This window comes from Nicotiana tabacum, chromosome 23, assembly GCF_000715075.1.
Source record: "Nicotiana tabacum cultivar K326 chromosome 23, ASM71507v2, whole genome shotgun sequence".
Lineage (NCBI taxonomy): Eukaryota > Viridiplantae > Streptophyta > Magnoliopsida > Solanales > Solanaceae > Nicotiana > Nicotiana tabacum.
The window spans coordinates 117,762,772-117,834,860 of record NC_134102.1 but is presented as its reverse complement, the minus strand read 5'-3'; the positions used below and the strand labels follow the sequence as shown (position 1 = coordinate 117,834,860).

Here is a 72,089-nt window from a genome sequence, read left to right as displayed (position 1 = left end):
TAATGATACCGAGCTTGTCGTTGATCGGTCTTAGAGCTCGAAGCTCAACGCTCTTGCTTCGGACCTCGCCCGTCGTCATGCGGATACCCTTTGATCGAAGTATTATCACCTCGACCAGTCCGCACGACTGACTTAATCGGTTTTGACCGTACACATGCTCGCTGAATAATACGAGCAACTCTTATCTAAAAGGAGTTGCGAAGTATTATTTATGTTGCATGGGGTGATCCTTTAGGCTAATAAACTTAGGACCCCCACTCCTTTATATACTTGCTAGTCACACTTAGTCGTTTAACATAGAACATTGTAGTTGTATCATTGTAGTCCTTAAAGATTTGTACCAATTCTCATTTGTGTTATAATGAACCTCTTCGACTTTTATATTTCTTTGTTTATCTGATTACCTAGTCTAATCCACATAGCTTTAAGTTCGACCGAGACCCACAGTTGTGGACCTCGAAGAGTGCCTAACACATTCTCTCCGAGGTAATTTGAGCTCTTACCCGATATTTGGTGACGTTGACTAGTCAAATAGAGTTATTTGCATGATAGGTGCCCTAATGCACCTTAAAATTGTTAGGTGGAGACTCTTCTCTTTTAATACCCATTTAAAAGAGTTGTTATACGTCGAAACCTGATTTCGCGAGAAAAAGGGGTGCGACATAATATATGGGATAAATGGTTAGATCGTTCCTTAAGCACTCCATTTTTTTCATTTCTTGACTCACATTTGCTAAACCCTTAGAGGCTTTTCTTTTTCTTGGGGGTTAGAGAGACTTGCCATAACTCTTTATTGTTCATTTCATTCTTTTCTCCCTTGATGCTCATACAATTGCATCTTCCTCAATTTGATCAATCTCCATTTTATTCTCTTTTTTGGTTCTTTATTTTCTTGATTTCTCTTTTCATGGAGATAATTTCTTTTTCTCTTTTTAGTGCCTTGATGCCTCTTTTAGATTACTCAAATTTCCCCCTAAACTTAGGCTTTGAGACACTTATTACATATGAGTGTTAAGTAGGGTTTAGATGCCAAGAAAGGATTATGATCAAAACGGGTAAAGGTTTATAGCATGGTTACCAACAGAGAAAGGCTAAAAGTATCAAAGGGGTTGACGAGGGATAACAATCATAAGGTGGCAATCGAAAGCTAAAACGGTCCAAGAAAAGACTACAATCATTTTTCAAACCAAGCAAACCTATAATTTCTCCTTGAAACACATTAGGGGCAAGTTCTAGATTATCCACTCAAGTACTTCGACTAGCAATAAAAAGTCACCTCACCTCTCATGCAACTAGACCGTAAAAGGGGATAGAGTCTAAAGCCCACAACATTTACAGTCAAGTTAAAGATCACTATGGTCCATTCAACCACCTAATGATTATTAAAGTCAACTCAAGAACCTCAAAGTCACTAAACTAGAGCTATTTTCTTCCAAAACCTTATTTTAAACCATAAGCATGCAGTTAAGTGTGTTGGTACCAAATGAAGCATGAATTGCTCTTTTTAGAGAATGACTTAGGGCTTTTATTCATTACTACTTACTACTACTATTACCTAAACATGAAGCAGACGTATTCCCTTAAGAAAGTTGTCACACTATCCATCCTGTGGAAGAGTCACCCAGTTCACACAAAATACCACCTTTGAAAAGAACCGTGGCATTAAGAAAATCAAAGGCTTATTAGTAGCCCTACTAAGAAAAACACAAAAGCTACTAAAACAAATGCAATTAAAGATAAACAACTAAAGAAGCTAATGAAAGTAACAACTACTAAAGATAAATAAAAAGTAGAACCATCCAATTATTATATTCAAAGTAGTCAAATGTATCAAATCATCAAATATGCTCCACCCCCGAATAAAAATAAGCATTGTCCCCAATGTTTAACAAAATAAGAGTAAAAAGTGGAGAGGGAGAAGAAACTCCCTAAGTGTCCTCCGTCATCACTATGCCACCCGCAACATCAGTCGCAGCTGGGTCAGTTAACTGAATATCATCATCAAGTGTGGAAGCGGCCTGAGAAGTGAACATAGTACGCACCGCCTCAGCAGTGTCAGAGGCAAGGCACGACTCCTCAGTCTGAGCAGTGAGAATATTATGGGAAGAAGGAGTTGGGTGAGGCTGGGCGGGGTCTAATAGCATGTCAAAGGGGAAGTCTCCGGCCTTAGATATCCGGGTCACCTCAGCTCAAAGCTCATCAACTGACTTCTTGCTGGCTTGGGACTTCCTCATTTTCCTCATTTGCTTGGTGAACCGCTCAATCACAACACTGTGCTATACCAATGTATCCATGATGACATTTTGGTTGTCCAGGACTTTGCTAAGCTTCTTATCTATCTCAGAAGAATCTAGGGGTGCCTGTGTAGATGACTGCACTGCAACTTTACTGTATATATCAGACAGTTTGAAGTAGCTGCCTGCATACAGTTGTTGAGACTTGCTAGTGTATGGGGGACTCGCAAAGTAGATAATGGGCCTGTAGGCATGGGCACCGGCCTCAGAACTGGGGTAGGCACTGTTGTAGGAGCTGGGTGTGATGGCTCGGCCATAGTAGCTGTTGCACTAGTAGGAGGCTTAGCCGAAGTAGATGGAATATCAGACGGATCAGAAGCTACAACTACGGGCTCAACATACGGGCCAACACTAGTAGAAGGCTGAGCACTCTTCTTCGGGTTCCTTGGATGCTATAGTTTGTACCACTCAAATGGCCCTGTCGGCTTGACCTTGATGTCAAATGGCCTGGACTCCACCTTGGAATCTGTGAGATACTCATTAATATTGCTGGGACAGGGGTAAGAGGTGTTACCCTGCTGTGCCACGAGGGAGATATTTGTTGACATCAGGGCACCCACATTGACCGGGTACCCGACCATAATAAAAACCACTAATATAGCATGGGGAATGGGCAGGTTGTTCTCATTCAGGCATGGGTTCAACCTGCTACATACAAAGGTTTGCCACCCCATGGCCTCGGAACTCTGAGTGTTCCAGAGGATCGGTACCCCAGTAGAAATCCAAGGAGGAGTAGGTCCCGGCGCTAGAATCTCTGCAAGTCACGGCCTAGCCTCTTCTTTGAGAGCCAACTTCTCTAAATACTTTTTCGGCTCTACATCATCAAACCCGAAGTATGCATTCAGAGTATGCTTATCAAACTTCACTTTCAAGTTGTGCACTTTGGTATTCTTTGTCCCTTTGAGAATATGCACTGTGTGGCATTGAATTTCCGGAAAATATGCTCATTTACATCCACCCGTTTCTCAGTAAACAACATCCACCCCTTTATTTTGGTAAACTGCTCTTGAATTGCAGGGTTGTATTTGTCAAGATCTTTGAGGAGGAACTTCCGCTCATGAGTTAAGAACCTCTCCGTCCACCACATTCGAAAATCAGAAAATGCTCGCCGACTCAGAAATCTATCTTCCCAGATAATCTTCTTCTTTAATCTTGCCAAGCCTGCCTGCGCACCTTCTCCCTCTCTCCCGTCATCCGGGACATCATCGGAATTAGTACCTTGGGCGGTTACATAGGACTCATGACTATCACTCGCCGAACCCTGGGATGTGATGTGGGATGTAGAAGGCACATCTAGAGGCTCAGACTGCCTATGTGGGCTAGATTGTTCTTCAGTGTGATCCTACCGATAATAATACAGAATTCCCCTCGTAGGCTTCCCTATACGGGGCATATGAGCTAGACTCTGAGAGATCTCTACCCCTTCCTCGGCATACTGTTGTTTCCTTTGAAATTACTTTCTGCACACTTGGGGGCAAGTCTCCTCTGCCTCTACCCCTTGAAGATTCTCCTATCCCTTTGGTAGATTCACCTCGACCTCATAATCATACAATTGTCTGTATATGCATAGAGAATTGTTAGTTGAAATTCATAATAAATCATTTAAGACTCATATAAGTATGTGAGGGCAACATTAAAGCAGTAAGGATTTAGTTGGTTAAGCATGCAGTAGAAATTGGGGAAGTGCGGTCCCCATAATTTAAAGCGCGATCCGCAAAAAAGAAATGCTGACCGCACAATTCCAAGTGTGGCCGCACTTCAGCAGAGATGTGCTAGGGGCTTAGGTGATCCCTATCTGATTGACAGTGCGAAGGCAGTTATGTGGCATCAAAATTCATCTGCAGCCCGTATAATTATAAGTGCGGTCCATTCTTGAGATGTTCATGGGTATGCCTCTGATTAGTAATACGTACAAATTTTGCGGACTCCCAAGAAATTCTGGGGTTTGCACAATTAAAGTGCGATTGTAAAAATAACATCTACCCAGTTGCCTAATTAGCAGATTGAAGACCGCACGATTCCAAGTGCGGTCCGCACATTCAAGAAGACAAGCGAGACATGTCTATTTCACCTAGGTCATGCAAATTTTTTGTTCAATTCTACTTAGCAACATGATATGGACATGAAACTGAATTAACCCAACCTAATCTAGCATGCTTTATCAATTACCAGTACAAAACTACACCACATGGATACATTGAAGGAATACAGTAACAAATGGCCTAAAAAGAAGTTAAAAAAGAAAAATAAATTCAAAAATAAAAAGGAACTAAAATTAACATGAAATGAAGCATACTAGATAGTGTAAATGTGCTAGATCCAGGTGAGTACAAATGGTGGTATATGATTGAAAGTGCAAAGTCCTCAGGTAATCTCTCAGAGTAACAGTAAATTTCAAAAGTGTGAAAAGTTTAAAAAGAAGGCTCATGTTCTATTTATACTCATAGATTAATGTGGGTTAGAGAGTCGAGCGTGACCGCATAATTTCAAGTGCGGGTCACACTCTATTACTTGGCCTTCAATGGTCCACCCAATTGTGAGGTCCGTACAATATCAAGTTTGACTGCAAAATTCACAAACCTACGCATTTTTGCTCTGCACTAACAGGTGAAAAGTTCATAGAACCTTTCATTTGACATCTAAGATTTCTCTTGCAAGTGCGGTTCGCAGATGAAATCTGCATCCGCACAAGAGTTTCTGCAGTCACACAAGGAAAAAGTGTGGTCCATAATTTCTGGCTTTGACGACACAACCTTGTCTCCCATTTCTAATCAAACACTCATCCTTGCAGCACACTTTAAATTAAATTAGAAACATCAATAACATCTAACTAAAAAGGGAAAAAGGAAAAGAACTTGGGTTTCCTCCCAAGAAGCGCATTATTTAATGTCGTGGCATGACGCAATGTCATAGCATCCTCAAGTGAAGTAAATAACCACTACCACGTGGCTCTCTCCAAATTTTCCCAAGTAGCGCTTCACCCGGTGGCCATTGACTCAAAATATTTCATTGTTCTTGTTCTTCAAATCCAATGCATCGAAAGGCGTCACACCAAATATTTCAAACGGACCACTCCACTTTGACTTAAGATTTCCGGGAAACATCTTCAACCTTGAGTTAATAACAACACTAGATCACCGACCTTGAACTCCTTGTTCTAAATATACTTGTCATGAAGGTATTCATGTTTTCTTTGTATAAGGATGAACTCTCATAAGCATGGTACCAGAACTCATCCAATTTATTAAAGTGTGTAACCAGCAAGTTAGCGGCTACATCCCAATCAAGATTCAATTTCTTTAAGTCCTACATTGCCTTGTGCTCTAATTCTACCGAAAGATGAAAAACTTTCATGAACCCTAACCGGTATGGGGACATTCCAGTAGGTATTTTGTAAGCCGTTCGATATGCCCATAATGCATCATCAAGCTTATTGGACCAATCCGTCCGATTTGCATTCACCGTATTGGACAAAATACTCTCTATCTCCTAATTGGAGACTTCCACTTGACCACTAGCTTGTGGGTGATAGGGAGTTGTCACTTTGTGAGTAACACTATACTTGCTGAGTAAAGTTTCAAAAGCCTTGTTGCAAAAATGTGAATCCCCATTGCTTTTGATTGCACATGGAGTACCAAATCTTGTAAAAATATTCTTCTTCAAGAAATCCACTACACTTCTAGCCTCATTATTGGGTAAGACAACGGCCCAAACCCATTTAGATATATAATCTACCGTGACCAAAATGTAGGTGTTTCCACAAGAGCTCACAAAAGGGCCCATAAAATCAATGCCCCAAACATCAAAAATATCAATTCCCAAGATGGTTGTAAGAGGCATCTCGTGTTTCTTTGAAATTTTATCGGCCCGTTGACATTCATCACATATTTTCACCAAGTCATTTGCATCTTTGTAGAGAGTAGGACAATAAAAACCACAACTTAAGACTTTAGCTGCCGATCTTGATCTACCATGATAACCACCATATGACGAAGAATGACAAGCCCCAAGAATATCACATTTCTCTTCTTCTGGCACACACCTCTTAATCACCCTATATGTGCAAATCCGGAAAAGGTATGACTCTTCCTAATAGTAGTCTTTACAATCCCTTTTGAGCTTCTTTCTTTGATTTGAAGAGAACTCATCCGGAATGATACCACTCACAAAAAAATTTACCAAATCGCGAACCACAATACCTCTTTCATTTAAAGTGCCAAAAGTTGCTCATAAGGGAAAGAGTCATTGATTTCAAGGCCACCCCTACTCTGCCAAACGAGACAAGTGGTTTGCCACTTGATTTTCACTACCCCTTTTGTCTTGGATGTCAACATCAAATTCTTGCAACAGAAGTACCAATCACATCAATTGAGCTTTAGATTCCTTTTTGCTCATAAGATAGCGAGTGCCGCATGATCCGTGTGGACAATAACTTTGGCACCCATCATGTATGGGCGAAACTTCTCAATAACAAACATAATCGCAAGGAGCTCTTTCTCCATAACGGTATAATTCACTTAGACACTATTCATGGTCTTACTAGCATAGTATATCAGATGAAAGACTTTGTTGACACGTTGCCCCAAAACAACCCCAACCGCTACATCACTCGCATCACACATGAGATCGAACGACAAACTCCAATTTGGGGAGGTAATGATAGGATTAGTTGTCAACTTTGAGTTTCAATTGCTCAAAAGCTCTCATACAATCATCATTGAAATGAAACGTAGCATCCTTCTCAAGGAGCTTTCACAATGGGTTCACCACTTTAGAAATATCTTTGATAAAACGCCGGTAAAAACCATATGGCCCAAGAAATTTCGCACACCCTTCACCGAAGAGGGGGTGGAATCTTAGAAATAACCTTAATATTTGCCTTTTCAACTTCAATACCATTCTTTCAGATCTTATGCCTTCCTCAACCATGAAATGACATTTCTCCAAATTGAGCACCAAATTAGTTTCCACACATCTAGCCAACATTTTGCCCAAATATGCAAGACACTCATCAAAAGAATCTCCAACCACCTAAAAGTCATCCATGAAGACCTCAAGGCAGTCTTCTACCATGTCCGTGAAAATAGCCATCATACACCATTGAAAAGTCCCCAATGCATTGCACAAACCAAAAGGCATCTGTTTGAAAGCAAAGGTATCATAAGAACATGTAAAGGTGATTTTCTCTTGATCTTTCAGAGCAATAAGAATTTGGATATAGTCCGAGTACCCATCAAGAAAATAATAGAAAGCACGACCAGCCAATCTATCGAGCATTTGATCTATGAAAGGAAGAGGAAAGTGATCCCTCCTTATGACTTTGTTGAGGTTATGATAATCCATACAAACTGTCCAACCGGTGACCGTTCTTGTAGAAATCAACTCATTTTTCTCATTGGTAACAACCTTCATGCCCCCTTCTTTAGGACAGGTCCATGAACTATCAGAAATGTGGTAGAAAACCCCCGACATCCAACCACTTGATAATCTCCTTTTTGACCACTTCTTACATAGCTTCATTGAGTCTTCTTTGATCTTCAACGGACGGTTTAGCACCATCCTCCAACTTGATCTTATGCATGCAAAATGTGGGGCTTATACTCCGAATGTCCGCCAAAGTCCACCTAAAAGCCTTCTTCCTCTTTTGCAATACCGCCAATGTGGTATCAACCTGCACGTTAGTCAAACAAGAGGAAAGAATAACCGATAAATTAGAACAAGGGCTAAGAAATTCATACTGAAGGTGTGGTGACAACGGTTTCAACTCCGAAGTAAGTGGCTATTCTATAGAAGGTTTTGTAGGAGGAGTTTTCCTATTCTCAAGATCCAAAGATAGCTTCCGAGGTGCATAATCACAAGACCCCGTTCCTTGCAAAGAATTCACACATTCCATCAAACCATCCATCTCATCATAATCCAAGTGGAGCTTCTCGACTTCTAACATATCACCAACATCGATTGTAGCACTTGTGTCATCAATCATAACGTCGATCACCAAGTCCACAAAAGAACACATTTCATTGCTATTTGGTTGCCTCATAGACTTGCACACATGGAATACCACTTGTTCATCACCAACCCGGAAAGTGAGTTCTCCGGCTTCCACATCACAAAGGGCCTTATCCGTAGCAAGGAAAGGCCTCCCAAGAATAATAAGAACTTCATAATCAACCTCACAATCTAGAATAACAAAGTCCTCCGGAAGAATAAACTTATCAACCCGGACCAACACATCCTTAATCACTCCCAATGGCCTCTTCATGGTACGATCGACCATTTGAAACCTCATAGACGTGGGTCTTGGTTTCCTAATTCCCAAAGTTTAAAATACTGAGTAGGGCATCAAATTTATATTCGCCGCGTGATCACAAATATTTTTAGAAAAATCGGCACTCCCAATAGTAAAGGAATCGTGAAAGCACCGAGATCCTCTAACTTAGGATCCATAGAATGAACAAACGCACTCACTTGACGAGTAACCTTGATAATTTTAAAATTCATCGACATCTTATTGGTCATAAGATCTTTCATAAACTTGGCATAATCGGGCATTTGTTCAAAAACTTCTACCAATGTCGCATTAAAAGAGAGAGACCTTTCATCATATGAATAAACTTCTTGAATTTATTTGCACCATTTTGCTTAGCAAGCCTTTGAGGGTAAGGAGTGGGTGGATTTGGCAAGGGTGCCTTAACCTTTTGCACTACTGATTCCGGTATGTCAATAATGTGTTCCTTAGACGAGTTCACCTCTTCTTAGGTCTTCTCCACACTATCATCAATATCAATTCGAATTTCATCTTGTACTTGAACATCATTGCTTGAGATTTCCTCCTCTTGGATCACTTGCTCATCATCCATAAGTTGTCTTTCGTTTGAGGTGGATGCACTCCCGTCTCTTGCATCATTTGCTTGAACATGTTCTCAATACGGCCTATTTCATTGTTTGAAGAACTCGAACCATGGGAAGGATAAGGATGTGGGTTGCTAGATTGTTGGTACATTGGGGGCATTTGAAAACCCGATCCTTGATTTCCATGATTGTTATTGTTTCCCCAATTCCCTTGATTATTTCCTCCCCAATTTTCTTGGTTATTTTGAGAACGCCATTGATTTTGATTGAAGCCTTGGAAATTTCTCCTTTGTCCTTGGTAATTGTTCACAAATTGTACCTCATTTTCTTGTTCTTGAGAGAAATCATCTTGATCAAATCTACCATCATTTGTGCATAATTCTCCACTCGGGATTGAAATTGTGGACCCTTGGTCCTCTTCTTGTTGGCCAAAACATTTATGCTCCATAACATGAAATTTCTTAGGAGCTTGTACTTGATGAAGTTGGGCCTTATCAAGTTGAGTCATGGTTGTTGTCAATTAGACAATAGCTTGCACATGGTCTTGCAATACTTTATGAAGATGGATCATTGTTGGGTCATATTGGGAAACATTAGCGGGATTGCTAAGCCGAAGAAGTTTTCGCCATCTCATCGAGAATCTCACATGCCTCTGCATAATGTGTTGTCACAAAGTTTTTTTCGGCCAACTGATTGACCACACATTGGTTCATAACATTAGTACCACAGTAGAAAGTTTGTTGGATCATGTTGTTGGTCATATCATTATTTGGGCACTCCTTCACCATTTTAGGACACCTCTCCCAAATTTCATGCAAAGGTTCATTGGGATGTTGCTTGAAAGCTAATATTCCATCCGAAAGAGTAGCCATGTGCCCGGGGAGAGAAAAACTTCAAAATAAACTTCGCCGCCAAATCATCCCAAGTATGGATAGATAATTAGGCAAGCGTTCCAACCAATCCAATGCCTTACCCTTAGTGAGAAGGGAAAAAGCCTTAGACTCAAAGCATCTTCCAAAACATTTGTTTGTTTGCTCCCCAACATGTATCCACAAAACCCTTCAAATGCTTATAAGCAGTTTGACTAGGCGCCCTAGTGAAATAATCTCGTTGTTCGAGTAAACTATGCATCACATTGGTAATTTAAAAGTTTCCCGCCCTAATGCGAGGGGGGACTATGGCACTTGCATAACTTTCATTGGGCAAAATCCGATGTTACGCCGCTTGTGGTTGTGGTGGTGGTGGAGGTAGGGGAGGTGAAAGAACATTGTCTTGTTGAACACGACCTCAGCAATTTTGTTGTGAAGCTTGAGGCTTTCATCAAGTTGTTCCTCTTCTCCATCCACCTCTTCCAATGGCAAGTTTCAATATTCGTTGTTCACCATTTGGTACCTACGATGACTTCAACAAATTAGAATCACGAAAGTAAACGAAGATATTCAAGAAACAAACTCAAGTATCTAGCTAACACCATAAAAGCTCCCCAGCAACAATACCAAAAATTGATCACATCTAATCCACACTCAATATTAAGTAGGAAACGGTCATTGCAATTATATTACCCAACTTGAGTCGGGGTTGAATTCCATAGAGAGTTTAAGATCGATATTAAGGTAAATACTCAAGTAGAGAACGTGAAATAGCTTAATTATAATTTCAAACAATGTGGATGATTGTTATCTAAGTTAACAACTAAGAAATTAGACTAAGTAATAACAACTAGAGAATGAAATATTTTTGGTATTTTAAATAAATTAAGGGAAAGCCTAGGGATATAATCTTCACCTAGGTGTAAACCTAATGGGTATACTAAGTTAATGTTTGCCGGGTGGATCAGGGTGTATTATGACTCTGAATTCTCAAGTATCCACTAAATACCTCTCGGTCATAAAGTGTTTATGCCCAAATAGGCTTTCTCAAGTCCAAGTGAGTATCAATCTAAGCAATCGCCAAGTCAGATTTTCCCTACCTCTAGTTCAAATCCTTTAATCAAACTAGTGAAAACCTTAACTAGCTCAATTTCTTGTTAGCCAAGCTTTCCTAGACTATGCTCCTCTTTCTCATGTAAGAACTAAGTCAAATAGACATGAATCAATGTTTGTAACCATTAATTCTAGATATAAAACATAAAAGGCTAAATAACAAACACGCAATCATAAACAAGCATTAATATTATCAACCCATAATTTTTACACACTAGGGTTGAGTCACAAACCTAGATAAAATCTAGCTACTCATGCTTGAAGACATAGAAAACAAAATAAAAGAAGTAATTAAAGACATAAACTACAATTAAAAGATAAAAATAGTGGGTCGTCTCTAATTCTGATCACAACTTTCCCAAAAAGGCAAAATATAACCACTACAGCTATTAGGAATACAAAAGTTGCCCTAAAGAGTGTTTTCCGTCTTTTTATAGAGTCCAGAATTTTGCTGAAAAATACCCTTTAGGAGGTTTTGCGGGCGCACAATTTCATGTACGAGCCGTATGTTTCTTCTACTCTTGCAATAGGAGGAAATCTTCGACTGCAAAACTATCTCTGCAGCTGCACTTCAGCTTCTGAGGCCGCACAATTTGGTTGTGGACCGCATTCTCAAGAGGCCTCACACTTGGTCTTCTACACCTTCTTTGAACTTATCAGGCTTTGTCAGTGCGACCAGCTTTTGCGGCCACACAATTTGGTGTGCGGACCATGCTTCTACTAAACTCTTTTGAGGCTTCAAGGGTTTATTTGTGACTGCACTTCCATTTCTGTCAACCACATATCTTCGGCCGCAGATTAAATTCTGCGTACTGCACTTCTGCTTTGCATTTCTCCTTTTTGCCTTGTTGAGTTGGAATACTCTTTTTTGATTTAGATTTCTTCATTGAGCTCCAATCCTCCAACATGCCTGCAATTCACACAATTTTATTAGATTTGGAAACAAAAATCATTACTTTCGGACAAAAACTAAAGCAAGAAGGTACTAATAAGTGGTTAAAATCTACATTTATTAGAGCCCAGACTCCTGCCACCCACACTCTGGAGTAGATGGCTCCCCTGTATCAGACTCCAGCGGTTCCAACAGTTGGAGTAGTTCAACCTGTTATTGCTAAACAGTCCAAGAAGAGGCCCATGATGTCTTCTAAGGGCTTGATGAGATTGGATAAGTTTATCAAGCTCTTTCCTATTCATTTTGGCGGTACAACTTCTGAGGACCCACAAGATTATTTGGACTGTTTCCACGAGGTATTGTGCAATATGGGTATTATAGAGTCCAATGAAGTCGACTTTGCATTATTTTAGATGACCGATTCTAACAAGAGGTGGTTGCAGGATTTTGAGCGTGGCAGACCAACAAGATCACCTTCACTCACTTGGGATCAGTTTTAATAGCTATTTTTGGAGAAGTTCATTCCTTTTACTCTAATAGAGGAGTACCACAGGCAGTTCGAGCGTCTATAGTAGGGTAGCATGACTGTTACCCAGTACGAACGAGATTTGTGGACCTATTTTGCCATGCAGTTATCTTGATTCCTACTGACAAAGAGAGGGGGAGGAGATTCATTGATGGTCTTACTTTTGGTATCAGGCTATAGATGGCCAAGAAGACGGGGGGTGATATTTCTTTCCAGCGGGCGGTAGATATTGCTAGACGGATTGAGATGATTCATGTTGGTGGTATTAGTGATGCCTCATCTGGAGGCAGAGGTTCATTTGGTAGAGGCCATCCTCACAGGTCGATTCAGTCAGCACTTCAGGTAGAACATGGTGCTTCAGACAGTGATGGTTCTTATGGGTCTCGTCCTGAGCACCTAACATTCAGTATGCCTTTAGATCCTATTAGTGCACCACCGCTACAAAGTTAATATAATGGTCATTCGAATCATCAGGGATCATTTCAGACTTAGTAGTTAGGTCAACCACATGGTTGCTTTGAGTGTGATGATGCAAGTCACATCAGGACGTACTGTCCTAGGTTGATGAGCAACAAACCACAACAGGATACTCGTGTCATGATTTCAGTACCGGTTACTCCACTGCCTGCACAACTATCTAGAGGCAGGGGTCAGGCTTCTAGAGGTAGTGGTCAGGCCGTTAGAGGTGGAGATCAGCCAGTTTGGGGTCGTCCGAGAGGCAGCGGTCAGAGTGGTGGGGTTCGGCCCCATTTTTATGCATTCCTCGCTAGACCTGAAGCAGAGTCATCTGATGTCGTCATAATAGGTATTGTTCCGGTTTGCCATAGCGATGCCTAATTTTTATTATGATCTACGCTCTACTTATTCATACGTGTCATCCTATTTTGCTTCATATCTCGTTATGCCTCATGATTCTTTGAGTGCTCTTGCTCGTGTTTATCTCTCGTGTGTGGTTTCTATCGAGAGCTATGAGACCAGGATAGACCTTCTACTTCTTGATATGGTGAACTGTGATGTTATCTTGGGCATGGATTGGCTGTCACTTTATCACACTATTTTGGACTGTCACGCCAAACTATGTCTTTAACCATGCCGGGGTTGCCTCAATTAGACTGGATAGGGAATCCTGGCCATTTTACTAGTAGGGTCATTTCTTATGTGAAGGCTCAACTATGGTCGAGAAGGGATGTCTAGAATATTTGGGCTATATCCGCGATCCTAGTGCAGAGGTTCTTTCTATGGATTCAGTACCAGTTGTGCTCGAGTTCCCAGAGGTGTTTCTACAGATTTGCTGGAGATGCTACCCGATAGTTATAAACTTCTACATTGATCTAGTTTCGGGTACTCAACCCATTTCTACTGCACTATTTTGTATGGTCCTAGTTGAGTTGAAGGAATTGAAGGAGCAGTTGCAGGATTTGCTTGAAAAGGGATTCATTAGATCGAGTATCTCTCCTTGGGGGTGCACCGGTGTTGTTCGTGAAGACGAAAAATGGAAAATAAGGATGTGTATAGATTATCGGTAGTTGAACAAGGTCACTATCAAGAACAAATATCCTTTCCCAATGATTGATGACTTATTTGATCAGCTTTAAGATGCCAAGGTGTTTTCCAAGATTGATTTAAGATCTGACTACCATCAGTTGATGATTAGGGAATCAGATGTCTCTAAGACAGCTTTTCGGACTCGGTATGGTCATTATGAGTTCGTATGATGTCATTTAGCTTGACTAATGACCGAGCAACATTTATGGATTTGATGAACCAGGTGTTCAAGCCCTATTTGGATTCTTTTGTGATCATTTTTATTGATGATATTTTGGTTTACTCTCGCAGTCAAGAGGAGTATGAGCAACATCATTAGATTGTGCTTCAAACTCTGAGGGATCGTCAATAATATGCCAAAATTTTAAAGTGTGAGTTCTGGTTGGATTTGGTTGCCTTTTTGGGCCACGTTGTATCTTCCGAGGGAATTAAAGTAGATCCTAAGAAGATTGAGGCAGCTTAGAACTGGCCTAGACCTACATCAGCTATAGATATTCGGAGCTTCTTGGGTTTGGTAGGTTATTATAGTTGGTTCGTGGAGGGGTTTTCATCTATCTTAGCCCCATTGACCAACTTAAATTAGAAGGGTACTCTTTTCAGATGGTCCAACGAGTGTAAGCAGAGCTTTCAGAAGCCCTAGACTGTATTGACTATAGCTCCAATGTTGGTATTGCCTTCAGGTTCAGGATCCTACACCGTGTATTGTGATGCATCGTGTATTGGGCTTGGCACGATATTAATGCAGGATGGTAGGGTGATTGCTTATGCGTCTGGGTATTTGAATGAGAAGAATTACCATGTTCATGATTTAGAGTTAGCAGCCATTGTTCACGTGCTGAAGATTTTGAGGCACTATCTGTACGGCATTCATTGTAAGGTCTATACCGACCATCGTTGTCTCCAACACCTGTTCAAGCAGAAAGACCTTAATTTGTGGAAGTGGATATGGTTAGAGTTGCAGAAATACTATGATATCACCATATTATATTATCTAGGGAAGGCCAATGTAGTGGCCGATGCATTGAGTAGAAAGGCGGAGAGCATGGGTAGTTTGGCATATTTACCGGTAGTAGAGAGGCCATTTGCCATGAATGTTCAGACTTTGGCCATTTGGTTTGTGAGATTAGATGTTTCAGAGTCCAATCGAGTTCTTGCTTGGTTGCAGCACAGTCGTCATTGTTAGAGCGTATCAAGGCTCGCTAGTTTGATGATCCTAACTTGTTTGTATTGAAGGATACGGTGCAACAGAGTGGTGCTAAGGAGGTGGTGATCGGTGATGATGGTGTTATATGGCTTCGGGGCCAGATTTGTGTTCCAAATGTTGAGGGGTTGAGAGATTTGATCCTTGAGAAGACTCACCGTTTGTGCTATTCCATTCACCCAGGTGTCACAAAGATGTACCGTGACTTGAAACAACACTATTGGTGGCGTAGGATGAAGAAAGACATTGTTGCTTACGTATATCAATGTTTGAATTGTCAAAAGATAAAGTATGAACATAAAAAACCAGGTGGATTGACTTTGAGATTGGAGATACCGGAGTGGAAGTAGGAGCGCATCAGTATGGATTTTGTGATAGGCTTGCCATGGACCCTGAGGAAATATGACACAGTTTGGGTTATTGTGGACCGACTGACTAAGACCGCACACTTCATTCCCGTGGCGATTTCCTATTCTTCAAATAGGTGGACTCAGATTTACATTCAGAAGATTATCCGCCTACATGGCATGACCATTTACGTTATTTTTGACCGAGACACGTAGTTCACATCGTATTTTTGGGAGCCGTGCATCATAAGTTGGGCACGCGGGTTGAGCTAAGCATAGCGTTTCATCCTCAGACGGACGGACAGTCCGAGCGCACTACTCAAATCTTGGAGGACAAGTTATGTGCTTGTGTTATGGATTTCAGAGGTTCATGGGACCAGTTCTTACCTCTAGCAGATTTTGCCAACAACAACGGTTACCAGTTGAGTGTTCAGATGGCACCATGTGAGGCCTTATATGGGAGGCGATGTCATTAACCGATCGGTTGGTTTGAGCTCGAAGAGGCTAGGTTTTTGGGCATTGATTTGGTATGTGATGCTATGGAAAATGTTAAGGTGATTTAGGAACGACTTCGTACAATTTAGTACAGACAGAAGAGTTATGCAGATCGGAAGGTTCAGGACATAGCTTATATGGTAGGTGAGAAAGTTCTTCTCCGAGTGTCGCCTATGAATGGTGTGATTCTATTAGGAAAAAAGGCAAGTTAAGCCCGAGATTTATTGGCTCGTTCGAGATCTTGGAGAGAGTTGGGGAGGTTTCTTACAAGCTTGCATTGCCTCCTAGCCTAGCAGGAGTACATCTGGTATTCCATGTTTCCATGCTTCGAAAGTACCATGAGGACAGCTCACATGTTTTGGACTTCAGCACGGTGCAACTTGATGAAAATTTGGCATATGAGGAGGAGCCAGTTGCTATTTTAGCCCGACAGGTTTGAAAGTTGAGATCTAAGAGTTTTCCTTCTGTGAAAGTACAATGGAGAGGTCAGTCGATCGAGGCAGCTATGTGGGAATTTGATTCCAATATGCGAAGTAGATACCCACACATTTTTACTAGTCCAGGTACTTTTCTATGTCGGTTCGAGGACGAATGTTTCTTTTAGAGGTGGAGAATGTGACGACCTGATAGGTCATTTTGAGTACTATCCCTTATTTTCGTATTCCGAGACCTCTATTAGCTTCATTTGATACTTTTTGATTTGCGTGCGTGGTCCCGGTCATTTTTTAAATTTTTTTACGTAAACGTTTGAAAAAAATATGATTTTTGGCTTTACAAACAACTTGAGTGGACTATGGTCAACATTTTGGGTAAACAATCCCGGATCAGTAATTTGATGATTCGAGTAGGTTCATATTGGACTTGGGTGTATGCCCGTAATTGAATTCGGAGTTCATATGTTGATTTGTCTCGTTTTGCCGAAAGTTAGCAATTTGAATGTTTGGAAACTTCCTAGGTTTGACTATAGGTTGACTTTATAGTTATCAGATTCAGATTTTTGGTTTTGGGAAATGGAATAGGTCCGTTTTCTTATTTGAAACTTGTCTGCAAAAATTGGTGCAATTCCAAGTTGGTTTGATGATAATCAGACGCTTGGTTGTGTTTCTAGCTGCTATTGAGTTTCTTTTTGAATTTCATGTGTTTTGATGTTCGATTCATGGTTCTAGATGGTATTTTGGTGTTTTTATCGCGCGAGAAAGTTCATATGATGTTATTACACTTGTGTGCATGTTTGGTTTGGAGTCAGAGGGGATCAGGTAAGTTTCGTATAGGCTTCGGATCATTTTGAACTTGTAAACTGCTGTTACTCGTGTCTTGTACTTCGCGATCGCAAAGTGGAAACTTCAGCCAGGGGCTGGTTCTTCTTTGTGAACGTGAGGTCAGGCCGCGAATGCAAAGCAATGAAGGTCTTACCCTTCGCGAACGTGACATGCATCTCACGAACACGATGCTTTGGGGGTGACCTATGGGGAATGGTTGTGGTCTTCATCACGAACGTGGTCCTGGGGATGAGAACGCGAACGCGAAGGCAGGCTGGATAATAATCCTTTGCGAACGCGATGAAGACCTCGCGAACGCGAATGTCGATTGCCCAATGCTCATCGCGAACGCGTCAGGTGCTTCGCGAACGCGTAGAACACCTGGCACCCAAATATGTAAAGTGCTGAAAGTCGGGATTTGGTCATTTTTCACCACATTTGAAAGCCTAGAGGTGATTGTGAAGAGACTTTCATCCCCACTTCAGTGGTTAGTGGTTTTTAACATTTTAACTTTTAATTTATAAATTTCACGGTCGAAATTAGGGATTTGGGTAGAATTTAGGGATTTTACAAAATTAAGATTTAAACCTCGAATTATGGTCAAATTTCGAAACAAATTACATAAACGGGCTTGGGGGTGAATGGGTAATCGGGTTTTGGTCTGAATCTTGGGTTTTGACCAAGCGAGCCCGGGGTTGATTTTTTCCAAATTAAATACAGATCGAATCTTTTTCACTCGTAGGTAGTTTCTAAAGTACAACAACAACCTAGTCGAATCCCACTAGTGGGGTTTGGGGAGAGTAGAGTATACGCAGACCTTACCCCTACCTCGGAGGGGTAGAAAGGTTGTTTCCGGGAGATCCTCGTCTCAAATACAAAAGATCCGTAACAACAACAGAAATCAAAAAAATAATATCAACATCTTGAGAGACAGCAAAATAAATGGAAGGGCAATAACACAAATACTATGCAAAAAGTGTGAAACACAACATAAACCGCTAGCAGTACTAGACAAAACACTATCAGACTAGACGGTACAAAGAGAAAAAAATGCTTGACTATCCCCTAACTTAAAACACTAATGCACGACCTCCGTACCTTCCTATAAAGAGCTATGTCCTCATAAATCTGGAGTTGCGTCATGTCCTTCCTGATCACCTCGCCCCAATACTTCTTAGGCCAACCTCTACCTCTTCTCATACCTTCCAAATACAACCGCTCACACCTCTTTACCAAGGCATCTATGCTTCTCCTCCGCACGTTCTCAAACCATCTAAGCATCGCTTCCCGTATCTTGTCGTCCATGAGAGTCATGCTTACCTTCTCCCTAATATCTTCATTCCTGATCTTATTCAGCCTAGTGTGCCCGCACATCCATCTTACCATCCTCATTTATACTACTTTTATCTTCTAGATATGCGAATTTTTGATTGGATAACACTCAGCCCCATATAACATGACCGGTCTAACCACCTCTCTACAAAACTTACCTTTAAGTTTTGCTGGCGCACTCTTGTCACACATGACTCCAAACGCTAATCTCTATTTCATCTACCCCACCCATGTACAGTGCATAACATCCTCGTCGATCTCTCTATCTCCCTGGATAATTGACCCTCAGTACTTAAAGCTTTCTCTCTTGGGGATGACTTGTGAGTCAAGCCTCACTTCTACGTCCGCTTCCCTTATCACGTTGTTGAACTTACACTCCAAAATATCATCTTAGTCCTACTCAAGCTTAAGCCTTCAGACTCTAGGGCTTGCCTCCATACCTCCAGTCTCTCATTAACGCCGCATCTCATCTCATCAATCAGAACTATATCATCAGTGAACAACATACACCATGACACCTCCCCTTAAATATGTTGTGTCAGTGCGTCCATCGCCAGGGTAAATGAGAACGGGATAAGCACAGATCCTTGGTGTAACCCCATGACCACCGGAAAAACTCTGAGTCACCTCCGATGGTACTAACCCGAGTCTTAGATCCATCATACATATCCTTTATAACCTTAATATAAGCTACCGACACACCTTTTACCTACATGAATCTCCAAAGAACGTCCCTAGGGACCTTGTCATATACCTTCTCTAGGTCAATAAATACCATATGCAAATCCCTCTTCCTATCCTTGTACTGTTCCACCAACCACCTGATAAGGTGGATAGCTTCCGTAGTAGAACGACCCGGCATGAACCAAAATTGGTTTTCTGATATAGACACCGCCTTCCTTACCCTCCCTTCCACCACCCTCTCCCAAACTTTCATTGTATGACTTAGTAACTTGATACCCTTATAGTTGTTACAATTCTGGATATACCTTTGTTCTTGTACAACGGAATCATCATACTCCACCTCCACTTATCTAGCATCCTCTTCATCCTGAAAATAACATTAAACAACCCAATCAGCCACTCCAAGCATGCTCTACCCACATACCTCCAAAATTCTACCAGAATCTTGTCTGGTCCGGTCGCTTTACCCCGACTCATCTTACGCAACGCTCCCATGACCTACTCAACCTTAATACGCCTACAGTACCTAAAGTCTTGGTGACTCTCAGAGTACCCCAATTCTCGTAGCACAATATTTCTGTCCCCCTCTTCATTTAGATGTTTATGAAAGTAAGACTGCCATATTTGCTTAATCTGGGCCTCTTCTATCAATACTCGACCTTCCTCGTCTTTGATGTACCTCACTTGATCCATGTCACAAGTTTCCTCTCTCTCGTTTTAGCCAGCCGAAATAACTTCTTGTCTACACCTTTTTCCCCCGGTTCCTTATACAGCTGACCAAACATAACAGTCTTAGCCTCCATAACCGCTAATTTTGCCTCCTTCCTATCTTCCTTATATCTTTCTCCGTTCCCTCTCCTCTACTACTCATCGGTGCTCTCCACTAACTTAAGGTATGCCGCTTTCTTTTGCTTCCACTTTATCTTGGACCACGTTATTCCACCACTAGTCACCTCGGTGCCCGCCAGAGTAATCCTTCCATACCCCTAACACCTCTCTCGCCGCCTCTCTTATATAGTACGATATTGCCATCCATATAACGCTAGTATCCCCACTACTCTTTCAGTCTCCCATAGCCGTCAGCCGTCATCCGCCCCTCTAACTCTTGTGCATTTTCCTTAGTCAAAGCTCCCCACCTAATCATTGGTTGACCTCGTACAAACCTCTTCTTCCTCCTTATCAAGATACCGACGTCCCTCACCAGGATCCTATGTTATGTCGCGAGGTTCTAACTGGGGAACACCTTACAATCACATCTCCTAAGGAGGAGATAGTCAATCTTAGTCTTAGCCACCATACTCCAAAAAGTAATCAAATAGGTAGTTTCTAAAGCTTATTTTGAATTGTTTGAACTCTATTTGGCTAGATTTGACTATTTTTTAGGCTTCTAAAGGAAACACCGTGGTTGGGTGTTGATTTGATTGCAAAAAGAGGCAAGTGTTGTGCCTAACTTTTCTTTGAGGGAATTAATATTTGTTGGTCTACTTGTTATGTGAATTATGTGAGGAAACGACATATATGCGAGGTGATGAGTGTATATGCACCGTCGTAGGGTTAAAGCATGTGGGATTGGGCTAGTTACTTCCATGTCTTCTTTGCACATCTCTCACCCAATATCTGTTTACTACTACATGCTTCTAATTGTATTAATTATATATCTTCGTTGTCTCATGTTCTACTTGCTTTTACTATTCTTATATTACTTGAAGTACTTGATTATGTCATTATGTTTATGTGAGCCATCTAGCTATTTTGGTATTATTATTTTATCAATGTTTGGGATTGTGAAGTATTGGATATTCTCCATTTGTTTGGGTAGTTCCTTACTGTTTCGCATGTTTCATCTCTCATTTGTGTTGATATTTCGGAAATAGTGGTGTTGAATAGTTTATGTTGAGAAATTGATATTGGGGGATCGGGTTGCACGCTACAACGGTATTGAAAGAAATTGATATTGGAGGATCGGGTTGCACGCCGCAACCGAATATGAAATGATATGATATTGATTTGGGAATGGATTGTACGTTGTAAAAGATATTGTGTTGAAACTTGGGATCGAATTGTACGTCGCAACATATTTGATGTGTTGTAGTTATTTGTGGCAGTAGAGTTTGCTCTTAGTATTGTGATATGAGATTTGAGATTTATGTTATTCTGGGGTCCCCTGGTTAGGGATGGGCATAAAATCCGAAAAATCAAATTTCGAAATGGACCGAATTAATTCGGTATTTCGGTTTCATTTTTTTGGTATTTCGATCTAATTCGGTATTATATTTTCGGTATTTTGGTATATTGGTATATTGGTACGGTACTCGGTATTAGGATCTTGAAATTTCGGTATACCGAAATACTGAATTTTAAGTTGAACCTATAGCTATAATGCCCAGCCCAAGTTGTATATCTAATGCCCATTGCCTAGCGCCCCAGCCCAACCCAATAAGGCCCTACTCTCTAGTTTTTCACTTATCTGATTCTTTCAATTAGGGATTAGCCAATTAGGGAATTAGAATTTAGAAAGGAAGAAAGACAAAGTCAGAAATGACGATAGTTTCTTTCAGCGAGAAGACCTTTGCTGTGAGAATAATAACAATATATAATCTTAGCAGCTATGGATAGTTACCCCTACTTAATCTTCATTTTTTTGTGCTTTACAGATATCCTTTTGATGAAGCTGCCACTGTGGCTATATCTACTGTCAAAGAATTTGGCAGTGACCTCAAAGAGGTACTATCTGCTTATGAATTTTGGTTTGCTCAGAACTTGATTGCAATATAGGTCATATATCTGTTGAGACTAAAATACTTCATAGTGTTCTTATCTTATGTTGGTGAAATTGTTCGCCTGAAGTTGATAATGGTGGATGTGGCTCCACTATTACTAATAGTATGTTGGCATCTTGTTCCTAGTTTTTATTTTATTTTTGCTGATAAATGTATATATATAATTACTAGCGTCTTAATAGTACCCAAGAAAGTGGCTGTATATAATGATTTGTGAAGGCTTAAGGCCTCCATGAAGCAGCCTGAGCCTCGTCTTTTACTGCATACTATTCTGATTGAGATGAACAATTTAATAGCTTAAACAGTTAAATGTCATAATAAAACATAATGTTTATAGCCTTGTATTATAAAAGTCACGTGGTCTGAATTTTCTCCTGCAACTTCAACTCTATGTATTTCCCGTGTACTGGTCTTGACAACTTTCTTATATACTTTAGTATGATTGCATATTTGGAACTTGAAAATTCTTTTCATTAGCTATGATCTTACGTGGATGTTCTGGAACAGCTTGTATGCTCTTAGTTCAACTTTTAATCCCTTAGAACTAGAAACTGCAGAATCTGCAGGATTGAATATAAAAGAGCCATGTCTAATTGTTGAAACACTGCAATTGCTTGAGTAATTATTCTAGTTATTCTTGCTTAGTAACTATTACTTTGATCTTGACACGTCTCTGAAAAATTTGTCGATATCATTTTCTGATGGAACTCGCTGAGGGACTTTTTTAGTTTCACATGTCTTTGATAATTTTCTGTTAGAATCTCTATTTTTTGTTTAATTCTGTTGCACTGTGTGAGTTAGGCAGAATTGTAAATTGTGCAATGTGTACTGTGAAGAATGAAGGCAGTTTCTGTTTATCCATGTTGTATCATTGTTTTTAGCGTCCAGACAGTTTCTGTTTCTTGCCTTGAATTGTGCTTACTCTTTAGACCTTAAACTGCACGGAGAATTGTGATCACTGAATTGTGAATTGTGAAAGAAATTGTTAGGCGTCAACTGCACTCCTTAGAATTGTAAATTGTGAATTGTCAAAGGAAATAATGGTTCTTAACAGCTTACTGTTAGCGACAACGTTGTCAAAGAGGACTGACCAAGTTAGTTTGAATTGTGCACTGTTGCACTCCTTAGTCCTTAATTGTTAGTTTTGCTTATTTAGCGATTATTAAATTGAAATCGTACCAAAACCATACCGAACCAAAATAAAAAATATCGAATCGTACCGAAATAATTTGGTACGGTATTTGGTATACACAATTGATAAACCGAATACCGAACCGAAATTCTTAAAGACACTTAAATAAGTATGTTCAAATTTTGAATTTTTTTTAAATTTTTTTAAAGTGGGTGTTATTTAGACATGTTAGAATTAGTCTAAATAGGTTATTTACAAAATTTAAAGTCATTTAATGGAGAAAGATCTACACCGTTAAGTTTAATTTATTAGTGTTAATACCATCTTTACAACCAAACATTAAAAAAAATTTGAGACTCCAGTAAAACTTTTATTCCATCCTCTGATAAATGTTTCATAAAAAATAATGGTACTATACAATTTTCTTGATATGAATGTTCCACGAAAATTAATGATGTTATACAATTTGCATGATATGAAGCCTGTGCTTAAGAGAACATTATCCTTTAATTTTTTTTTAAGCAAAGTCAGTTTGAAAACCTGAAAAATATCTTTAATTTTCCACCACCTTCTATGTGTCCTTGATTACTTTTCTTAATCAAGGACCTGACCTGCCGTTTTGTGTAGTGTAGCTCAGTTCTCACGTTGACACAGTTAGTCCAAAGTTGAAGGTTTAAGTATAAAAAGTTATAATTGTTATATGTTTGCATCTCTTCCCTTTTCTCTCTCTTTCTACTTAATTTTCCAATATGATTTTTTCTAGGCATGCATGGAGAAAAAGAAGTACAACAACAATTCACCATAATCAAAGTGTAGAACCGAGAAACGGCAAAAACCGAGTGATAATCCTTTTTTGAGTTGAAATTTGAGTTTGATCTTAAGTTTTTCTGCTCGATTATTGCTCTATTCCAGCTTTTCCTTAGTTTCTTCTTCGCTCTGGCCATTAGCTTTTATTTGATTTCTACATTTTTCCATTTGCTCTTTGGTTTTAGGGTTTATCATATATGTGAATTCTGTGGAGTTTCTTGGTGTTGGGATTTTGATGATATGTGTTGGTTTTTTCAGTTTCGCTTTTTGTGTTTTTGGCCTATGTTCTCTTTTTTCCTTTATTTGTTTTACTCGTGTCTTGGTGATGAGATTTTGATAGATATCTTTTATTTTCTTCTTATTTAGGACTATTTTGATGGTTATGTGAAATTGATGAAGGGTTGCTGACGACTTTGCCCTAACTGCTTTGGGATGGTTAACTCATATCACTCTTTCATATATTTTCTTAAAATTCCATGCCATATGTTCGACCAATTGGCTGAATGACATTGGAACCTTAGAACTAATACATAAATACGATCAAAAATGTTTTCATTCTATATATTTTGAGACTTAAGACCTTAAACATATCCTTTTATATGCAAGCATTAGAAATACTTGCGGAAAAAATTGTATTCATGAAGAATCAAAGACTCCAAGTGCATTGGAAATAAAAAGTAACTGAATCAGTTGACTCAGCTCTGAAAATTGAGTGACGAGAATTGTCTTCACAAAACCTACGACGTTTTCTCTAAGCTTTTTCATTGTTTTTTTTTTCTCATCCTTCTTCATGATTAATTTTAGTTGATTTCACTAGAGAAAGTTTCTCCCATGTGGAAGCATCAATGTCCGTTTTTTGTATTTTTTTTTATTTGCGGAGTAATTATTTTAACTCGAAAATTGAGGTAGTTAGAGTATTTCGCAACTTTGCTCTGAAAATGGCAAGTTCTCTTATATTTTGTGGTAATTACTGTTTGTTTCTTCCCCTCTCCTGTTTGTTTTATCTAACCATTACCGACGCCTTCTCATATCCTGTATACGGTCAAAACGGGCTTGCCTTTTGATGACTGATCGAGACTGGAATGTGATAGGTCAAGCTTCGGTATTTATCCAATCATGGGATTTCTTACTGTATTTAGAGTTGTAACTAAAGTAGGAATCCCCTACTATATAAAGAGGGTCTGGTAATTTGTAAAAGAGCATTATATTCACGTAATACAAAGCAATACACTGTCTTCTTTTAGCTTTCAATATTCTGTTGCTCTGTTCATATATATCAGTAGAATCTTCACTTGGTTCGAGGGTGACCTAACTCGAGGACCAAAGCTATACATTTCATTTGGTTTTCATTTATTTCTTTTTACAATCAATTTCAATATCAATTTATATATTCTCAGTTTGTGTCAAGTAAAATCACGTGTCCTTAAAACTACGTATAAATTCAATTGTTATCCGTTTTTAGGATAAACAGTTTGGCGCTTACAGGGGGCTAAGGATAATAGTGATTTCCTGGTACTAACCTTCGTAACCCATACTATTTTACAGTTGTTCTTGTGAGTATCTTTGATTCCAGGATCAACATGTCAAACTGTCAAGCAGCACCCGTACACATGGATAATGACCTCGGTAACCATGACAAAAATGACAACATAGCCGCCCCAGGGAATGAAGTACCTCCACCCTCGTTGGAGTTCCGACCGTAGACCCAATCAACATCAGCTTCCATGTTGCCATTAATGCAAATTTGGTCGTCGATCCCGAGAGTAGCGTCCGTAGAGATGTTCGATCGGCCGGTCAGAGCACACAGGGTGGTGAAGAAGGCAGAATCAGCCTTAGGGTGATATTCGAGATGTTGCAGGCTCAACAAGCTGCAATAGCACAACTCCAAAACCAGAACCACACACCAAGCAGGATTGAGCCAGAGCCGTCCTAGGATGTTGTTCATAGGGTCGAATCGGTGTCAAGGAGATCGAACGAAAATGAATCAGGGACTAATCCCGCAATCATGAAAATGCTCGAAGAACTAACAAAGCGAGTTGAATCGGGGGAAAAGAAGATTGAACAAAATGACAAGAAGGTGGAAACCTATAATTCTAGAGTTGATCAAATCCCGGGGGTACCACCGATATTGAAGGGTTTGGATTCAAAAAAGGTCGTACAGAAGCCCTTCCCCCCGAGCGCGGCTCCTAAACCGATTCCCAAGAAGTTTCGCATGCTAGAAATTCCCAAGTATAATGGAACAACTGACCCCAACGAGCATGTCACTTCTTACACATATGCAATTATGGGGAATGATCTGGAGGACGGTGAGATCGAGTCCGTATTATTGAAGAAATTTGGGGAGACCCTGTCAAAGAGAGAGATCATATGGTACCATAATTTGCCACCCAACTCCATTGATTCTTTTTCCATGCTTGTATATTCTTTCGTTAAAGCACATGCCAGAGCCATAAAGGTCGAGACTAGAAAGTCGGACCTCTTCAAGGTAAAGCAGAAAGATAACGAGATGCTCAGAGAGTTTGTGTCTCGGTTCCAAATGGAATTAATAGATCTACCACCGGTCACTGATGATTGGGCCGTTCAAGCCTTCACTCAAGGACTAAATGTAAGAAGCTCAGTGGCTTCACAGCAGTTGAAGCAGAACTTGATTGAATACCCAGCTATTACCTGGGCCGATGTGCATAATCGGTACCAATTGAAGATTAGAGTCGAAGACGACCAGCTGGGGACTCATTCCGGGTCTGTTTATCCTATCAGGCCCGTCGACAGAGTCAAAAGGGACATCGATTGAGAACCACGGTCGAACAGGGATCGTTACCAGCCATATAATTGAGATCGTAGAGGCAACAAACCTGGGCGCAACCCTGTTCGAGGAGAAAGGAGAAATAATCGAGGCTAGAGCTCTCGAGGGATCATGAGAAATAATGGTTTCGACAGGAATGCTGGGCCCAAAGAAGCACCACGACTGTCAGAATATAACTTCAGTGTTGATGCATCCGCCATCGTATCGGCTATCGTACGTATCAAGGATACTAGATGGCCTCAACCTCTGCAGACTGATCCAGCCCAGAGAAATCCCAACCAAATGTGCAAGTATCATGGCACACATGGCCATAGAACAGAAGATTACAGACATCTGAGGGAGGAAGTAGCCCGGTTGTTCAATGATGGGCACCTTCAGGAATTCTTAAGTGATCGATCCAAGAATCACTTTAGAAATAGAGATCCCAACAGATAGAATGAGCAAGAAGAACCGCAACACGTCATTCACATGATTGTTGGAGGGGTCGATATTCCCCAAGAACCAGTATTAAAATGCACCAAGGTATCGATCACGAGGGAGAAGTGAACTCGGGATTACATACCAAAAGGAACCTAATCTTTCAACGACGAGGACGCAGAAGGGATCATGAATCCCCATAAAGATGCACTGGTAATATCTGTACTTATGAATAAGACTCAAGTTAAACTTGTTTTAATTGATCCAGGTAGCTCGACCAACATCATTCGATCGAGGGTCGTAGAATAACTCGGCCTACAGGATCAGGTTGTGCCCTCGACCTGAGTACTAAACGGCTTCAACATGGCATGTGCAACCACCAAAGGCGATATAACTTTGCCAGTGAACGTGGTCGGGACCATCCAAGAGATGAAGTTCCATGTGATCGAGGGCGATATGAGGTATAACGTCCTATTCGGGAGGCCGTGGATCGATAATATGAGGGCAGTGCCCTCGACCCTTCACCGGGTTCTACAATTCCCAACACCAGAGAGAGTCAAAATAGTCTATGGGGAGCAACCCGCCGCCAAGGAAATGTTTGCCGTCGACGAAGTGATACCGATATCATCACTCTCATCAACGAAAGGGTCAAATTCGAAGGGAAAACATGAGGCAAAATAGCAACTACAGATGCCGGCCTCGACCCAACTAGAGAAGCAGGGAACTGATAAAGATGATGATTATGGAGTCCCTCGATCCTTCATAGTACCCGATGATTCCGACGCCACCAAGTTAATGGTTGAAGAGCTGGAACAAGTCATACTGATCGAACATCAGCCCGAACGAAAGGTATACCTGGGTACGGGGCTAACTCCCGAGCTCAGGAGAAAACTTATTTAATTCCTTAAAGCTAACATGGATTGCTTTGCTTGGTCCCATCTCAATATGATAGGGATCCCACTGGAAATCACCACCCATAAACTAAGCATGGACCCAAAGTTCCATCCGGTGAAGCAATAAAGAAGACCCCAGTCCGAGGTCAAACATGATTTCGTCAAAGACGAGGTAACCAAACTTCTTAAAATAGGGTCCATCTGGGAAATAAAATATCTCGAATGGTTAGCAAACGCAGTAGTAGTCCCCAAGAAGGGAAACAAACTTAGAATGTGTGTAGATTACAAAGATCTAAATAAAGCATTCCCAAAGGATTCTTTTCCTATGCCTAATATCGATCGCATGATCGATGCCACGGCCGACACGAGATCCTCAGTTTTCTCGATGCCTATTCGGGGTACAACCAAATACAGATGAACACGGAAGATCAGGAAAAGATCTCGTTCATCACTAAGTATGGTACTTAGTGATGTAATGCATTTCCATTCGGATTAAAAATGCTGATGCCACCAATCAACGCCTATTAAATCGAATGTTCGAAGAACAAATAGGGAAATCTATGGATGTTTATATTGATGACATGCTAGGTAAGTCCCTGCGAGCAGAGGACCATTTGAAGCATTTGCAGGAAACTTTCAGTATACTGAAGAAATAAAACATGAAGCTGAACCCAGAAAAATGCGCATTTGGGGTTGGGTCAAGCAAATTTCTCGGTTTTATGGTATCCAACCGAGGAATCAAAATCAACCCCGACAAGATCAAATCTATCGAGAACATTACGATAGTAGACAACGTAAAGACTGTGCAAAGATTAACCGCGCGCATAGCCGCCCCGGGGCGATTCATCTCGAGGTCCTCCGATAAGAGTCATCGATTCTTCTTGTTGCTAAAGAAAAAGAATAACTTCACGTGGACTCGAGAAATGCCAATAGGCCCTGGAGGAGCTTAAACGGTACTTATCGGTCCCGCCGCTGCTTAACACGCCGAGGGTAGACGAACAACTTTACTTGTATCTGGCATTATCGGAGCTAGCGGTAAGTGGAGTCCTGGTCCGAGAGGAATGAGGTACGCAATTCCCTATCTATTATGTTAGTCAAACCTTAGGTGAGGCCGAAACTAGGTATCCCCACCTAGAAAAATTGGCGCTCGCTTTGATAAGCACCTCTAGGAAACTAAAACCATACTTTCAATGTCACCCCATATATGTTGTAACAACTTATCCACTTCGAAATATTTTGCATAAGCCCGAGCTTTCGGGACGGTTGGACAAATGAGCCATAAAAATTAGCGGATATGATATTGAATATTGACCTCGAACAACCATTAAGTCTCAAATATTGGTAGACTTCGTGGCTGACTTCACACCAGCCCTAGTACCCAAGGTTGAAAGAGAACTATTAGTAAACTCAGGTACATCCTTAGGAATCTGGACCCTCTTTATGAATAGTGCTTTGAACGCAAAGGGGTACGGAATCGGCATCGTGCTATAACCATCCGCAGGTAACGTGGTTAGATAATCTATTAGAACTGTAAAATTGACTAACAACGAGGCCGAATATGAGACCATGATTGCAGGTCTCGAACTAGCCAAAGTCTTGGGAGCGGAGGTGATCAAAGACAAATGTGACTCCCTCCCATGGTGAATCAGGTTAACGGAACTTTTGAAGTTAGAGAAGAACGAATGCAAAGATACCTAGATAAGCTACAAGTAACTTTACACCGGTTCAAGGAATGGACTTTGCAACATGTGCCTCGAGATCAGAATAGTGAGGCTGATGCCCTCGCAAACTTAGGGTCATCGGTTGAAGACAACAAACTCAATTCGAGGGCTGTCATGCAGCTTATGAGGTCAGTGGCCGAAGAAGGCCACACCGATATAAACTTCACAAGTTTGACCTAGGATTGGAGAAACAAATACATAGAATATTTGAAGAACGAGAAGCTTCTTTTAGATCCAAAAGAATCGAGAGCCCTACGCACAAAGGCAGCATGATTCACCTTGTCTGAAGACGAAACCTTGTTCAGAAGGATGTTCGATGGTCCACTAGCAATATGTCTGGGACCGGGAGATACTGAATATGTTTTGAGGAAAGTTCACGAGGGCACTTGCGGAAATCATTTTGGTGCCGAATCATTGGTCCACAAAGCAATCAGAGCCGGATACTACTGGATCGACATGGAAAAAAATGCGAAAGCGTTTGTTCAAAAATACGACAAGTGCCAAAGGCATGTACCGATGATTCACCAACCCGGGGAACTACTCCATTCAGTCTTATCCCCATGGCCATTCATGAAGTGGGGAATGGACATCGTTGGCCCTCTTCCATGGGCACCAGGTAAAGCTCAATTTATTTTATTTATGACTGATTATTTTTCTAATTAGGTTGAAACACAAGCCTTCGAGAAAGTTAGGGAGAAGGAAGTCATCGACTTCATTTGGGATCACATCATATGCCGATTCGGGATGCCCTCCGAGATTGTATGTGATAATGGAAAACAGTTCATCGGCAGCAAAGTGGCCAAATTTCTCGAGGATCACAAGATCAAAAGAATATTATCAATGACTTATCATCCCAGCGGGAACGGGCAAGCTGAATCGACCAACAAAACCATCATCCAAAATCTTAAGAAGAGGCTAACTGACGCCAAAGGAGTGGAAGGAAATTCAACCCGAAGTTCTTTGGGCATACCGCACAACATCGAAGTCCAATACCGGGGCTACCCTGTTCTCATTAGTTTATGGCACCGAAGCTCTAATACCGGTCAAGGTCAGAGAGCCGAGTATCAGGTTCCGATACGCAACAAATGAGTCAAATGAAGAGGCCATGAATACGAGCCTAGAATTATTGGATAAAAGGCGTGAAGCCACCCTTGTCCGATTGGCCTCCCAAAAACAACGGATCGAGAGATACTATAATCGAAGAACCAATCTTCAATATTTTAACGTCGGGGACTTGGTGCTAAGAAAAGCCACCCTTAACACCTGAAATCCAAACGAAGGAAAATTGGGTCCGAACTGGGAAGGACCGTATCAGATTCTCGAGGTCACCGAAAAAAGGGTCCTACAAACCTAGAATGATGAATGGAGAACATCTACCGAGCAATTGGAACATATCTAACCTAAAACGGTATTACTATTAAGATACACCCCCTTTCTATTTCCCTTTTTTCAAACTAACACTTGCAGGTGGTCAATAAGAATCGACGATGGATTTTTCGGCGAACGGAACGAAGTCTTTAGGTATGAAAGCATGTGTTGCACTCTTTTTTCTCTTAGACCGGTATTGTCCCAAATGGATTTTTCGGCGAGGTTTTTAATGAGGCAACGGTGAATCGTGCTAACTTAGAATCAAGCCCGATTACGAATCGGCATCAAAGGTCAATTCAACAATATCCGAGGTTCTTTTACAATCAACCTCGGATACTGGGGGGAGCTACCCTCGGATATGCGTTATCTTTGAATATCAACTCTAGCGAGGAAACTACTTCATAAAAGGAGGGTATCGATAGATAGGATTTATTGTAAGGGCCAAACGGTCAAAATGAACCGTGCCCATGTAGATTGTTCGAGCCCTGGTATAAACATGTACGCATGTATGACTGTTTTGATCAAGAATAAAGAGAAGTACTTTCCTTGCAAACATCTTATGCTTAAAATATTTTCCTCTTTACATCTCTTAAAGAGCTTCGTAACGAGCCCAAGGGCAATACTTAACCGGAATACGAACTACCACTCCCTCACTCGGGGACTGTCGTCTAACTCAAACAACCCAAGTCATCGGGCCTCGGAGGCAAAAGACCTAATAGGAAACTCCCCAATTTCTAAAGGCCACGACCGCCCCACTCAGGGACTATTATCTCGGGCAAGCCCGGATAAAATGGGAAAACAAGCCCAATGGGCAGGTCTTGAACTAAAAGGCTACGGCCAATTTAACACGGCTCGGAGCAGTCCGAAATCCGTAATAAAAATAGGCCTTCAAAAAAGAAAAAATTCTTTCACAACCGGTTCTAAAGACTACCCTCGACAAAGTCTCAAACTTAAGACATTTTCGAAATAAAAAACTTCGATAACATCGAACCCCAATTACGCCTTAACCCAGAAAGGCAATAAAAGGCAAGGTTTGTTCGAACCCTCGAACACAACCTTATTGTTTCATGCTAAGGCATTTCAACCTTTGTGAATGCAAATAACAAAGAAAAGGAAAATTTTAAAAGCCGAAAGGGAAAAAGAAAGCCTTATATTTATACAGAATAAGTTTTTACAAAGGCCAAATCGGCCTAGTACAAAAATTTATAACGACCAAAACGGCCTCAGAAAAAGTGCAAAAAGAAGAACAAAAAAAATACAAAGTCCTAAGTGGCTTGGTCTTCATCGGAGGTCGCCTCTCCATCCTCGGGATCTTCCCCATCTTCGGATTCACTTAGGCTATCGGAGTCTTCCTCAGGGAATGCCTGCTTCCGGGCCCGAACTTCTTCCGCTTTGGCTTTTTCGATCTCGGCTATAATATCGAAGCCCTGAGCATGATCTTCCTCAAGGGCTTTCCTCCGAGCTTGCCATTTTGCATAATCTACCATGCTCTTGGCCTTGGCTTGGATGACCTCGACGTCGACTTTAAACTGGGCTACTTTATCATCAGCTTTGATGCCGGCCGTGGCCACCTTAGATCTGGCTACTTCGAGTTCGTTGGCCAAGCTTGCTTTATTAGAAATGACCAAGTCTAGCTGAGACTGAAGCTCCTTGATCTTCTCGGCCTACACCGAGGCTTTCTCTTTAGAAGCTTGGAGCTGGGTCTCAGCCGACTCCAATTGTGCTTGGACGGTCTCCTTTTTCGAGGCTAGGATATCCATGTTCTTCTTGAATGCTTCAGCCTCGGCCTGTATCTCGTCCACCTGCTTTTGGAGCCGTCCGATCTGCTCGAGCCTCTGCCGGACCTGCAGAATTGGATCGCTAGTCATTATCTCTAACTCATCTTCACTATCGTGAAGTACTCGGAATACCTGCTTGGCCATATCAGTTTGGTTATCCCGAGCCGCAACTAAATCGGCTTGAAGCCTCACTAAGAAGCCTGTAGGTATCACTTTTCTCAGTGAGGTCCCAAACCTCAGCCTCGCGCTCCTCACGAATTCTGAGGAAAGCCTTATGATGCAACACTGAAGCCTGCAAGCAAGGAAGAAGATGTTAGAATAACCTACAATTTTAGGTTTAAAAGATATAAGGAAGAGACTCTCGAAATTACCCGATTCAGAGTGTGTTGAGCCTCATTAAACAGGCAAGCACCCCCACATCATTCATCATGGCCTGGTCCTTCTCGGTTACCAAGCCTCTCAGATAGCTAACATTTCCTATGGGGGGAGAGAAGACCCGAGAATCCTCTAGGACAGTAAGCGCTATGTTCCGCCTGCGGCCTGGGTTAGCACTCGGGGTCAGGAATCGGTCCACCAGTTTCGGGCTCGATGAAGATCCAGTAGCGCCCGATGATGGTACTTTCTTCGGCACCAGTAAATCGTCAAACCCGATGACATCCTCGGAGGCAGCCGATTCAATCCCGTCCAAGAAGCCATGGATATCGGTCCCCCCTGAAGACCCTCGTAAGAGCGACTTTTAGCAGTCTGCCTAACAGATCATAGCATCCGAAACCTGAGGGGATCCCGAAATATCGATCACCCCGAGCTCGTCCCTCGGGACCTCTTCTGCCGCTCGGGAAGCCTCGCCCCCGGTCTCTCTTTCGATAGCCTTAGCTGGGGACGGAGTGGCCTCTACTCTTGCTGGTTCAGGAACTTCGCCAAAGCTCCCCCACCAGCCTCCTCCGGTTATGAGGGCTTTTGTATTGAAGCACTAGCCCGCACACGGGCCACCAACTTGGAATTTTCCTCTTATTCTTCTTCAGACTCATCCCTTAATTGGCGAATTGAGTTCGAGGATATGACACTGGTGTCCACCTGGGCTTGCGGGGCCTCCTCTCCATTTTTTTCTTTTTCGAGCCCGGTGAACTCAGAGCTATTTTTCTCTTTTTCTCCTTGGGATGCTTTGGAGCTGGTGGTTGGGGAATGACTTCTTCATCACCATAAAGGGGTCTCATTGCAACATCTTTCCCGAGACCTACAAAAGAAAAAGAAAACAAAAAGACAAGTGAGTTTGAGAAAAGGCCAGAACCATAAGCATTCCGAGACAGAATCTTACCATGATTATGGGCCTCCTAACGACCCTTTGACAACTCCATCCAGGAACGTTCGGAGTAGGGTCTCTGTGACACCAGGCCCTCGACCCATTTCTTTAATTCCAGAATTGGGTCCGACATTTGGGCCACAACTGCAACACCAAAACAAAGATAAGGAAAGAAGATAGGAAGCGAAAAGGCAAATTAAACGTTCAAGGTAAAGTGTACTTACGTTTCATGTTCCACTTCTCAAGGAGCGGCATGTCTTCAGCAGGGATCAGGTTCGAAGTCCTTATTAGGACAAATTGCCCCATCCAGCCTCGATCCCGAGATTCGTCTATGCTGGAGGATGAGGCCCTACTGGCCCAGCGGGCAAGCTTGATCAGTCCTCCTCGATAGAGCAGGGGACTGTAAAGGCGCATGAGATGATCGAGGGTGAAGGGACATCCCTCAATTTTGCTTGTGAAGAATCGAGGAGAATCACTATTCTCCAGAAAGAAGGATGGATTTGACCTAGGGTGACATCGTATCTCTTGCAGAAGGCAATGATGATGGGGTCTAAGGGACCCAACGTGAAGGGGTAAGTGTAAACACTTAGGTACCCCTCCACATGAGTGGTGATTAATTCCTCAGGAGAAGGAACTACTACATCCGTATTTTCCCAGTTACACTCCTCTTTAACTTTTTTGAGGATGTCTTTAGTGATCGTGCATATATACCTCGAGACAGGTTCACATCGGCCCTGCACCGAGGAGGTCTTCTCGATTTTAAAGTCTGTGACAGTTGAGCACCCTACCAGAACGAATTCCTCAGGGTGAGGCTCCGCCACAGCCTCATCACCGACATGCCGTGATGAAGAAGCAACCTCCTTTTGTGGCACAGTTTTGGAAGTTTTAGCCATTAAAGAACAAGAGAGAAGGGAATTGGTATGATATGCGGTTGATTAGAGTTCAAGAAATTTAGGTATGAAATTATGAAGCAAAGGGATTTTTTCGAAAGGTAAGAGCAGGAAGAGCATTGAGTGTAAAAGTTTGAATGAGAAAGGGCTAGGGTTCTTATAGGCTGCAGGCGACGGTTCAGAACTGGAATGGTCGACCAACCACTGATAGGCATTTAATGCCTTGGTAATTGGACCGACGGGACATTTCATCGCTTACGTCATGATCGGGCTCGTCGCTGATGTCATCACTCATTGAGGCGGAGTTCGGAAATTCATATCGTTTCTCGTCACCTTCTTCCCGAGAAACGAGGGGACTATCTCTATAGGGTCAAAACGGGCTTGCCCTTTTGATGACTGATCGAGACAGGAACGTGATAGGTCAAGGTTCGGCCTCATGCTATATCGAGACATAGTACGAAGTTAGATTGCTGAGCTCGTGACCCAGAGACCGATCAAGATCGAGATCGGCCAAGATCGAGACCAAGCAAAATAGAGCTCGAGCAAGACCGATGGGAGTTTACCTAGTCAAGTAACGGAAAGCCAAAATATCCGTAATCGATCAAGGATCACGACGGAAATCTCGGCACGTATCAAGATAAGACCGATTAATTAGCAAATTATGGGATTTCTTACTGTATTTAGAGTTATAACTAAAGTAGGACTCCTCTACAATATAAAGAGGATCTGATCATTTGTAAAAGAGCATTACATTCACGCAATACAAAGCAATACACTGTCTTCTTTTAGCTTTCAATATCAGTAGAATCTTTACTTGGTTCGAGGGTGACCTAAATCGAGGACCAAAGCTATACCTTTCATTTGGTTTGCATTTATTTCTTTTTACAGTCAATTTCAATATCAATTTATATTTTCTCAGTTTGTGCCAAGTAAAATCACGTGTCTTTCAAACCACGTATAAATTCAATTGTTATCCATTTTTAGGGTAAACAATTCCATTCTTAAGAGCATGTTTTATTGGAATATAATAGCATCTATTAGGTGTTTCTTTTCCTATAGTACTGGCCTACTGTTTGTTTTGAAGTGTAGAGATCTGCTTTCCTTTTATGACACTTTATTCGATTGATGTCCTGTTTGAAATTTAAAATGATGATCCAATGATTCTAAACAAATATATCTTGAACTTATGTTTTAAGTTCTTCCTATGCATAGACAAACAATGTCCAAAGAAGTCAATAAGTCAAGTTAAAGGCTTAGACACCGGAAGTTTAAAATAATATTTGTTGAATTAGACTTCTTCTCGGGGCTACTACTTTCTACCTTCACTTACTTTTACAATTCTTTTTCAATCCTTGAAAAAAAAATATTCATTTATGAAAAAACAAAAATACTCATTTTATTGAAATAAAAAAATATTTTTTTATATCATTAAAAAAATATTTTTTTTATTGAAATGAAAAAAAATATTTTTTCTACATAAAAAAAAGTATTTTTTTGTTAAAATGAAAAAAAATAATTTTTTATATCATGAAAAAAATACTCATTTGTTGAAATGAAAAAAAAGTTTATCTATAACATGAAAAGAAAGTAATATTAATAATATTTTTATTTAGGGTGGGGTTGGGGCGGGTTGGGATGGGGTGTGGGGTTGGGTTGGTAGGGGTTGGTGGGGATGGGGAATAGGGTAGGGAAGGTTGAGAAGGGGTTTTGGAAAATATTTTCTCTTCTCTTGATAGAGAAAATATTTTTCTCCGAGGAAAATGAGTTCATGAGGAAAATATTTTCCAAAACATTTAGGCCAACTAAACATGGGGAAATTGAAAAATATAGGAGGATGTTTAAGTGTATTTCACCTCTTTAGTTCTTATCTTAGCAAGCTTTTGTCCCCCCCAAAAAAAAAAACCTATCTTAGTAAGCTATTTGAGTTTCTTATATTTCAAGCTTGCTAAGATAAGAACTAAAGAGGTGAAATACACTTAAATAGACTAATAAAAATGAAAATGATGAAATTTCTGTGAACAAGAAAAGGTCAAATGTGAAAGAAAGAAGGAAAAACTTGGCAGTTTAAGTATATTCCAATTCAGAAGATAAAGTGAAGGGACCAAAAGCTCATGTATATGATGAACATGAATTTGAAAAATAGTACTATAATAACCTCCAGAAAAAAAAAGAAGCATATGTTGAGAAAGCTGATAAAGGGTTTTGAATTTAACAAATTGTAAAAAATATTTACCACAAGTGGAATTGTATTATTCCAAAAGAATACATAACAAGCAATACTAGGTAAGGAGAATCTAGAAATACACATGTAATGCATGTGATGAAGTAGTAAAAATGTGTGAAAAATTTCTGCTACCAAAATTCTTTGTGAATGTAATATGAAGAATAGAACAAAAGGTGCTTCAAGTCATACCATCTGTTTAGAGGCAAATAGGTGAATACAAAGAGAAAATACCATATGAATACTGATTGTTCTACTTTACAAGTTTACATCCTCTTCTGCTATCTTGCTCTATTGGTATTTTGGAAGCTGCAACTTCCCTTCACAACATTTTTCTTTCAATGAAGAATAATACATCTATTTTTGGACTTCTTTTAATTAATTGGTGTTTACTTGCTTTTTATAGGTGCTAAACACTTCTCCTCACATGGTGATTTTTGGAATGGCAAAGATTAGACTGCTGACAACCTCTTACTAACGATGAACTCAAATGCATGTGCTTGTGATGTATTTGCAAAAGAAAACATTTTCTAGGGTATTATGTCTATAGTATTAGAATGATACTAGAGAATATACTATTTTGCACAAATAAATAGTAGATAAAAGTCTTTGTTTTAAGCTTACCAGTTATGACATTTGTATAGATAATGATCATGTATGTCATGTTCTGCCCTTGCATTATTTAATCTTTTCTTTCTACATTTTTATGTCAAAGCAAATAAATATTGGCACGGGCCATCACCATCTAGTAGTAATAACATACATTGGATATACTTTTTTGGGGGGCTAAATACTGAATATACACCTACATTTAATAACGTTAGATACTTTAATGCATAGAGTATCAATTTTTTCTATAAAGATGGTGTTCGCACCGGCTTGTGTACACCTCGAATCTTTAACTCAATACCTGCTACTTTTCACCAGCAAGACGACGACAACAACAACAACAATAATTTCAGTGTATTCTTACAAATGGGGTATGAGAAGGGTAGTGTATACGCAAGACTTATCACTACCTGTTGAAGGTAGAAAGATCGTTTCTAATAGACTCTCGGCTCAGAAAAAGTGAGAAAGAAGAAGAAAAAGAAAGAAAAGGAAGAGAGAAGAAAAAGAGGAATAAAAGAATAAGTTATAGCACTCCCTCTGTTTCAATCTAGATGAGGTAATTTGACTCGGCACAGAGTTTAATAAGAAAAAAAAGACTTTAGAAACTTGTGGTCTTAAAAGCTTAAGGGGTAAAAATTTTGTGAGGTCATGACATTTGTGTGGTTATAAAAGCTTCTCATGATGGGTAAAATGGATAAAATGAAGAGTTTCAAATTGAATTATTTCCAATTGTAGAAATGTGTCATTCTTTTTGGAATGGACTAATACGGAAAGTGTGTCATCTAAATTGAAACAAATGGAGTAACAAGGAAATACAATAACTTAAGCGAACTAAAGAACATGACGTAATATAGATCTAAGAATATGAAGGTACATGAATGTTACTAATATTACTAGCTATAAACGGGGAAACTTTCAACTACCTACTAGCAAGACATATAGGAATATCAAATTAATTAGTAAACTCTAATTATGTGGTTGAAATCACATTATTTATTTTTTTGGTTTCTCACCTGATTTCCAGTACCCACTTTCGGTCCCGACTTATACTTGCTTCCAATCTTATTTGCCAAGGTTCAATAAAAATAAAAAGAGGTAGTTTCATTGAATAAAATTCAGAAATGAGACTTGGTTGTCACTTGTCACCTGCACCATAAACATATGACCTAACAAATAATAGACCAAAATGAGGGAAGATAATAGCCAAGGGCTAAAAGGAACGTAGGGAGAAGGACATTTACTAGTATCTTAGAAAACACTTAGGAGCCCAGTAAGTTGAATTGGTATATGCTTCACAATAGTTGATCTCACAAATTTTACCATCTTGTACACGTCTAAGCATTACACCAAAAATTCTGCATATTCAGTTGTCCTGCTGCATTTGTTCTTAGGTAAAATAATGTTAACCACGTCGAAAACAAAAGGTTATTGTTGCCACCTTATGACAGCTCAGGCGGTCTAAAATCTTCCAACTGAGTGCTGGAGGCACTGCAGATATCTCTCAAGGCTGATTCTCCCTTCTCTGATCTTATACGGTTAAATGTACTTTCGAGAACTTCATATCCCAATCCAGTTTGCAGAAGATGACCAGGCTCCTCACCAGCATGTCGTATAAGATGTCCTGCTTCTTTCAGAGATATCACATTTTCACTAATTAATCTACCAAAAATGTGACCAAGAAATGTAGGTGCTTTTGGAGCATCAGTAACTTCATCCTCCAAAGTAGCCAAAACTGATTCAAACCTGCTTAGAGAAAACCAACTATAAGCAAAGACTCGGATGAAATTAGGAAAGAAACTGGCTGCTTACCCTTCAATGAGCTGACTGATATCTGGTACCACCTTGGACTTCGTAAGACTGATAAGAAGCCGAGCAAGAAGATCTCTATCCCTTTCTTTCCTCTGAAATGAGTCATTTACCCATATCGATAACATCATTGGAAGAAAGCTTGATGAGTTCAACTCTCTAATGCGTAGAACAACTTCATCCTCATCAACTGCACTGGAACCAGAAAATCACACGCATTATAGCTGTAAAGTGAAATATAGGAAGAGCAGGATTCCTTGAATGAATATTAAGATGAGAAAATAGATAGGAAGCTTATCATTTTTCTTTTCCTTCAAATTAAAAGTGGGAAATCCCTGAAAGGATCTTCTCTCATGTAGTCAAACAGAATGAAGGAAGCATGTCAAATACATTATGTAAATGCAGTTGACGGTTTTCTTCGCTACAAGTTTCCTTAACAAAGTTGGTTGAATATGAAGCTACAATCATAGGAGTACTTTTCCTTACTAGAATAACTTTCACGTTACAGATCTGTGCAAACAAATACTCCATCTCATTAATTACACTGAGGCGGAAAGTCTATAAAAGTAACCATATTTCAAAAACTTCGTAATTAATTAGCAGGTCTTATATGCACCTTTTTCTTCAGATGGTTCTTTTACTTTCTTGCTAAGATGCAGATTCTGAAAAAAGTCCTCAAGTTAAAATCTTTATTTACATTTTATGATCAGTAATTCACTTGTTACGTTTTCGAGCTGCGTACAATAGACCCTTGTGGTCCTACCCTTCCCCGGACCCCGCGCATAGCGGAGCTTAATGCAGCGGGCTGCCCTTTTTTTTTTACATTTTATGGTCAGTAATTCACTTGTCACGTATAGTTTTCAACACTGTTTCTGTTATGGATTCATCGTAAAAGAAAGGAGTAGCAATTAGGTTATAGACAAATCTAACAATAGAAGAGAGAAAATTTACCTGTAAAATTCTCGAATAGCTCCAATCGACATTTCTCTAAGACGTTCTTCAGACCATATCATTCCTGGTGAATTTGACACAGCAGACGGTCTATGCGGATGGGCTGCCGCTGGTGGTTCCGCAGATCTCCCTGAAGGATTTATATTTGTTACTTCTCTTTCTGCATAATGTTCGTGCTCACGTTGATTTGGTTGAGCATAAGCAATAGGCTTCACAGCTGTCCCGGGAGCATATTTGGATGTCGATTCTTGTCTTGAGTTGTATGGTGACCACCCGGATGTTGGATTCCGCCCACCTGAACCAGCAGCCGGTCTTCTGGATTCTCCAAAACCAGCATGTACATCTGCCACAGGACCACCAGAATGCATTGGTGGGCCCCTGAAAGACGTTGCCCTTCCGGGGCTTCCCCGCGGACCAAGGCTCATTGTTTTATCATCAACAGGTCGCTGTGGCAAGGCAGCAGATGATGTCCTACTCTCATGTGGATGTCTAGATTCTGACCTGAAATCCTGGTTTCCAAATCCGCGATTTTGTGATGTCATTCCACGAAATGGAGTCATTTGAGGAGCTGGAGGAGAAAACATGGATGGCCGAGGACCTAAATCTGCGGGCTGCCCTCTTCTAGAAGAAGAAACAGTGCTTGGACCACGAGTGGACCGGGTGACCTGAGCTCGACGTTCTTGAACGGCATCCCTTCGCACTTCCTCTATCTTTTTGGGGCCTTCTACTTTTCTTCTTTGCTGCCACTTATTTTTTCTCAAATCAATAATATCCATCAACATAAACCTCACCCTAGAAGACAAATCTGTATTATTAGCCATTGTCGTCATCATGTCAAAATAGGCATCCATGTAATCCTTCGCCTTGGAGTGGTCGATCATATCTCCTATAGTGCTCATAAGTTTGCAGAGAGCCTCAATATCTTCTTCATCTGGAGTCTGGTACTGCCCCAGCAATTTCTGGATGCACTCATGCATTATCCTCTCTGTAAGCATCTTCTTCTTGTATAATTCTCCAATCAATCTTATGTTCCCTAACATCCTTCTTCGCGCTTGTAACCTCTTCTCCTCTCTCTTCCCCTCTGACATCTTCATCTCTCCGTCCTCTTCCATACTGTCGGCTTCCGCCTCTTCTCTTTCACCTCTCTCGAACTCCTCCTGGCATTTATCAAGGAGCAGTCTCTTAAAGGTTATTTTCTGATCGTCCTCCACAAAATCAGGAAGTTCCCCAGCTAGATGAGAACAGAAATTTGCGTACATCTCACAAAATGTTGGCTCCATTAGAGCTTTGTCAAATATCTGTGAAATCACACCAGCAAGAGTGTTAGCACTGTCAATATTTACTTCCTTTACTTGCTCAAACAGCTTCTCAAAATTTTGTGGAGTTAGCTTGTTGAGGATAGCTTTCAACTGTCGTCGTTTTGCCTCTTCCTCATCAGTCACTTTACGTATCTCATATTTCTTGTCAGCTTTGTGCATAACTTGCAGTGGAGAGTGAGGAGAAGGCATTAATCCTTTTCGGGAGCCAGAAACCCGCTGCCAACGGTTGGCATCGGACCGAATATGTTGTACTCCTCCATGAGAGGCCAATGGCAGCATTGCACCAGCAGGAAACACAGATACATATTGGCTAGGTGGCTGTCCTTGTAGATTCCTCATATTCTTGTGGTTTCCTCGACCTGAACGAGGACCATTAGCACTGCCCCCTTGGTTGATATCAATATATTGCTCATTGACCCACCTACTATCATCCGCCATTCCAGTAGGACGGTGTTCAGTCCAAGAAGAGCTACCTTGTCTTCTAGTATTGGTTTGACCAGGACAGGAATTCGGGTCATTCTTGTTAAAATCTACCCCTTTTGAAATGCTGGCGTTAGGACTCAAAAGGGCCTCCACCATATGCCATGGAACTTCAAAATTAGCAGGAAGATCAGCAAAATGAGAAGAAAGGGTAAGAAGGAAATCTCTTGAGTATCTCATTTTGCCTGTAGTGGCACTTCCACCATTTGGATGCCTCAGCATATCATTAACAATTTTGTTGTTACCGGAATTTTCCAGCTTTGGAGTTGACATAGCAGCATCTTCCCAGTTGTTAGGTTCACCTGTACTCTTTTTATCTTCATTTGCGGAAAAATCTTCTTCGTTGGAACTCGATGATATCTTCCTTGCAGTGAGACTGGTGCAACTCTCAACACTTTCTGAAGAAACAGAAGACTGTTGTTTCTCCTTGGGTCCCTTAAATGCCATATAAAGATCTAACGTGTCCCCAGCCGCATCAGCTTTCTGAAGAATTTCTCTCCTCTTTTTCTTTCCCCTGGAGGTTGTACTTTTCACCTTATTTGAAGGTTTATCCTTTGAACCTGATCCTTGAACGCGACGATATTCTGTTTTGGTTTCCTCAGAGACTTTTCCCCTTGTTTTGGTATATGACGGAGATGATGGTGAAGTGGGAATATGAGAATCCTCATGATGCTTTGCTCCAGATCCAGAAAGCAAAACATCTTTATTATTTGTTTTAGCAGCAGGTCTAGTTTCAGGAGATATCGATCCTAATTCATTATCTTCAGTTAAATATTTCGGTGAACCACACCCAGGCACCATAACATCAGAAATATTGCGACCTGATAAGGCAGCAGAATGTGACAACTTATAAACCACATTGTTAGTTTCACAGCCACCCGCACTCGATAATTGATCTGATGCATTCCTACCATTTTCCGTTGCTAAATGTGAGTTTCTTTCAGTTTGTTCACTTGCTTTCGCTGTCATGGAGCTATAAGTATCCTCATTTTTTATGCCCAGAGAAGGCCGTCCAAATGGATTAGTTGTAAGTTGTCCTTGTCTAATGCCCTTACCAGCAATCACATTCCCCTCATCAATTGTCACACCAGATTGTTCTGAAGCTTCATCTGCATTACGTTGTGATGCTCCAGAACAAATGGAAGCATCACCAAGCGTCTTTGATAGTGTTGAAGTTGCTTGGGTTTCTATAGTTTCAGCATTTTGACATTCTGAAATACGGTCTACTGAATTTGGTGGAGAAGGATTTGATATGGACGTCGGGTTTCCAGCCTGATTCAGAGAATGACAAAGTTATGAGAATGCTTAAGGCATTTTGAAATAATCAGCAAACGTACACATACCTCTCGCTGTTGTTGAGGATGCAATTGGCTTTTATTGGGAGGGTTCTTCAACTCAGTCTCAATATCACTGACTCCTCGAACATGGTTAATATTGCTTTCTACATATGTAGCACCACTAGAAGGAGGTCTATCAACAGAAACAAGTGATTTATCAGAGGGTGAAGCAAATGGTGTTGGCTTAGAGGCAGATTCTGACACCTCGACAGAGGTTTCTGAGAGAATCTTTGGTTCCTCTTCATTAGAGCTAGCTCTCAAAGCTGGTTGCTGTGCTTTTTCTTTTTCCGTTGTCTTCTTGGCAATTGGAAATGAAGATGTCAAAATCTCTCTTCCAACAGAACCAGGAGCTTGGTTAACGGCCACATGAACTGAAGCTGGAGACCACGCATACGTTTTAAAGTTGCAGACAGAAAAAATAATATCAATATTAAAAGCATAATCACCAACAAAAGTTAGTAATCTTGCCTACCTGGAGAGTTATATCCTAGTGCTGGAGCACAGGGAGCCACAAGGGAGTTTGTTATAGGAACCGAAGTAGGATTTTGTAAGAAAATTGGACTTGGCTGAACATGTGGAAAAAAGTTAATAGGACGAGATGGACCATAATGCATAGGCTGTGATGGTAAGCCCCCAAGATGATGTATTGCCAAGCCAGATGAACCACCATCCAACCTCATGTCAACCTTCTCATCTAGTCTCAACTCTTCTTTAGTGTCAGGATGAGTAATTTTAACAGATCGACGAGGATTAACGTTCCTAACATGCTGACCAAACTGTGGTGAAATCCCAAATCCCGTGCTGCCAAACTGAGAGCTTAGCTGATGACCAAATTTAGGAGGGAAGTTCATCATCTGACCCTGATGCATAGCTCCCTGAAGCTGCATATGGTGAGGTTGAAGACCAGGGACAAATGGGGGATGCCTAATGTTGGGATTTCCAACTGGTAGTGGCATTGGCATCGGAAACGAAGAACAGGGCATTCCTTGATGTTGAACCTGTGCTCCGGGCACTCCGAAATGCACAGGACCATGTGGCTGCATAAAAGGAGGATTGACTGGAACCCCAGGAAAAGGGAGAGAGGATAACTTCTGCATGTTACTGACAGGATGAGCAGGTGAAACATGAATGGGTAGATCCCTTCCAGGAAAATGTTGAGGATCAGGAGTTTTATTCGTCGGCTTCCCAATGTCCTCCCTCGGCTGTGGCTGATGTAAAGCAGAAGAAGACAAAAGCTGCAGTGGCCTGAAAGGACTAGATCGTGCCTGCAAAACAGAATGTTGCTTTAAGGAGATGATTAACGTTCCGCCTAAAATACAAATCAGAACATCACTTTGGCAATTGAAAAGCACCATAATATTACTTCAAATGCTGTTCCTGAAAAAAATAATGAAAAGATGATTCCTTTCACTTTAAACAAGCTCAAGTTTCAGTTACCAATAACAAATACAGCTAGACGATGCAATCTCCAAGTCAGCTCTCTCTATCAATGTGGAGAAACATGTCCAAATTATGAGCACAGGTTTTTCAATCAGCCACAGCAACATTGGAAGAGAAGCTTCATAGTGGCGCAAATGTATTACTTGAGTTAAACTTTATCTTGATCTATTCCACTCAGAAATAAAGTGCTAAAATCTTGGACAATAACTATTTTGAGGAGGAGCTGTTCAAGTTTCTCCATGCAATTTTATATAATTTGAGTGAACTTTTAGTGCTTTTGGTACATTGAAATAGTTAGCCAATTCCAACCTGATGTAGTATCTGCAGAGAAACCAAACCATAAAGAATTACTAGGCAGCTTACACTACCTGATGGCGCTTCTGCTCATCCATGTTGGGCGGTGCTGAGCTGGTTCTTTGAGGAATCTAAAGTTAAGAGCAAAAATTATAACAAGAAGTTAAATGTAATCCTTTTGTTAAAGGATAACTTATCCTCTCGTAAAGCACATGGAATATATGAATGACATGTTATATGGTACCTGCATCCCATTCACAAAACCTGGCGTAAAGCTTCCAAACTGAAGAGATACTTTCTTAGAAGTGTCATCTGCCATATGCAAACACAGTTCATAGAAACACAAGTAAATGAAACAGCATTGGAAATACTCAAAACCTTATCAATACAGAACAAATAATGCAGATACATAAGCCAATTTATGGAGCGGGTATAATCATATATGTCCAACTGTTCAATTCATTACCATCTTTACTGTGATTTCCACACCCTTGAGCATCCAATTACCGACAGAGGCAGAATCCATCAAGAGAAAATTGCATTGGGAAATTCTTTAATGTCTAATCACTAAGGACATACATGAAAGCAAGAATACCTTTCATGGGGGTCTTGGGAGCTGATTGATCCAAGTTTATAGATGCATGTTGAGAAGAAAGATCACTAGAAACCATTTGGTATTCGTCGTGTCTGACTGTATCTGTTGGCTCAATAAATTTATCTGAAGTTGGAGCAACTGAAGATCCTTAAAACTCATTGAACGCATGAAATAATGAGAAAAAAGGCATCGCATCACATCACCTATTTGTTTTTTCTATCAAATTATTGATATAAATGATGAGGGACACACCAGATGAGAGGTACTACGCTTGAGAAAATAAAGAAATGAAAACTAGTACTTACACAAATAAAAGAGAGCACAAAAAGAACGAAAACGAGAAAAAAGTTATGCCTCTCTGATCATCATATTGAGCCCACAAAAGCAGTAGCATGCTGGACGTGCTTAGTTTATGCATCTTTATTCCATTACAAGTTCAATTTTCCCAGATAAGTTTTACTTATAAGCAAGCATTGATTTTTGCAATTTTTACGTACTGCAGGCAGCAAATCTCTTTTATTCTTGGATTTCTTTGAGATTATTCCCTTAAGCTTCAGTAGTATCACACCTTTGGTAATTTAGCTTCCAATTTCATAATTCATGCAATAGATCCATGTGCAGTTGCTACAAGCAGATTCTAAAAATCTAGATTCTAGATCCTTTACTGTCTGCTAGACCAATGTAAGCTTCTCATCATCATTTTGCCTATTAACCTGGAGATACTCAGAAACAGTTTGGACTTCTATAAAATCAATCGTTTACCAGTATTTCTACGAAGAATCACTTTTACTAACCCCTCCAGAATATGCAAAATGCTTTGAGCTGTTTTAGAGTTCTAAAAACTCCTAACATTAAGGGCCCGTTTGGACATAAAATTTGGTTGAAGATTTTTCCCAAAAAAAATCGCTTTTTTTCGAAATCAACGTTTGTTCATAAAATTTCCAATTTTCACTTGAAGATGCATTTTGGAAATTTTCGAAAATTTGAAAAACTGCAAAAAGCTGTTTTTCAAAATTTTCACTCAAATCACTCACAAAACTTCAAAAACAACCCAAACTGAAATTTATGTCCAAACACAACTCTAAATTTCAAATACCATTTTCACTTGAAAATTTTTTTCACCATTTTTTCGAATTTTACAATTCTTATGTCCAAACGCCTACTAAGAATGTCAAACATACGAAAAGTTAAGAAATCCAATATGCATGGAATTTTTTCATTGACAGAGGTGAAGGGAAACAGCTGTGAAATCTCAAATGATACGAACAAACTAAGATCATTGCAGTAAACCATAATGCAATGCAGATAAGCTAGAAGGAATTTTGCTAATTGTCGACAAAAAAATCAATTAAGCAGCAAACCATTAAATCAAGGAATTTTCGGAAGGAATATGAACCAGATAAATAGTTAATGGTTAGAGGAAAATACAAAAACCTGATCCTGAGATTCTGGTTGGGGCATCATTTTGCAGATCAACAGACTCCTGATCAGCAATAGCATCGGTCACTTTCAGTGAACCAGTTTCTCCATCAGACTTCTTGAAACTAATATAAGAAATCATTATAAAAAGTCAACTTTTATTCAACCAAAAAATTTCTCGATTAAATAAATTTGTCCATGAACACACTAAGAAGTTGCATGCAAGTATGTCTAAAAATTCAGATGCATGTCGTGTGCAGTTGATGATTACCCCCTAGGAAGCTCCTCAAAAGTGAAATAGCTCAATAAGATAAATAGATCAACAACTTACGATAACAAAGTAACATTCTACTGAGGGAACTCAAACCAACAACAAAGCGCAGTTCAAACTAAACTCCAATCAACTCATTCTTTCAATGTAGCGAAGTGTCATGGAACAATGAGGAGATACTGGTAATTTAGGGGTTATGCTTTGAGTGAATTATGAATTTGGACAAATAGGAAGCCCGATCACTTGCACAGGAACTATCAAGCTTTCGATGCGAATAAGCAAAATCAAACTTAACTGATATCCTACTTTATAGAACAGATTAAGTAGACATTTCAGGACTAATTTAAACTTCTTTTCCATAATTCTGTTTCTTAATCAAACGTAACTGATCTCCAATTTCCTAGAAGAGATTAAGCAGACAACTACATCTGATGGCTCAACAGATTTATCTGAAGTTGGAGCAACTGAAGATCCTGAAAACTCATCGAATGCATGAGATAATTAACACTTCTTTGTTATATTTCCTTTTCTTCCCAAGCAAATACTATCTAGGTTATTGCTTAACTTGGGTCACATTTTCTTGTACTAGTATTCGTTTATCATATTAGAAAATGCAAAGCTTTGTTTATTTAACATACATGTATCAGAATGCATCAGCATTATGTATTCTAAGCACAACAACAGGTCAGAACTAGTTGAGGTCGATTGCATGAATCCTCTATATCCATTCTGTTCTATTTCGGGTTGTTTTCATTCCACAAATATACTAATCCCTTTGTGCCATTTTATGTGACATAAATATTATTTGAAGAGTCAAACAAGTTTTTCTTTGACCATGATTTTTCCATGAACATTTAGAATTATCAATTATTGTGATTATAGTATTTCTTAAGTAATTCTCAAACGTATAAATTTTGTTTCAAAAAACTTGGAAAATGTGGGTCCGAATCAGGGCGGAGCTAGCCCTTCGGTTACGGGTTCTCCAGAACCCAGTAACTTTTGTCCAACGCTGTATTTGTCTTAAAAAATTATTGAATTATACAATTATTAATTTAGAAACTAGTAACTTAAAAGAATTAAAATACTGAACCCATAAGTTTTAAATTCTGGCTACGCCTCTGCATAGACTTTGGATTTGTATTAGGAAATCTATTAAATATGTATAAAAATTTAATTACCAACACAGTAACTAAAACGAGTTATTAGTTCGATGCAACCCATAAACGGCAAATTGTGGCTCCGCCTCTAGTCCAAATTCACACTAAAAGTTAGGAACTTCGGCCCTCGTACTCCGAACCCCACCGTATAAAATGGGACAAAGGGAGTATAAGTAGTAAAAACCCATACCTTGGCGTGGTAGGAGAAGAGGAAACAGAGGAATCGGGAGAAGGAGGAGGTAGAACAGAGCTACCACCGCCTTTTCCAGAGGTAACCCTTTGGTACTGAGGCTGAGCTGATCCTGAACGTCCACTAAGTCTACTACTATTTCTCCTATAATTTGTCTGTGATTCACTTTTCTTCTGATCACCCCTACGCTGCATGTAACATATATTATATAGAAACCTTTTACTCCTCTCTCTGTATTTCTTCTTCAATCTGCAGCAGATCACATGCACACTATAAAAAAAACAATTAATTGATCATGAACAGGAAAATAAATATAGTGTACGTAAATGTAGAATCCATGTATTATTATGTACCTAGATTTTCCATGCGTTGAGAAGGAAGAAATGTGAAAAAACAGATCAAGTCGGAAGATCTAAGGGAGTGTGTGTGTGTGTGTGTTTACTTGGTTATGGAATGTTAAGGAACTGCAGAATAAAAGCCGAAAAGGGAAAAATGAAGAACGAGAAATAGTGAAATGCTCTTTGATCCTTTTCTTTTTATTTTGCCAGAAAATGTTTTTTTTTTTCTAGTTTGAAGAAGTGAATTTTAAGATTACATTAAAAATTAGTTTTATTTATTTTGGAAAAGAAGTTATTCATGATATGGGAAATGAAGTGCTTTCGATCATGATTATTGATTTTTTTCCTTTTCCTCTTATTTATTTTATTTATTTATTTTGCTTCAAGGGAATGAATTTAATTTTTATATTCTGAGTTAACTATATATATGTAAGGTTAAAAAGAGTAACTATATAGGCTATACATAAGGAGACTCTTTCAAAATCTATTTCCTAATTTTGGGATCAGATGACGGAGTTTCTTCAGATCAATCAAACAATAATTTGGCTTAAGATTATTAATACTTTCTTAAGTTATCATCTCTATATCACAAGAGGGTGTATATTTTATTTCCTTAATTGGTCATTTCTGTAACCAAAAAGTTGTACAAAATTTAAAATCTATAATTTGAGGAATCGCCTCTCACCTAATCAAAAGAGGTTTTGCCATTTTACATTTTTTTTTCCCTTTATTATATCCCTTCTAATATCATCAAATTGCAAACTCCACTTACTGTGTAGATAATGTGTAATTTACATGTGAAAAAAGGCAAGTTTTAGGCACTTCTCAGTAATTTGTAAGTTAAATGTTAAGGCATTATGATCACAGCCAAATAAAATATTCACTTAATTATTTTGAAAATAAATTTTGAAATTTTAATGTATATATAATGAAAAGTGGATACAAATAGGCATGAAGGCAATTTACTATCTACAACTTGAATAATATTATGTACAATTTACCAAAAGGCTTGAGCCAAATACAATTGTGTTAAAGCATATGCTTACCATATACAAGGCTAATAGATAAAAAGAAGCAAGAGATGTTTCACAGCTCTGAAACAAATAATTTGACTGGCAATACATTATTTCTACAGTTACAAGAACATTAATACTTGTATCTGCCACTTGAGAATCAACATTTCTTCATTAACCAAGTGTGAATCTGCACATTCTTGCTTTCTTTTTCTTTTTAAAACCAAAAAACTGCACCAAAATGCCTGAAACCAGAAGGAAATAAATAAGAAAACATAATCCACCCGTTGCACTTGCAAACTGTATAAATGTTCAAAACCAAAATTCTCTCATGACTAAAAGACCACCATTCCTAAGGTTTATATTCAGTGTAAACAACTAAAATACAACGTAGTAAGTATCGAATGAAACTATAGTACATAATAGTTTGGTTAAGGGTTCTCTCTACAGATAATAGTAGTAGTTGATAAAGGCACTAATTAGTAGTAACTACTAATGACTTCTTCCATGTTCTGGCATCATTGATTAGAGGAATTAATTACAGCAGTTCTTGTGAATACACCACTTAGCATTTTCAGGGAAAAGCTTACCAATGGTATGCTAGTGTAGCTGTCATATAATACAACAGAGAAGGGTGGCTTCAAAAATTCCTCGACGTTCAGCTGTATCTCCTACAAAAAAGTGTCCTTCGCATACGCCAAAACACTCCAAGCAATCTGACAAGGCGAATAACAAGAAAGAGATAAAAGGATTTTAGCAGGTAGTTGACGAAATAGACAAAACAAGTCTGATTGCTTCAGTTACCAGCAAACGAGAAGAAAGCGTACCTTCATTGTGCACGAGAAGCTTCCTGAAATTCCCAAACTGAACTAAATGCTCGCTTTTGAAGGTTGGTTACAAGAACTAAAGCCATAGGCACGGGGTTCATAAGGTAGCTCTTCAAAAATATGACGGAGACTCTCATTCTGAACCATGGATTCTAGTATGTTGTCCTCAAGCACAGAACAAGAAGGATTTGTCTTGCAAGTATTCACTTCATTCCTAGACAAAAGTACACCAGAATGATATTTTTTCCTCGTCTGCTGTTCGATCTTGTTAACCTCCCATTTCGATGCCACTGGACAGTAAACATGCACAAATTTAGTCTGACCATTCCTGTAGGCTCGACTGACGGCTTGCTGTTCGACCGAGGGATTCCAGTGAACATCAAGCAAAACTACTCGTGAGGCCCCTATAAGATTTATTCCTTCCGAACAGGCCGTTATTGATGCGAGCAGCACTTTCGCATCACTCTTAGGATCATTAAGAGAACTTATTGATTTCTGGCGCTGCTTTACGTCAAGTTCCCCATCCATATATAGAATCTCTCGGCCTAAAGTCCAGTGAAAGAGAGAATTGAGTTGCTCCTTGATCAGTCTTAGAGGATCAAGTAACTGGCTGAATACTATAACCCTCTCTCTCATGCCATCACAGAGTCGGATTAGTTCAACGACAAATTTTGTTTTCACTCCAGTATTTGGATCCAACCGACATTCTCTTTCATTTAGCTGACTTTCTAAGTCAGAGAACACCTTCTTATTTGCCACTAATGAAGGATGAACAGAGATCAGAGACACCATATTTCGAAAGTCAAATGAGCCTGGATACTCTGGAATCATATTGAGCAACTTCTTCTGCAGATCTGTGGGCTTCAAGTATACCAGTGTGTCCCTTATACCCGGAAGGCTTTTCATCTTCACATTTTCACTACATATATGGATTAGTGGTGCAATCATATCCCTAAGCTCTTCCAATGCTCGGGAATTCGTGTCAATAGAATTGCTAAGAGAAGCCCATTTCTGCTCAGATTCTGCAGCAAACTTTGGACTAACTACGCGGAGGGTGTTGTACAACTCTTTAAAGTTATTCTGGAAGACAGTTCCAGACAAAAGTATGCGCCTCTGCGTTTCAACCTTAGTCATAGCTTTATACAGAAGGCTTTGCTCATTCCGAGGAGTATGCCCTTCTTCAAGGACTACAAGACCAGGTAATGTTAGAAGTATTTCTCTAATCTCTTTGGCATAACCATCTCCATATTCTCCCGTGAGCTTCTCGAACAAGTCATAGCTGATCCCCAATACACTCTTACTTTTAGCCCAGGATTTCAGCTTCACCATACGTATATGGTGTTTGTTTTTTCTTCCGGCACGTGATAAACAGTGGTAGAGACCAACCGTGACTTCATCTTCTTGGCACGAGAAATCATTGTTGTTCAAGTTGTGGAAGGGAATGTCCGCCTCCCATTTCTGGAACTCGACTTCCCAGTTAGACAGCAACTTGGGCGGAGCTATGATTACAGGCCGACACTTTGGAAACTGCTTCAGAAATGCCTGAAGAAATACTATGGTCAGACGGGTTTTTCCGGTTCCAGGTGGATGTGAGATTATGCATCCTCCCCTACTAGCAGATAAAGGCTCGCTCAGCTTCTCAAGGTATATATCTCCAGCAATATTTTTCCACATGAACTCAAATCCTTCACGTTGATGAGGATACATTGTTGCTTTGGCATGCAGAGGAACTAAATCCCACACAGTTCCTTCCACATAAATAGCAGAATCATGGACTGCAGAAGGATCATCAAATCTAAACCCGTCAACATCGAAGAATGGTGACGACTCTCCGAAATACGTTCTTTCATGCCTCCCGCGGGTTCTCTCAGCCTGCAAATGACAGAAGTTCAAGACAAACATTAAAAGAGTGAAAATACATATAGGAGAGCACAGTGTATAAAATCAAACATAAGGATGGCAAAAGAATATGTAACCAAGGCTATCAAGTATAAATATAGCTCTATGGACTAAGCAAAACCTCACAAACTAATAGACTGAATTAGTTCCATTTAATACTCTAAATTTTTAGCAAGTCAATTTATAATTGAAAGAGAAAACAGTAAGTGGCAGCTAACTATATTTGGAAAAAAAACCACAGTCCAGAACTTATTACAAATCTGTCAAGGTTGCAATGTAGATCCAGCTACATGATAACAACACATCTTGTAAATGGTGCTTCTAGTTGAAAAGGATAGCGCTTGACAGATAAACTCATATACTTACAAAAGCAGGGTAGATGTACTTGCTCTCCAGATGCACATGTGAACAAACTTTACAGATGAGTCCAATTTGTTCATCTAAAATAAGATGGTGGCTCCCCATCTGACAGCCGCTAACTTTCTCACCCTGCATCAGCAAAAAGAGATTTTACATAGTGTTAGAAGCTGTTAACTTTAGGATATGAACAAATGAAAAACGAGAAATAAGGATTTAGAATTTCAATGAAGTTCAAAACAATAAGCATAGAGTATTGCTGCCTATCAGTTTGTCAAAACATAATAACAAATTTAGACGGGTAAAGCAGAAAATTTTAATGCTAAAACTTATAATTGAATCTGACTGAGAGAGTAGCCCACCAAAGATGGATTTGTGAAGCCAATGCATGATTCTAAGATACCCATGTCCATTTCAGCAAATAAATTGTCGATTTCTTTTTCCCATTCTTCTTTCTCCTGGAGGAGAGGATCCTCGTCTTCAAACCGGAAGATCAACGGAAGTGTTTCTTTGACAGGAAACTGTTCCTTCCCTTCAGGAGAAGCAAGTTTATCATGATCATCAACATTTATAATAGAATCAACAACAAACTTCACAAAGTCGAGATCCTTAAGAATACACTTCTTCCGAGTCTTTCTGTCCTTTTGAGCAGCATTTTTCACAGAGTCATCAGCCTTTTCCTTTTCAGCAACCTTTTTCACCAAGTCATCAACCTTGTCCTTTTGAGCAGCATCTCGTGTCGAGTCATCAGCGTCTGTGCCCTCTTCAAATGGGGATTCAGACTCCTCGTCATCACTGAGAAGAATGGGGCTACTACAATTTCCATGGTTTAACTTCCTCTTTTTTGACTTAGAAAGTGAGCGTGGACGAAGAAGATATGCTCGGCCCCTGTGCTTTTCACCCTCAACAACAAGCTGAGGTATTAGCCCCTCATTTGACTCCCCTTTTCCTTCTCCATTTTCTTGTTGCTCTACAGGATCATCATCTTCTGATTCCTTTCTTCCATCAATGTCATCATCCAAACCAATTCTTATATTAGATCCTTTTCCTTCTTCATTGTCTTGAAGCTCTATATGACAACTCACATCATCAATGTTGTCATCTGATTCGCTAGAACTTGATGGCTCATTCACCCGATAATCCTTATCTTCGGGGTCATCATTATCCTCATCGCTAGAAGCTTCAGACTCTGACTCAGAAGATTCTGTTGTATCATCACTAGACTCTTGTGATTTTACACAATCGTCCTCTGATTCCTCAAAATCAGTTGGCTCCTCTGATTTATGCAACTCACTAGGGCCCCGTGTCCTACACATACTTGAGGTAGATGAAACAACCTCATCTGCTGTAGCGACAATAGGACTCCTTAACCCAACACAATTGGACCAAGATCCTGAACCTGATCCAGTATTTAAAGCAGACGCCGCAGCAGACTCCCCAGTGATAACAACAACAGGATCACTGTCCTCCTCCTCCTCCTCCTCATCAACATCATCATCAGATATTTCCTGGACGAAAATCTGTTTCGTCATGGACTCACAAGTTCCTGGACTGAGCTTTCTATTCCCATTGTCCATCCTTTTTTTACCTTTGTCCAAACTTCTTACCATACTTTCACCTTCTGACCATTTTCCAATTTTTCTGTTGTCAACTCCACAACTTGTGTTTTCTTTAGTCAGTTTTCCTGTTGCACTAGATGATTCCCTCATATCACCAGAAGCTGTAACATCATCTCCAATATTCACAGAACAAGTACTAGAAGACTGAGGAGGATTACCACTTTGACTCAACCTCTTCTTCTCAATTACCTCGACGAAATATTTATCCCATTGTTGTCTAGTCCTCCTCCTTGGAAAAGAGGCTGCCCTTGAATCCATCTTCCAGAATACTACACTTGAACCAAAACCAATCAAAAATACTAATATCAAAAACACAGAATTTTCTTGATCAAAATGCACAAGCACTAATACACTAGAACAAATACAAAAACTACCACTTTAAGTTGTATTCACCATCAGTTGTACATAATTTTTTTCACTATGTAAGCCACCATTAAAAGCGAGATTTGTAATTTTTAAAATAAGACAAGTTATAAATTACAGCTTGTTTGGATTGATGTTACATGTCGTTTCATAATGTATCGTATTGTACTGTATTGTATGTTTGATGAATACAATGTTTGGATAGATTGTATCGTTTGGCGTACGTTTCATGATGTAACACACAAACAATATAAAGAATAAACTTGTAACATTACTAAGAAAAAATAGGATACAGAGTAGAATTATTATATAAAAAAGTAAGATAAAGAATAAAATATGATTATTTAATAATAAAGAAGGGCGAGATGCAAGAAAAAAGCAAAGAAACGACGCCACTATACCAAATCAGTCGTTTCATAAAGTGACACTTTTCTCATTACATAACGATGAATTTAACGATGTGATACAATAAAATTAAAGCAATAATCAAAATAAATATTATATTTAGAGTAACAATACGATACAATACGATAGGTAAGCTCTTAAAGTGAAAAGACTAAAACCCAGCCAAAACCCCATCAAAGAACAGTCACGCATATAGTAGTGTATATTAAAGACAGACTTGGAGATTTTACAAACTACAAAGAGACACTCACCTGGATAAAGAGTGAACTTTTGTATAATGAAGAAATCAAGAACCAAGAGCTTTTTGAGTTCTTGAAACAGAGTAAAACTTGAGGGACTAATACAATAAAATAGACTTTGAATGTATACACTAATATAGAACGAGAGATAGAGAAAGAGAACAGAAAAGAGACTTTTTCGGGAAGAAACTTTTGCGTGAGACAGGCGGAGATAGAGAGGCGGGTGGGTGGGTGGTGTTTTTTGGTTTTGTAGAGGAAGAGAAACAGTCAGAAAAGAGAGGGAAAGGTATAAAAGCAGAGAGATACATATATACTGAAACGGGCTTTTAAGGAATGTTTTGGTTCCTTTGTTCATTACTCCTATATTTATTGTTTTTTACAGCTGTAAAAAGTTGATAATTATGGGGGGTTAACACGCAACAAAATAAACCACCCACCCCCTAGTAATAAAGTCTAATGAAACTTAATCATTTTTGGTAGGTTACAGAGTAGAGTAGCTTAATCATTTTTGGTAGGTTATAGACCATCTGTTTCGAAAGCCAAAAGGTTTGTGTTTATTTTTAACCTAGGGAAAAAGATTAAAAAAAAAAAAAAAAAAAGACAAAAGATTATTTTTAGTCCGCGGCTGAAAATATTTAAGCCCGATAGTCACAAAAATATATAAAATTTATATATTTTTCTAATATAATATATATATATATATATATATATATATATACACACACACAAACTCAAAAAGAGATTAGAAAAAAGAATTAATGATATGAAATAAAGTTAATAGTATTTTTTTTGTGATTTCGGATTTGTTTTCAATTAAAAATTGAGTTTTAAGGGACGTCAACTTTTTCTTTAGAATTAAATTTTGTTTTTCCAATGAAAGGATTGCTCTTTTCTTTTAAAGCTTTTTAGCTCCCCTATGTAAATCTGATCCTAGTCAGAATCTCACGTGTAAAGTGAAAAAAATAAAAATTAAAAGAGATGAGCAAAATGCGTCACGTGCACAAAGACCATAATAGAAAATCAGTCTGTTAATATCACTTTCAATATGCGTAGTCAAGGAAAATGAAATATTAATTTGTTTTATTCATTTTTCGTTCTTTTACATGTGCAAATCAATACTATTAATTTGTTACAATGATGTCAAGGAAAATGAAATATATTGGTAATTCATATACAATATGGACAGCTAATATCAAGATTTGGTATAAAATTATCTCAATCCTTAACAATACTCAATCAAATATAAAATAAATATAATTTCTAAATTTATGTCAAGATTAGTATCATTATCTAGGTAACTAAACGACCCCTTCAATTACAGCAAAATTATATAAGATCTCAAGAAAGGGCACAGGCGAGGAGCTAGTTGATACTTAATTACAAATGTATCCACTTAATTAAAGTCAGAGAATAATTATCTGAAATATACTAAAACAGATTTTGAAAAATCTATGAAGCATTAGTTCTTTTTTTTTTATATATATAACCGTGGTGTCCGGGCCAGCTTGCGCGCACATCGACTAATTCCACGGGATACCTATCACCTCCCACCAGCAACAGGTATCAGGTAAAAACTCTATCCACCAAGGCTTGGATAGATGGGAAGAAATCACCTAGTATTAGTTCTTCAATTTTGAATTTATGAGGAAAGATGAGAATGAGCAAATTACTCAAACAAATAGTACAAATTTATAGCATGTTTGGCCAAACTGCAAAAATCAACTTATTTTAAGAAGTATTTTTTCTCAAAAGTATTTTTGGTGAGACTCAATTTGTGTTTGAATAACTAATTTGAAAAGTACTTTTAAGCAGCAATTAGTATTTGACCAAACTTTTAAAAATTATTTCTAAGTGTATTTTTCTCAAAAGTGTTTTTTGAGAGAAACTACTTTTTTCTGCTTCTGCTTCTCCTCATAAACACTTTTTTTTTCTTCCAAAAGCTTGGTCAAACAAAAAAAATACTTTTTTGAAGAAAAAAAATACTTTTAGGATTGGAGAAGCTTAGCCAAACAGGTTATTAATCTCCACCTCATCTACATAAATAAACTCACATAAGTACAAAAGAAAACTAATTTAATAAGATCTCGTGCATGGCACGTGCAAGTCGCTAGGTGATACTTACAAATATATCCATAGAACCAAAAGTCAAATAAAAATTGACATACTGTAGTAAGTTAGATTTTGAAAATAAATCCGAGTATTAACTCTTCATTTTGAATTAACTTATGATGCTAAAGATAAGAACGCACAAATTTTTATTACTCAAATACATATGTGTGCATCTTAATAGGACATATATGTATGAGTCTGTATATACTTTAAGGGGTTATTTGGCAAGGGAACAAGTAAACCCATGATGGATTATAATATGAAAATTAGATATTAACAGAATTATTTAATGAATATATTTTTATTAAAAGATATTTGATTTATTTGATTAAAAATGGATATTACGAGATATACAGTAAACATGTGTTTGGTATATACTAGATAAGTTGGGATAAACTTTTATTTTTAATTTTATCCTTAGATTATTTAAAAGACTTTGAGAAAAGAGCCTTGGAGAAGGAAATCTTCGCTTTAGTATTTCATCGGGATTAATTAATCCAAAGATTATTATCTCACCCTCAATATTGGATAGAATAATGGAGTATTCAATTGTGGTACTAAGAAATTTTCGAATTCAAAAATTCAAATATTCAATTAGGATAAAATAATCTTGTTAATAATCCCGAAATTATTATCATTTATCCTGCGTACCTACGACCCCTAAGTTGTGTACCTGTGCAAAGTCCGAGAGACCAACTAATATAATATAATAACTGATTGTATGAGTCCTCATGCAAGGTGCCGAGTAGCTAATTGACACTTATTACAAACATATCCACTTAAGTAAATATTAGAAAACAACAATTACAAACATATAAATTAGATTTTGAAGAATCAATGAAGTATTAACTTCTTCGAATTGAAATTTAAGATGTATTCCGCAATGAAAATTAAGATGGTATTAAGATAAGATAACAAAACTGTCGAGTACATGCAAATACATATTAAGATGCACGCATTGCGTACGTTTTAATAGGATATATGTGTGTGTGTATTTGTCTATACTTACGTTGTGTGCATGTCTAAAGATATGCACACAAATGGAAATGCCGCTCAAGAAAATGAAATTTCTTCTCCTGGCAAATTTACACAATCTAGCTGATGAAAGAGTTTAAGTAATTTATTCAGTCTTTTTCGATTTATAAAAAGAAATATGCACACAAATGGAGTTTACTTTTCAATAAAAAGATTTGTCTTTCTTCATCTTCTTTCTTTTGAAAATCTCAATATAAGTGAATGTCACATATAAACTGAAAAGATATAAAAGAAAAAAAAAAGTATCACATGTACAAAAACTATAGTAGACACATTAGTCTATTAGGAGTGTTTGGTGCGTAGGATAATATATAATAATTTTGGGATTAGATGAAGGATTATTTTATTTGTTTGAAGTTTTGAATTCGAAATTAGCAATCTCGGATTTAATTAATCTCATAATTGAGTATTATTATATTTCACATCGAGGGTGGAATAATAATCTCAAAATTAATTAATCCTAGGATAAAAACTAAAATGACAAAAATGCCCTTCTCTGAGGCTCTTCCCCCAAAGTCTATTAACCAATTAAAACTGAAAATAAAAGTTAACCCCGAACTTATTTAGCATATACCAAACACATATTTATATTATACCTTGTGTATCCCATTTTTAGTCCAATAAATCAAACATATTCCAATAAAAATACAGTCACTAAATAATCTCGCTATTATTTAATTCTCGTATTATAATTCTGTCATATAACTTGTTCCCCGACCCCATAGTATCACTTTCAGATTTCTATAGCCAAAAAAAAAAGGAATTCATAACTTCATCGCCTAAAGTGATAAAAAAAAATCAGGCATTTCGCGATTAATTTACTTAGCTTAAAAAAATGCTTCTAACATGCATAATTAATCCTTGAAAATACCAATGCACGGAGCTTTAATTATATATATATAGTGGGCAGTGGCAGGAGGCAGGATCTCCACGAAGGGGTTCAAGAAAAAATAGATCGTAGCTAGTGGGAATTAAACCTATGACCTTTCAAAGATTTTGAACCCCCTTAACCACTAAGTTACACTTTGGACTTTGTCAAGAGGGTTCAAAACTTAATATATAGAGGTAAAAATAGATTTTGCCTTATATATACCAGTTATGAAATGTACCAGTTAGCCATTACATGTAATTAGATTAGAGTTTTAAATTACTATATTTTTTACAATACAAAGAATTTTTACATCATAGTACAATTTAATTTGTCTATTATATTACTTACCATTTATTATTAGTTAATAGTTACTCATCAATACTTTTAAAACTCATCTCTTCTCCTCTCCTCAGAAAGCTCAACACAAATAAATACGAACTACAAATAGAAACATAATCTTTTAAAAAGCACTATGCAACAAAAGGAAAAACAAAAAATAATAATAATGGAGTAATAATAAATGAATAGAAAAAGCAACAAAGAAGACAAAGAGGTCCACCCCATTTGGGCCCACAGAGACAGAAGCATATAATCCAACAATGATAGGGCAGGAAAAAAAATATATATAAAAAATAAAAAAAATAAAAAAGAGGAAAAAGTTCAGTAAAGATAATTTATCTTACCGATGATTTGAAGACAAGCGAAGGGTTCCCGGCGGCGATCACCCCCACTTTACGCGGCAGAGTTTGGACTGAAAGTTCACCGGAGTTTGGACTGAAAGTTCAGAGATTGTAAGAAGAAGAAGAAAACTAGTCAATGAGAAAGAAACATAAAATAAAGTAATGTACCTTTTATAAAGAGCCACAGGGGAGGTTTCTTCCAATTATATACATTCCAATTTCAACATAGAAAATTTACCTAAGGATTTCTTACCGAAAAGTGAATAGTAGTAAAAAAACAAATTAATACACTCTTTGTTTTGGGTTAATGTGGTGGGTTTTGGGATGAAGATAAAGTTGGATTCCTTAGTCCTAACACAGGACAAAGACATTTCGATAACATTGAGGGTAAATTTACCTGTTGATGGTTTCATTATTGAGGAATAATGCGCCTAACTTTGCTTCTTCATTTTTGTTATTGGTAAGTGACTAATTGGAATTTTATCCTTCATTTTCAATGTCTACATTTTGCACTAATTATTAGTAACTTGAATCCTATTTCTCATACTTTATCATCGTGTATATTCTTACAATGTACATCACACGTGCAATATTTGTCGATAGTGTAAAAAATATTTATACAATTAAATTATTTATAAAATAATTATCGAAAAATTTCTACGATAAGTATTACGGAGTAATTAATAATTTGATAATAAGGTAGCTAACATATTGTAAGTGGTTAAACAACACTGATGGTGTAAAGATATTTCTTACGGTTAATGATATTATCAAGATTAATATGTAAATAAGGATTTAAGTTGCTAACATGCAATTTAACATCTTATAACAAGTTACTTGCTATTTATTTTAAGTTACCAATTAATGCTTTAAAATGGAGTTACCTATAATTACCATTTACGTGACCTGATTATATGGATATATTTTACATTACTTGTGCATAGAACTTAAACTCCTACAAGTAAGGGATGGTGTTCGGCATATTAATTGGATAATAGAGAGGTTAGTTTGATACAACTTCTCATTAGTCATATTGTAACGACTCAGCCAGTCGTTTTGAGAGTTGTAACTCCGTTCCCCCATTTACTGCTCATTTTATACTTTATAGTTGTATTGTGGCTTGTCGGGGTAGTCAGTTCGGGTCTGGTGAGGTTTCAAAATAAATTAAGACACTTACTCTCAAGGATGAAAACTTAAGTTGAAAATTGTTCACTGGATGTTGACTTATATGTAAATAACCCAAGAATAGAGTTTTGATGATTCCAATAGCCCTGTATGGTGATTTTGAACTTAAGAGCGTGTCCGAAAAATTATTTGAAAGCTCATAGTTAAATTAGGCTTGAAATGGCTAAAATAGAAATTTAAGCTTGGAAGTTTGACCGGGGAGTTGACTTTATGATATCAGGGTCGGAATCCGATTCTGAAAATTTGAATAGGTCTGTTATGTCATTTATGACATCTGTGCAAAATTTGAGGTCAATCGGACTTGATTTGGTAGGTTTCGACATCGAATGTAGAAGTTGAAATTTCTTAGTTTCGTTAGGCTTGAATTGAGGTATGATTCGTATTTTTAGCATTGTTTGATGTGATTTGAGGTTTCGACTAAGTTCGTCGATGTTTTAGGACTTGCTGGTGTATTTGGTTGAGGTTCCGGGGGCCTCGGGGTGAGTTTCGTATGGTTAACGGATCAAAATTTGGACTTAGAACAAAGCTCGAAACTTTCTGTCATCTGATGCAATCGCACCTGCGTAATTTGGCTCGCAGGTGCGAGCTCACAGAAGCGAGCGTGGGAGCATAGAAGCGGAAAAGGGAGAGTGTAGTAATGGCCGCAAGTGCGGAGGAAACTTCCGCATCTGCGCGACCGCAGATGTGGACGAAGGATCGCAGGTGCGCTTGGGACCGCAGAAGCGAGTCCACAGAAGTGGACTCCTTGTCCGCAGAAGCGAAGGTTGTCGCAAAAGTGGGAGATTCATCGCAAAATCAAAATCGCAGATGCAGTTAAAAATTCCGTAGAGGCAGAACCTCTGGGCAGTGTACAAAAACAAAGGGTTCCGAGTTTTTGTCATTTTTGGACATTTCTAACACGATTTTGGGGCGATTTTCAGAGAGAATTCATGGAAAAACTTGAGGTAAGTCAGTTGTGATCATTGTTAGTCAATAATATTGGATTATCATTGAGTATTTCGACTATATTACATGTTTTTGAGGTGAAATTAGAGGATTTGGGTCTAGGGATTTCAAAATAAGAATTTACGATTTGGAGGTCGAGTTGATGTCGGAATTTAGTAATTTTGGTATGGTTGGACTCGTGGTTGAATGGACGTTCATATTTTATAACTTTTGTTGGGTTCCGAGATGTGGGTCCCACGGACGATTTTTGAGTTAAATTTCGGATTTTGTTGAAAAATATGTATTTTCATATGGAATAAATTTCAATAATTTGTATTGATTGAATCGAATTAATTGTGAATACATACGAGGCTTTCAGAGGCTAATTCGCGAGGCAAAGGCATAGAGGAGTAAAGAATTACCCGGCTCGAGATAAGTGACTTGTCTAACCTTGTGTGGGGGAAATATTCCTTAGGATTTGGTATATATATGATAATTGTGATGTGTTGAAAGTCGTGTACGTGAGGTGACGAGTGTGTACACATGCTATATGTGAAAAACTCTGATTTTACATTGTGTAGATCTCTGTTACACATTAATTAAATTATTTTATCCAGTTATATTTATCATCATTGATCTATTTTATATTTTAAATTTGCCTGACATTTTTTCTGCTAATTACTTTACCTGTTTAGTTGAAACTTTGTTTCTTTTATTCTTTTCTCATTATTTGAAAGTTAAATTTCCTAATTGGATTATTATTAATATGAAGTATTTGACAATAAAAATTTGGTATTGAGGCAAGGTATTAAATTTGTGAAATATTATTTTTGTTGAGTTATTCACTTCCGAATATTTTGTGAGATTTTGTATTCATTGTGATTGAGCCGTGAACTCCTTATTGTGGAAATAATATTGTTGTTGATTTATTTTGGCAAGTTAAAATATTTGGGCACTTGAGGTGCAAATTATGATATATTGTGATATTAATACGCATGCGGTGGTATAAGGTGTGGGTGTTGAAATGCATGCGGTGAGATAAGGGTGTCTTGATACGTGTGGCTAGTAGGGGAACTAATAGAAGTCATGCGGTGTAATAATGGTGGCTAAAATGCGGGATGCTATTTCGGGAAAATGTTTTCTTTAAAATTAAATGTGAAGGCTCCCACGGTAATATAAGAAAATGAGATATTGTGAATTTATTTATGATTTGGGACTACGAGGTGGTACCTCTTGAGTGTCCTTGTTGATATTTCTTTATGGCTGCATTTGCCTTTGGTTATTTTGTGTTTTCCTTGAAGTTGTAAATTTATGTTTTTCTTTCACTAGGTATTATTTGCCCTTATTCTCTGTAGTTAAATTATGACATACTTCTTACTTGATTCATTCCCATTGTCATTTTTTTTTAATTATTATTATTATATTATTATTATTAAACTTTTCACCCTGTCTTTTATTATTTTCAGTAGGGCCTGGCCTGACCTCGTCACTACTCTACCGAGGTTAGGCTTGGCACTTACTGGGTACCGCTGTGGTATACTCATACTACACTTCTGCACATCTTTTGTGCAGTTCCAGGTACTTCCTATCAGATCGGGCATCAGTGAACTAGTCGTACACGAAGACTTCAAGGTACCATCTGCCAGCGTCCATAGACCTCGGAGTCCCCTTCTATCCTTATTATGTTATTTTCCTTATTCTCTTTAGATTCTGATGTATAGAGACACTTAAAATAAATTCTTAGGAGCTTGTGACTTATTTCTACCGGGTTTTGGCAGTTGAAATTATATTGCAGTTTTATTTATTTCAGATTTATGTTATGTTATTCCGCATTGATAGGCTTACCTAGTCTTAGAGGCTAGGTGCCATCACGACATCCTACGGAGGGAATTTGGGATCGTGACAAGTTGGTATCAGAGCTCTAGGTTCATAGGTGTTATGAGTCACAAGCAAGTTTAGTAGAGTCTCGCGGATCGGTACGGAGACGTCTGTACTTATCTTCGGGAGGCTATGGAATTGTTAGGAAAATGTTCACTTCTTTGATTCCTTATCATGCGCATTTGTTGACTTCGAAATTCTAAACCATTGCCTTCCTATTCTCTCACAAATGGTGAGGACACGCATAACTGGATCCGATGATCAGACATCCGCGCCCCATGTTGGAGCCGCAATAGGTCGGGGTTGGGGCAAAGGTCGGGAAAGACCACGTGGTGCAGCCAGAGTAGTTGCATGAGCTACTGCAGCAGAGCCACCAGTAGCTCCACTTAGAGAGCAGGCACCAGAGATGCCTGTTACTACTCCTTCACTTCAGGAGACTCTTTCCCAATTTTGGAGCATGTTTGGCACTCTAGCTCAGGCAGGGTTGATTCCACTTTCTCCTGCCACATCTCAGGTCGAGGGAGGAGCATAGACTCCCGCTGCCCGTACCCCAGAGCCACAGGCCCAGGTTGACCATGCCCTAGAGGTTATACCAGTATTGCCAGTTGTCCCAGTTCGGCCCGAGGATAGGGCATCAGTTTCAGAGGGAGAGCAGCTCAGGCTCGAGAGGTACAAGAAGTACCATCCTCCCACTTTCAGCGGTTTGGCTTCAGAGGATACTCAGGGTTTTCTTGAGGAATGTCTATGTATCCTCCATACTATGGGTATTGTGGATTCTAGTGGGGTTTCTTTCACGGCATTCCATCTTAGAGGAGCGGCCTACCAATGGTGGCAAGCATACGAGTTGGATAGTCCGTCTGAGGTAACTTCACTCACTTGGAATCAGTTTTCAGATATGTTCTTGAGGGATTATGTTCCTCAGAGTCTCAAAGATGCATGGGGCGCCGAGTTTGAGCAGTTGCGCCATGGCTCTATGACAGTATCGAAGTATGCAGTCTGATTCAGTGATTTGGCTAGGCATGCACCAGCCCTGGTTGCTACTGTCAGAGAGCGTGTCCGTCGATTTATTGAGGGGCTCCACCCTAATATCAAATTCGGTATGGCCCTAGAGCTGGAGATGGACATTGCATGCTAGCATGTGGTATCAATTGCTAGGAGATTAGAGGGTATGCGGATCCGGGAGAGAGAAGAGAGGGAAGCTAAGAGACCCCAAGATTCTGGCACATATAATAGTTCTCGTGCCCCAGCTGCAGCCTGTCATGGTAGAGGCTATATGGGCTGTCCTATTCATTCAGCATTTTCAGCTTCTAGCGGTATTCCGTCTACACCCAGACCTCAGGTTCCATATTATGCGCCGTTAAAATCTACTGTACCTCCTGCACAAGGTGTTTTCAGCTGTCAGTCCAGTCGATCATGCCCAAGCCACATCCTCCGGGGGCTTGTTTTGAGTGTGGTGACACTCGTCATATAATGAAAGATTGCCCCAGACTTAGGAGGGGTGCGCCTCCACATATCTCTCAGGCCTCACCTATTCCACAGGGCCCTCAGGCTTCTCAAGCCATGATTAGTGCACCAGTTTCCACTCCACCTGCACAGCCAGCTAGAGGTGGAGGTCGGACAAGTAGAGGTCACCCTAGAGGGGGATGCCAGGCAAGATATTATGCCCTTCCTACTAGGACGGAGACAGTTGCATCCGATTCGATTATCACAGGTATTGTTCCGGTCTGTCATAGGGATGCATCAATCTTGTTTGATCCAGGCTCCACTTATTCTTATGTGTTATCTTATTTTGCCCCGTATTTAGGTGTATCTCGTGATTCTTTGAGTTCTTCTGTTTATGTATCTACACCCATGGGTGATTCTATTATTGTTGACCACATGTATCGGTCGTGTTTGATTGTTATCAGTGGTTTTGAGACCAGACCGGATTTATTATTACTCAGTATGGTTGATTTCGATATTATTTTGGGCATGGACTGGTTGTCACCCTATCACGCTATCCTTGATTGTTACACCAAGACGGTGACATTGGCTATGCTAGGTTTATCGTGGCTAGAGTGGAGAGGTATCTTAGATTATGTTCCTAGCAGGGTTGTTTCATTTCTTATGGCTCAATGAATAGTTGAGAAGGGGTGTGATGCGTATCTGGTCTATGTAAGAGATGTTAGTGTTGATACTCCTAACGCAAAGTCAGTTCCGATAGTAAGGGAGTATTCAGATGTATTCCCAGCGGGACTTTCGAGCATGCTGCCCGATTTGGATATTGACTTTGGCGTTGATTTGTTACCGGGCATTCAGACTATTTCTATTCCACCATATCGTATGGCCCCAACAGAAATGAAAGAATTAAAAGAGTAGTTACATGAGCTACTTGATAAGGGTTTTGTTCGGCCCAGTGTATCACCTTGGGGTGCTACTATCTTATTTATGAAGAAGAAGGATGGTTCTATGCGGATATGTATTGATTGCCGCTAGTTGAACAAGGTTACGGTGAAGAACAAGTATCCATTGCCACGTATTTATGACCTATTTGATCAGCTTCAGGGTACGAGGGCGTTCTTTAAAATTGACTTGCGTTCAGGCTATCACCAGTTGAAGATTCGGGAGCCAGATATCCCGAAGACTGCTTTCAGGACTCGGTATGGTCATTACGAATTCCTTGTGATATCTTTTGGGCTGACCAACGCTCCAACAACATTCATGCATTTGATGAATAGTGTATTTCAGTCCTATCTTGACTCATTCGTCATTGTGTTTATTGACGATATTCTGGTGTACTTCCGGAGTCAGGAAGATCATGAGCAGCACCCGAGGACTGTGCTTCAGACTTTGAGAGAAAAGAAGTTATATGCAAAATTTTCAAAGTGTGAATTATGGCTTGATTCAGTAGGATTTTTGGGTCATATAGTTTCGTGCGAGGGGATCAAGGTAGATACGAAGAAGATTGAAGCAGTGCAGAGTTGGTCCAGACCATCCTTAGCTACGGAGATCCAGAGTTTTCTTGGCCTGGCGGGGTATTATCGCCGATTTGTAGAGGGTTTCTCTTCTATTGCTGCACCTATAACCAAATTGACCCAGAAGGGTGCTCCGTTCAGGTGGACCGAGGAATATGAGGAGAGCTTTTAAAATCTCAAGACTGTTTTGATTATAGCCCTAGTATTGGTATTGCCTACATGTTCAGGGTCTTATACTGTGTATTATGATGCGTCGCGCATTGGTCTCAGCGCAGTATTGATGCAAGATGGTAGGTGATTGCCTATGCGTCCAGATAGTAAAAGGTACATACGAAGAATTATCCAGTCCACGACCTTGAGTTAGCAGCTATTGTTCATGCCTTGAAGATTTGGCAGCATTATTTGTACGGTGTCCATTGTGAGGTTTATACCGATCACTGAAGTCTACAACATTTGTTTAAATAGAAAGATCTTAACTTGCGACAGCGGAGGTGGTTGGAGTGGCTTAAGGATTATGATATCACCATTCTCTATCACCCCGGGAAGGCCAATATAGTGGCTGATGCCTTGAGTTGTAAGGCGGGGAGTTGGGCAACTTAGCATATTTACCGGTAGCAGAGAGGCTTTTAGCCTTGGATGTTCAGGCCTTGGCCAAACCAGTTTGTTAGATTGGATATTCCGAGCCAAGCTGAGTTTTGGCTTGTGTGGTTTCTCAGTCTTCTCTTTATGATCGTATTAGAGAGTGTCAGTATGATGACCCCCATCTGCTTGTCCTTGAGGACACAATTCAACATGGTGATGCCAATGAAGTCACTATTGGAGATAACGGTGTATTACGGATGTAGGGCAGGTTACGTGTACCAAATGTAGATGGATTGCGTGAGTTGATTCTCTATGAGGCTCACAGTTCGCGGTACTCTATTTATCGGGGTGTTACAAAGATGTATTAGGACTTGAGACAACACTATTGGTGGAGGCAGATGAAGAAAGAATAGTGGAATATGTAGCTCGGTGCCTAAATTGTCGACATGTGAAGTATGAGCATCAATGACCGGGTGGATTGCTTCAGAAGTTAGAGATTCCTGAATGAAAATGGGAGTGGATTGCTATGGATTTTGTTGTTGGACTCCCACGGATTCAGAGGAAGCTCGATGCAGTTTGGGTAGTTGTGGATAGATTAACCAAGTCAGCTCATTTCATTCTTGTGGTTACTACTTACTCTTCGCAGCAGCTAGCTCAGGTTTACATTCGCGAGATTGTCAAGCTTCATGGTGTACCAGTATCTATCATTTCTGACCGGGCCCCGGGGTACACAGTTTACATCAAGGTTCTGGAGAGCCGTACAACATGAGTTAGGTACTCGAGAAGAGTTGAATATAACATTTCACCCAAAGACTTACGGACAGTCCGAGCGTACTATTCAGATATTAAAAGATATGTTTCGTGCGTGTGTGATAGATTTTGGGGGTGCTTGGGATCAGTTCTTGCCACTTGAAAAGTTTGCTTACACCAACAACTACCAGTCAAGCATTCAGATGGCTCCGTATGAGGCCTTATATGGGAGGCAGTGCCGGTCTCCAGTTGGTTGGTTCGAGCCGAGTGAGGCTAGACTATTGGGTATGGATTTGGTTTAGGATGCTTTGGAAAAGGTTAAATTAATTTAGGATCGACTTCGTACAACCCAATATAGAAAGAAGAGTTATGCGAATCAAAAGGTTCGTAATGTTGCATTCATGGTTGGTGAGCGGGTCTTGCTTCGGGTTTTGCCTATGAAGGGTGTTATGAGATTCAGGAAGAAGGGCAAGTTGAGCCCTAGGTATATTAGGCCTTTTGAGATTCTTGAGAGGGTTGCAGGCGTGGCTTACAGACTTGCACTACCACCTAGTCTCACTGCAATTCATCCAGTGTTTCATGTTTTCATGCTCCGGAAGTATCACTATGATCCATCTCATGTGTTAGACTTCAGTTTAGTCTAGTTGGACAAGGATCTATCTTATGTTGAAGAACCAATGGTCATTTTGGACAAACAGGTTAGAAAGTTGAGAACGAAGAGCATTGCTTCAGTAAAAGTACAGTGGAGGGGTCATCCGATCGAGGAGGCGACTTGGGAGACCGAGCATGATATGCATAGATGTTATCCTCATCTTTTCACCACTCCATGTATAATTCTAAATTCGTTTGAGGACGAACGTTTGTTTAAGAAGGGAGGATGTAATGACCCGACCAGTCGTTTTGAGAGTTATATCCTCGTTCCCCAATTTACTGCTTATTTGGTACTTTATAGCTGTATTGTGGCTTGTCGGGGTAGTCTGTTCGGGTCCGGTGAAGTTTCGAAATAAATTAAGACACTTAGTCTCAAGGATGAAAACTTAAGTTAAAAATTATTGATTGGATGTTGACTTATATGTAAACGACCCAGGAATAGAGTTTTGATGATTCCAATAGCTCTGTATGGTGATTTTGGACTTAGGAGCGTGTCCGAAAAATTATTTGGAAGTCCGTAGTTAAATTAGGCTTGAAATGGCTAAAATAGAAATTTAAGCTTGGAAGTTTGACCAGGGAGTTGGCTTTTTGATATCGGGGTCGGAATCCGATTCTGAAAATTTGAATAGGTCCGTTATATCATTTTTGACTTGTGTGCAAAATTTGAGGTCAATCGGACTTGATTTGATAGGTTTCGGCTTCGAATGTAGAAGTTGGAATTTATTAGTTTCATTACGCTTGAATTGAGGTATGATTCATGTTTTTAGCGTTGTTTGATGTGATTTGAGGCTTCCACTAAGTTCGTATGATATTTTAGGACTTGTTGATATATTTGGTTGAGGTCCCGGGGGCTTCGGGTGAGTTTCAGATGGTTAACAGATCAAAATTTGGACTTAGAACAAAGCTGGAAACTTTCTGTCATCTGATGCAATCGCACCTGCAGAATTTAGCTCGCAGAAGCTAGCGTGGGAGCGCAGAAGCGGAAAAGGGAGAGTAGAGTAGTGGCCACAGGTGCGGAGGAAAATTTCGCATCTGCAATGCGGGACGAAGGATCGCACGTGCGTTTGGGATAGCAGAAGCGAAGGCTGTCGCAGAAGCGGGAGGTTCACCACAAAAGCGGAACCATAGATATAGTTAAAAATTTCACAGAAGCGGAACCTCTGGGCAGTGTACAAAAACAGAGGGTTCCGAGTTTTTGACGTTTTTGGACATTTCCAACACGGTTTTGGGACGATTTTCAGAGAGAATCTACGGAAAAACTTGAGGTAAGTCACTTGTCATCATTGTTAGTCAATAATATTGGATTATCATTGAGTGTTTCGACTAGATTACATGTTTTTGATGTGAAATTAGAGGATTTGGGCCTAAGAATTTTAAAATAAGAATTTGAGATTTGGAGGTCGAGTTGATGTCGGAATTTAGTAATTTTGGTATGGTTGGACTTGTGGTTGAATGTGCGTTCATATTTTGTAACTTTTGTCAAGTTCCGAGATGTGGGCCCCACGAGTGATTTTTGAGTTAAATTTTGGATTTTGTTGGAAAATTTATATTTTCATATGGAATAAATTTCAATAATTTGTGACTAGATACGAGGCTTTCGTAGGCTAATTCACGAGGTAAAGGCATAGAGGAATAAAGAATTACCCGGTTAGAGGTAAGAGACTTGTCTAACCTTGTGTGGGAAAAATTCTCCTTAGGATTTGGTATTAATATCATAATTGTGATGTGTTGAAAGTCGTGTATGCGAGGTGATGAGTGTGTACACGAGCTAAATGTGGAAAACTCTGATTTTACATTGTGTAGATCTCTGTTACACATTGATTAAATTATTTTATCCGGTTATATTTATCATCATTGATCTATTTTTATATGTTAAATTTGCCTGACATTTTTCCAGCTAATTGCTTTACCTATTTAGTTGAAACTTTGTTTCCTTTATTCTATGCTCATTATTTGAAAGTTGAATTTTCTAATTGAATTATTATTAATATGAAGTATTTGACATTAAAAATTTGGTATTGAG

General features: G+C 39.3%; 2 protein-coding genes and 1 long non-coding RNA gene across 12 annotated transcripts; 1 reads left to right on the top strand and 2 right to left on the bottom strand.

Moving 5' to 3' along the window:
* The first annotated feature begins 21,911 nt into the window (after window positions 1–21,911).
* On the top strand, window positions 21,912–25,345 carry LOC107809715 (uncharacterized). The gene is made up of 3 exons (XR_001653471.2): window positions 21,912–21,983; window positions 22,064–22,133; window positions 24,495–25,345. It is a non-coding gene; the product is annotated as an uncharacterized LOC107809715 (long non-coding RNA).
* Window positions 25,346–39,375: 14,030 nt separating this feature from the next.
* Window positions 39,376–50,004, bottom strand: LOC107809718 (eukaryotic translation initiation factor 4G-like). Of its 4 annotated transcripts, none has more exons than XM_075246570.1 (11): window positions 49,741–50,004; window positions 49,388–49,636; window positions 47,785–47,894; window positions 46,351–46,473; window positions 46,000–46,067; window positions 45,830–45,886; window positions 44,494–45,286; window positions 44,028–44,398; window positions 40,886–43,956; window positions 39,938–40,129; window positions 39,376–39,871 (listed from the first exon to the last, which is right to left on the bottom strand). In XM_075246570.1, exons 2-11 carry the CDS (start codon window positions 49,579–49,581, stop codon window positions 39,568–39,570), a joined length of 5,283 nt encoding a protein of 1,760 aa, XP_075102671.1. In that variant the 5' UTR covers window positions 49,582–49,636; window positions 49,741–50,004; the 3' UTR covers window positions 39,376–39,567. The 4 variants fall into 4 exon arrangements, with proteins under 4 accessions (XP_075102671.1, XP_016489870.2, XP_075102672.1 ...); XM_016634384.2 differs by having other exon boundaries at window positions 49,388–49,657; window positions 49,741–49,880; XM_075246571.1 differs by having other exon boundaries at window positions 46,351–46,452; window positions 49,388–49,657; window positions 49,741–49,880.
* Window positions 50,005–50,671: 667 nt separating this feature from the next.
* LOC107809717 (SNF2 domain-containing protein CLASSY 4-like) lies at window positions 50,672–61,663 on the bottom strand. 7 transcript variants are annotated; one of them, XM_075246432.1, is made up of 7 exons: window positions 61,540–61,663; window positions 61,146–61,236; window positions 54,184–55,714; window positions 53,831–53,953; window positions 51,566–53,437; window positions 51,329–51,454; window positions 50,672–50,983 (listed from the first exon to the last, which is right to left on the bottom strand). In XM_075246432.1, exons 3-5 carry the CDS (start codon window positions 55,696–55,698, stop codon window positions 51,608–51,610), a joined length of 3,468 nt encoding a protein of 1,155 aa, XP_075102533.1. In that variant the 5' UTR covers window positions 55,699–55,714; window positions 61,146–61,236; window positions 61,540–61,663; the 3' UTR covers window positions 50,672–50,983; window positions 51,329–51,454; window positions 51,566–51,607. The 7 variants fall into 7 exon arrangements, with proteins under 7 accessions (XP_075102533.1, XP_075102531.1, XP_075102532.1 ...); XM_075246430.1 differs by having other exon boundaries at window positions 54,184–55,709; XM_075246431.1 differs by lacking the exon at window positions 61,540–61,663 and adding an exon at window positions 61,311–61,515.
* Window positions 61,664–72,089: the final 10,426 nt, after the last annotated feature.

Coding starts and splice junctions, on each gene's coding strand:
- LOC107809718 (XM_075246570.1), bottom strand. CDS start 49,581: ATGCAGCGTAGGGGTGATCAGAAGAAAAGTGAATCACAGACAAATTAT. Junction 47,895..49,387: donor TCTTCTCCTACCACGCCAAG/GTATGGGTTTTT, acceptor TTCTTATATTAG/TTTCAAGAAGTCTGATGGAG. Junction 44,399..44,493: donor ACTAGGATATAACTCTCCAG/GTAGGCAAGATT, acceptor CGTGGTCTCCAG/CTTCAGTTCATGTGGCCGTT.
- LOC107809717 (XM_016634383.2), bottom strand. CDS start 56,802: ATGAACAAAGGAACCAAAACATTCCTTAAAAGCCCGTTTCAGTATATA. Junction 55,710..56,459: donor AAAGTTCACTCTTTATCCAG/GTGAGTGTCTCT, acceptor GTTCAAGTGTAG/TATTCTGGAAGATGGATTCA. Junction 53,438..53,830: donor AGTACATCTACCCTGCTTTT/GTAAGTATATGA, acceptor TGTCATTTGCAG/GCTGAGAGAACCCGCGGGAG.